The following is a 72,089-nucleotide window of genomic DNA, read 5'->3' on the forward strand; positions in this document are numbered from 1 at the left end:
ATACACCCTGAGGCACACACTGGTTTAATTTTTCCTCTGACACTTAGGTGACACAACATAATTACATCTATTGCATCGTCTCTCACTCACCAGCACAGACATGAAAAAGTTAGGGAGAAAAGCTAACTCCCCAGAGCAAGTTTACAAGGCGATCTGTGTGCGGCACCAGTGCATACAGGACATGAAACGTCACTAGAATTAACTCAAAAATAAGTTTCATGAACTCAGGTGCCACAAACAACTCCTCACATAACCAGTAGACATGAACTGGTCCCACATCCACAGAAGTAGGGAAAATAGTCCTTACCAGCACCAGCTCCATCCACACTAAATGAATTTTGAAAATTTATTTAAATGAATATTAGTTTGGATGGGCTAAATTACTAGTCTGCTTCATATTCCTTGGTTGAGTACAGTGCCCATTTCTCTTGTTTATTATGTTTCATATCTGAGCTAACCAATCATCAAACAAAATGGAAATCTTTTAGAGTCAAGATGATTTAGAACTGTGTTTCGAGTTTTTGCTCAGAGACATGCTAACGAGCAGTGTGGTTCACTGGCTTCTAGTTTATTCTCCTCCTCCCTTCTCTTACCTTTCCACTATTTGAGGAGGGGAAAAGCAAAGGGAGAAAAAGGAAACCAAGGTGGTTGAAAGAGAAAGCTGATGGGGTGGACTAAAATTTGACTGATAATAATTTACTAATTACAAATAGTAATTTAAATAGTAATTTAAAAAAAGAAAAATTATGAAAAGTGACCAGGCCAAGTGTGACCACTCACTTCTCAGTCTTTTATTTTTAATGAAAAGGAGTTATGAGAACATGTCTTCAAAAAGTGACCTCCTCTAACATTTAAAATGACACTTCAGATTCAAACACAGATAGAAACTGAGCATATGCTCAAGACGGCTGATGGCATCAGTTCACTTGGATCTGTTCCTCACATCCTGCTTCCAAGTCATTTCATGTGGACCTAAATGCGAGGCTTCCCAGGTGGCTCAGTGTAAAGAATCCTCCCACCAATGCAGGAGAGGCAGGAGACATGAGACATGGGTTTGATCCCTGGGTCAGGATGATCCCCTGGAGTAGGAAATGGCAACCCACTCCAGTATTCTTGTCTAGAATATTCCATGGACAGAGGAGCCTTGCAGGCTACAGCCCATGGGGTGGCAAAGAGTCAGACATGACTGACCAACTGAGCACACACTTGGACCTAAGTGTAAGAAATCAAAACACAAAAAATACTAAAAAAAGTCATGGGAGAAAAATATTTTATAATCAAATAGGCAAAAACTATAAAAAATTAAAGAATTATCAAATGGTTTTTACATATATGCAAAGATGTTCAAACTCATCCGTAATTAAACAAAGGCAAATGAAGCTGTTCCAAGAAGTACGTACATAAATCCAGTGTTCTGTTCTACCTAGGAAAACCTTATAAATATTGGAAAAGGTTATTATGCTGGCTTTTCACAGAACATTACATGGAATGGTGGCTTAAACTTTTGATTATTAAAGGAAAGTTTGACTTCAGAGGCCTTAGATACATTTGGACTACAATTGCAAAATAAAAGAGAATGTATTACCATTGAATTAAAATGCCCTACTGAATAAAAAGAATATTGCTATTTCAAACTGTATTTCTCAGCTAAAATGCAGACTAAAATACACTATACACAACACATGTCATATATATGCCAAGGAAAAAACTGGAAGGACATAAACACTATCTTAACGGTTTATCTTTTACCTGGTATAATTAGAATTGATTTACTTTTATGATTTTATTTTTGGCTGTGCTGGATCTTCATTGCCGCTTGGGCTTTCTCTAGTTGCAGGGTGCGGGCTTCTCATCGTGGTAGCTTTTCTTGTTTCAAAGCACCGACTCTAGGGTGCACAGGCTTCAACAGTTGTGGCATACGGGCTCAGTAGTTGTGGTATACCAGTTTCGTTCCTCTGCAGAATGTGGGATCTTCCCAGATCAGGGATCGTACCCTTGTCTCCTGCATCAGCAGGTGGACTTTTTACCACTGAGTCACCAGGGAAGCCCTCAATTTGATTTTAAAAATGTTCTTCCTTTATGCTTTTGCATTATTTTCCTCCCCAAGATTTCTGTAATGAACCCATGTAGGTTACTTGCGTAAAAAGAAAATGCATTAATTTAGAAAATGATCACTCAGTAAAGAGAATATTACACACTCCTCCAAACCACGATTCAAGCAAATCTAACAACTACATTGAACAGCTTACAAGAAAGGAGTAGAGCAGGTGTCTGTATGTTAAATGAGAACTTTCTCAGCTTATTAGTCCACTTACAAGATTAACGCAGGATAGAAACCACTGCAACAAGCAACAAATGTAAAATATATGAAATAGCTTCTCAAATCATTAATGTTGAGCTCCGAAAGAATCTTTGTAGCACCCGTAAAAGAGATCTTGTGGTTTTAAAAAGCTCTTGAACTTGTTCTCTGAGAAATTCAATCTGTAGGCCTGTGTTTAAACACACAGGATATTATTATATAACTAAGCAGCTGTGAAGATTAATCGTGATTAAAAATAAAAGGGAAAACACACAGAACACCAAGGCAGGACTGTTCAACGAGAGAAGGGTGACTCAAAGGAAAACAGTATCTATACTGGGTAATAAAAAGTCAACCCACAGACTTATCAAGTAAGAATAAAGATAATCTATTTCAAATCTGACTCAAAAGGTATGCTTGTTAAATATGATTATACTAGAATGCAAATAATACTCATAAGCATATATACAAAATACATGCATTATGGACCATTTGTGAATGGCCCAGTATTTCCAAATTTCATGCCATTTTTCAAACCCGAACACCTTAATGTGTCTATAATTTATCTTTCCAATTTTACCCCACAGTCCAGATGCTTGAATGCCATATACACTGTCCACTCACCACCTTCTGCCATGAACTCCCAGTTCATCCCTTACATATAAGCCCCAATCCATTAACATTTTCTTGGAGCCCACCACCCCACCTTATACTGTGGCATGTTCATCCAGACCATAAGGATTTATGGAGCAGCAATAGGATCTATGATAGGTTCTGGGGATACAGAGATGAACAGAACATGGTCTTGCACTCAAGAACTTTGGATGAGCGAGGGACAGACTGGTAAACAATAGTTAAAATGCAGTCCGCTTGCAGAGAGAACTCATGGCTACGCTTAGTGGACCCAGCCTCCAGTTATTTGTAATCACTTGTTATTAACCCATCATTCGCAAATTCTCCTAAACCACGGTTTGCAAACTCAAGTCTTACAGGGCAAGCAGGTAACATGAATTTATCAGGCTGGGAGTGAGATAATAGCTCACGCTGATAACTGTCTGATCTAAAGGCATTAAATTTCTTTTTTAAATGCCATGCCTGAAAATCAAAGTGTGCCGGTCTTCTATATACTAAGGTTAACAACATCATTTAGTGTTTACTCCGTGTAGGTCCCTCTTCTAGGCCTTTTACATGTTGAAGCCGATACTGTGATTCTTCCCATTTTACAAGTGGAACAATCGAGGCACTGGAGGGTTCTCATAACTTGCTGAGGTTACACGGTTGTTAGGGTGGTGAGACTGGAGCTTGAACCCAGTCAGGCTCCTTCGGAGCAGTACTTCACAGCGTTAGACTGCTGTATCTAAACTTTCAAAATTCCTTTATTCAGTGTATACTATATAATGAGTTATATATTTAACAATGCCCCAAGTACCACTCCTTTTTGTTGTTGAACAAACTCTTAATCGGTATATACAGACTTGATGCAAAAAAAAATCTGTCCATCTGCGCACTGTTTGATAAATTTCATCACATTCCTTGCTTACAATCATTTTTCTCATTTGAAGGTTCTAATTCTTTAGAAAGTAACTTTGCAGTTTTACCCCAAGACATACATGTTCAGTATTGAAGACAGCAGGGAGAGTGAAGTGTTTAAGATATTCACGGTATTCTCACAACCACTCCCCACCTCCTTCCCCATCCTTCCAGTCTACTCCAACACCCTTCCCAGTTCTGGATGCATGTGGTTCACCATCAGTCCTCCAACCAGGAGGATGACATTTGGTCTTCAGTAACTGTCAGCATAATGCTTACACCTCTGTGGATCTTTCCGGACAAGGCAATCCATCAGGCCAGTGCCCTCAGAAAAGTCCTATTAATACCAGCTAAAACAAACCCAAGGACACCATGGCATCTGGTGCAACAGGCAAGATATAAACTCCCATGTCAGTGATCTTAATTCAAAACGTTTCACTGGTTTAAGAGATGTAGTCAGTTTTTAATCACAAACTTTCCTAAGAACTCTGAACATTATATTCTTTTCACTTAAGTAAGCTGAAGCCAAAAACTCAAGATTCTTGCCAGAGGCTGTATCAGTTCTGCCTCCTGGCCTTTGCTCCTACTGCTTCCTCAGCGGGGACCTCCCCACACCACCTGCACCCCCTTCCCAAAGCCTGCCTCCTACCCCAGCTTCCTGAAATTCCTCACGCGTCCCCTCCTCTGGGAAACCTTTGACCTCCAAAGTGGTTATGTGTCCCTCCTGTCTACACCCAGTGACCAGCAGGTAGTATCAATTTCAATTGCCTGTTTACTTCTCTAATCTGTAGTTAGAATATATGTAGATATACTTTTTAGCTCAATCTGTACCTAAAATTTATGCAGTAATACTTATTTCTAAAAAAAAAAAGAAAAAAAAAAGTTGTGCCCTTGAGCTTTAAACTTGGCTGTTTATTTTACAATCTCAAGAATGGCAAAAAATATATGGGCTGTGAGCTTTGGCATCGAACTAATGTGGGTTTGCCATCCAACTCTAGTTCTAATGGCCGTGTGACCTTGAACTGAGGCAATTTTATCCTTCGGAAAATAAAGACCTACTTCACTGTCAAGAGTAAAGCAAAGGGGCGCAGAGCATATCACCTGTGCAAGTCTGCGCTAAGTGTTAACTGCTGCTTTATTTCTCAGGAGACATTTAACTTTCATCAAAAGGAGAGATTTAACCAAAAGGACAGAAAAAATAATGCTAGCTGATTGGGGAACTACTCAAATGTATTTTATGATAAGCAACGTTACCTACATTGAGATTAATACTTAACATTTGTTATCTGTTGCTCTCCACCTATTCAGTATCAAAATGTGTCTTACATGGTTTGAAACTGTATCTGACTCTTTTAAATGCTCTAATAGAAAACAGATCTGAAAAATAAAAAGCACTGTTGGCACCATCTAACGGAGTATCTTTAATGCCAGGAAATTAATAGTACAGTAAACATCAATGAATAATAACCTATCTCAGTCTCTAGCAGACTGGAAACTTCATCCAAATCTCTAAGCATCAAATTTAAAAGGACTTAGAAAGCATTTTGAAATTATTTGCTTAACAGTAAATTGGCTTCTGAGCCAGTGAAAAATCCAGTAATCCAGTTGAGTGTTTAAACCCTTCTTTTTAACCCTTCTTAGACAGGAACTAAGATGCTTAGTTGCCAACTGCTGCCAAGTTTAACCTGGTAAGATCCAAAGACAATGCTTACTAATAAAGACCATCTTCAACGAACTTTTCAACTCTGGACCATTCAGAATTCCAACAGGAAATGTGTCCTGTTTCTGTGGGTTTTGCTTCTTTCACCATCAGTATAAACCAAAAGTACATAACATAAACAACTGCACTGTATGCTCATCATTTATACATTTATTAACCTCCACTTGCTCTAAATCAGAAGCCATACTAAGAACTTGGCGGATGCAAGAAGAACAAAACAATGTATTTCTGCTCTTAAGCAGCTCTCAGTGTTGAGTTTTATTTGCGAAACATGTAATATTTTAAGCCATCATTAATTCACAACTGAAGCAGGCACTTATTCATAGCTGAAACCAAAGACTTGAGATGGGACAGAAATGATACAACAGAGGTGGGAGTGGGCAGGAGACAAGACCACTAAAAAGACAGGAAAAGAAAACTAGGGTGTAATTCTGGTGCTGAGAGCTAGAGACTCATTCAGAATCCAGATCTGCCAACTACGAGATGCAAACAATTGTTTTTTGCAATGAGTATGTATTTTATAATTAAAACTTTTTAATTTCCAAAAATGTTCCTTGTTTCATAGTTTTGAAGATCAGGCGAGAACACTGGTCAAAGTGCATGGCACAGAGCTTTTTACCGGGAAACTCAACTAGTATACTTGTCTTTAAAAATGGAGTATCCCCATAATGAATTTTTAACACAATTTTGTTAATTTAATTTACATTAACACACATTTTGTTAAGAAGAGTTTTGTTCATGATGATAATGCTCGATGACAGAAAGTGAAGCAGAAAGGTAAACAAAAAAGTAAAAGCCTCCAAGTCAGCCAAGACCTAAAATCACATTAGGACTGGAGCTCTTGACAGCTTGCCGCCTTACCCTAAAGAAGTTATTCTATCATCATGGACAGATTTTCACAGGGTGGGAAAGAATAAATGTTAGAGATATAAAGGACCTCAAAATAGCAACTGACACTCCTCAAACACTGATGTTCACTTCACTCTTCGTGATCCTTAAATAAATGCATTTCCCAGCTGTACTAGATGCCTGGGGTCTGGCTGCTCAGCATACAGACCCAGTCCTACTTCAGCCCGTTCCCGGTTCCTCTGCAATGGTGAGAGAGGGAGGGGAGGAGCCATCCCCCTGCCCTCTGGCGGCAGAAGCATGGCCTGCAGCCTCAGCACAGCTGGAACTGGGCTCCCTCCTGGGGCTCCGCTCCCCAGGATGGTCTCCGCCGGGCCTGGGGCAGAATCCTGGCCCCCTGGCCCCACAGCAACTTCTCATCCATTCTGTGACCTACACGCTCACCCGATAAATTCATTTTCTCCTTAAGTAGTTCCTGTTGTGTGTCAACAAGAACCCTAAACTAAGGACACTTGTAAAACTAATAAATATCAGTGCCATGAAATTATTTTAGTATCTTTTTCTCCATGACTGAATATACAAAAATAATGGAAGCAAAGTATTCTTCCGCTGTAAAGATGGGTGGAATAGATCAAAATCCACTTGTTGAATTTTCTTTAAATAGTCCTCCAGAGCAACCTGGAAAAAGAGAATAATGGTCACCAGATCATATAGATTAATTCTTTTAAAGAAACAAAAATAAAACCAGCAGGTATTAAGGCTACTTTAGTCTTCCTGAGATGGTCTTCTGCATGCTAAGACTGTAAACGAGAATTTTTAAGAGAGAGAAAATAAAGACATCTTCTAAGAAGTTTGGAAGTTATGAAGCTAGTAAAACTGTATCACAGAGCTAGGACTAGAAATATCAAGCCAATTCTGATAATAATTTATAGTGTTCTGGTCAAAATGTAAAAAAAAGGAATGATTTACTACTAGATTCTGTAGGATACAAAAGGGGTGTTTCAATTAAGGAAAAGGAACACACACACCCCACCCCCCACAGAAATGCACTGTGCCATGAGCGGGAGCCCAAGTTGTTTAAAACAGTATTTTGTGAAAAAGTTCAGAGTCTCCATGTTCTTGTTAGAAGAAAATCTGCAACCAGGGAGAACCATCACGGGTCCCTTAAAGGTCACACCATGCTCCCCCATCACACAAAACTTGGCAGCTTTCCCTGGGGTTGGGGGGGCGGGGGCAGGTTGGAAAACACTGTCGACGGGCAGTGCTCTTCATGGTTTTCAATGTTACTAATCTGTAAATTTTCATCGTATTGCAGCAACTTCCTCATTACACAGAGAAGCTCCGAGTTTGGCACTGCACGATGCGAGCAGTCCCACCGCCCTCTCACCCATGTGCACGGCGCCCCCTGGAGTTCTGCGCACGACCTGGGTGTCCCACACAGCCGGTCTACAGGACTGCGCGTTCTCCCAGGATTTTCTTCCACATACTGTCAACGAGCAAGTTTACATATAAATTCAGTCTCTACTTCTGAAACTCTCAACTTATATACACACATCAGATATGTGCATGAATGCATGCAGCTGCAAAAAACCTGGAAACAGTCCAGAAGTTCTTTGACAGAAACAAATAAATAAAATGTTCACATGATGAAATATTAAGCTGCAGTGAAATTAAAATGTATTTAGATGGAATAATATGGATAAATCGTAGCAACATTATGTGTGTGTGTGTGTGTGTGTGTGTGTGTTTGTGTGTGTGTAACCTAGAAGAAATAAATAGAAAATGATCCATTTTTTTTTTTTAAATGATCCATTTTTACAAAGCTCAAAAACAAAACTAAGCAACATATTGGTTAGGAATATATAAAATGGGAAAAGCATTTTTAGAATAATAAATACCAAGTTCAGGACAGCTACCTGGAGGAGGAAGGCAGAAGTAAGGGGATGAGATGGGGAAACACATGAGCGCAATGAAACAGCAACATTCTAGTTCGTGGATGGAGCAGTGAGTTCATGCGTATTCACTATGTTATGCTTCACAATACATGCATACATATATGGATATAGTCATTTGTAGATATCAAATAAAAAACACTTTAAAAGAGAATAAAAGAAAAACCTTTGAAGGTATTTTAGTGGACTCTCACATGTTCTTTGTTTTTTGGGGGGAAAAAGCTCATATTATTCATAATGTTCTGTAACTTTTTTGGCTGTGAGAGATCGTTACTGTGGCATGCAGGCTTCTCTAGTTCTGGTGACGGGCTTAGCTGCCCTGTGGCATGTTGAATCTTCCTAGACTAGGGATCAAAACTGCACGCCCCCTGAATTGGAAGGACTCTCAACCACCAGACTCTACTGTAACCTGCTTTTTTTGAATCACTCAATATATTGTGATTAACTTTTCATCTCTAAGAATTTTATTATGTACATTTTAATAGTTTTATAATATCCAATTATAGGTATAGTTACTGAAATTAAGATGCAAGCACATAATAAAGAATTATACAGCCATTAAATATTAAATAAATATTTTTAATGATGTGGTTAAATGCTTGACAAATAGGACACTACCATATAAAGTGTGATTTTAAAGACACACAGAAATTCATTAAAAAAAAAAAAAAGAACAGAGTGAATAGCTTTTGTCTCTGGGTCCAGGAACTGTGCTATTTGTGGTATGGTAATTATTTTCTTTTAATATTCTTTTTATATTGTCCAAATCTCTATTATGAGAATATATTGCTTTTATAATCAGGAGAAGATTTCATTGAAATACAGATGAAACAGACCTCAAAATTCAGAGCTCAACTGAGCCTGGGAGGCTGCCGTCTACGGGACTGCACAGAGTCGGACACGACTGAAGCGACATAGCAGCAGCAAGCATTCACAAGTCAGGATTTGGTTCAAAGTCTGAGTGAGCGAGGGAGTGAGGGAGTGACTCAGTCGTGTCTGACTCTTTGTGACCCCATGGACTACAGCCCACCAGGCACCTCCGTCCATGGGATTCTCCAGGCAAGAATACTGGAGTGGGCTGCCACTTCCTTCTCCAAGCAAAGTCTGGCTAATGGCAAATAAATTGTTCAACGTAACAAATTCATTGTGAAATTTTCAAAGATCTTATAATTTCTTAATATAGCTTCTGAAAACCATGGGCTTCTCTGGTAGCTCAGCTGGTAAAGAATCCGCCTGCAATGCAGGAGACCCTAGTTCGATTCCTGGGTTGGAAAGATGTGCTGGAGAAGGGATAGGCTTACCCACTCCAGTATTCTTGGGCTTCCCTTGTGGCTCAGATGGTAAAGAATCCGCCTGCAAAGCGGGAGACCTGGGTTTGATCTCTGGGTTGGGAAGATCCCCTGGAGAAGGGAAAGGCTACCCACTCCAGTATCCTAGTCTGGAGAATTCCATACAGTCCATGGGGTCACAAAGGGTTAGACACGACTAAGCGACTTTCACTAGCACTTCACTTTTCTGAAAACTTCATCTATAGAGAACAACATATGCTACCCCGGAAGAGTCATTTTCAAACAGCAGAACCTTTTCTTTGAAGAAAGTAATGAACAGATGCCCCACACACGGGGTGAGACGTGCCCCGGCTGGATGAGGAGGACAGCAGCAGCTCCCCGGAACTGTCATGCAGTCCCGCCACTTTCTCCTCGCACAGTTTGGAAACTGAGAACTGGGCTCCAACCCCAGGAGTCTCTGATCCATTAGGTCTGCGGCAGACCCCCAAATGTGCATTTCCAACAGGACCCCAGGCAGATACTGCCGGCCCAGGGACCATGCCACCAGCCCAAGGGACTGGTTCTTGGCCTAGATGCACTTCACGATTTCTGGGGGAACTTGTAAGTGGTATCAATGCCTAGATCCCACCTCTTAGATACTGTGATTTAGTTGGTTTAGAGATAAGTCCAACATTGTTTTGTTTTAAAAGTTCCCCCAAGTGATTCTGACAGACAACCAGAGTTGAGAACAACTTTTTTTTCCCACAAATGTGAACAAAACAGTCTTTAATCTTCTTGGGGCTTATAAATCAAAACAGGTGATGGTACATCACCAAATGATCAAATAAATAACAATTAAAAATGGTGATTTAGAACGTGTTGACATAGAGAGACTTGACATCTCATTTATACCAAAAACACATATATAATTATATGAATATAAAAAGTCCAAAAAGATGAACAGACATTATCTCTGGAAAGGATGGAATTGAGAAAATATTCCAATTTCTTCTTTTGCCTCTTGTTATGTGAACATCTAAAATATTAATGTATTACTTTCATAATAAGTAAACTCAGTAAAGAAACGAAATGATTTCAAACACTCAGATCTGAGACTTAGGACAAAAGATGTCAAGGGACAGAAGTGAATCTTTGAACATATTTTAGGGAGAAAGGTAGAAGGTATGTTTGGTACTGTAGAAAATGCTTGAGTTTTCCATTTTCAAATATCACAAATCTTTGAACCTTGGTCTACAAAATGAAGTAAACCACACTGAAGAATAATGTATGAGATGATCTAGCTCAGAACCTGTTTCCCATAATAGGTACTACTGACCGGAAGTTATTCTTTTTTTTTTTTTTTTTTTTCATTTTTTAATGTATTTTACAACAATGGTTCCTGAACCTGGCTACACATCAGAATCACCCGGGTAATTAAAAAAATAAAAATCATCACAAATCCTCCTAGGAATGCACCCCCCACAACCCCAGGAGTCTGAGTCTTAGTAAGAAGACCCCAGGAATCAGTATTTTTGAAGAGGCTTTCCAATATGATTCTGATGCAGCCAGCTCAGCACTGCACTTTCAGGAACCACTGCTACAATATGGTCACTATTGAGAAAAAAATTAGTAAGTGTACCATTAAGTCACACTTATATGGCTAGAAGCAGCCTAACACACCTATGAGGCAGTTTCTCCTGTGAGTCCCATTTTACCTATGGGTAAACTGAGGAACGTAATGATTAAGGAACTTGTTCCACAATAAGTGACAAAGCAGATTCAAACCAGTGCAGCCCGGCTGCCGTCAGCGCTTATGACAATTCCACTCACCTGCTTCTGGGGAACACAGGCACGACCTTCACCAAGAGCAGAATGTTAACTAACAAAACCCACCCTAAGGGACGAAAACAAAAACAAATACTACAAACTAAAGAACTGCACTGGAAACCTTATTTTAAAAAAAAAGACTATACATATCTGCTTTATTAACTAAACAACTTTCTCTGTTAATCTACTCACAGTCTGAAGAAAAGCAGGAAATGCTCTCACAGGAACACTTCTGTGGAAGGACCTAGCCTAAAAAAGGAAGACAAAGGAAACTGGTTTGAAAGACAAGTATTTCTGGAAATTAACCCTCTCCCTCTGAAAGTGGACACAAAGCAACACCAGCAGTTTCAAACAGCAGAGTTAGGGCCTTTCTTGAAAACAAGAGAACAGTCATCTCTTGCTGGTTGAGATTAACCTGCCAAACCTAAAGATATCAGGAAAAGGTAGTATATTAAGAATTCTATTTATCTGACTCTGCCAGGTCTTAGTTGTGGCATGCAGCACCTTCAGTTGCAGCACGTGGGATCCAGTTCCCTGACCAGGGATCAAACCCAGGCCCCTTGCATTGGGAACATGGAGTTTTAGTCACTGGAAGTCACCAGGGAAGTCCCAAGATTTCTATTCTTTCTGACATTTGGTTTTGGCATTTCCAGCCGCCACAACTTTGACCACTGCTGCCCCCCCACACACAGAGCACCCCTGGATACAGAAGGCCACCTGTAAATTATGTGTGGATTTTTAACAGCGTGGAAGGTTGGCACCCTAAGCCCTGTGGTTGTGCAAGGGTCGACTGTATTTACACACCAGTCCCAGCACCTCCCCAGCCTGGACGTCAGCCTCTCTCGTCAAGATGAATATAAGACCCTCCCAGCCACGGTTCCTGCGTCTGTGTTCCCCAACCTTTAATTCATGCCACACAGTTAGCCAAATTAATGTCATAAAGTCATTGTTTAACTGAACTCCCTGATAGATCATGTCTCAGCTACTCATCTTAGAATTCAAGGCCTTCACATCTTGAATCCAATCTCACCTATCCAACCCAGCTTCCTACTGCCCTGGACTAGAGCCTCGACCCACTTGGAGTAATGCCCACCCTCCACCTTCCCCAAGCCCACCTCTGTCTACAGCCTTTGTTTACATCGACAGAAACTAAACTCCCTGACACACTTCTCAACACACTGTACTCCAGTTTTACTCCATCCACTAAAATTGCTCTCTTCAAGATCATTCACAGTTTACTGAGCAGCATACCCCTCTTTTCTCTTCATTCTCTCGGAGGAGTGCAGGACTTCAGTATTTCCCGTTCTTGGAATCTGCTCCTCCCTCAGGTTTCCAAGACACTGACTCCGAGTCTCCTTCTTCCTAATACATGGCCCTCTCTCTGACAACCTGAGAACTAGAGGTGGGTTCAAGGTTCGGCCTTCGGTCTTCTTGTCTAAATACACACTCTCTTTGGACAAAAGCACACCCGCACCTGGAGTTTTAACCCTAAGCCTTCCATCTGGATGACTCCCCGGGCTGCATCTGCAGTTCTGACCTCCTTTTAAAGTCCTCATCCTACAGTCTGCATTCTGGCCCCCCTCCCTGAATGTCCCCGAATCCCCTTAAATTCAGCGATGCCCAGAGGCTACTGACGAGCAGCCAGCACACCACTGCTCTTCTACTGCTGGCTCCGACTGGCGCCAGCACAGCCTGCATTCCATCTTCATGAAACCTGCGGCTGCCCTGCTCCCTGACCCTGTCACAATCTCACCAGTTACCAAGTCTAGCTGCTTCTTCCTCTTACGTGTCGCTTCAGTCGTGTCCGACTCTGTGACTCCATGGATTGTAGCCCGCCAGGCTCCTCTGTCCACAGGAGTTTTCAGGCAAGAACACCACCAGCGTGGGTTGCCATGCCCTCCTCTAGGGGATTTCCTGAGCCAGGGATCGAATCCGCATCTCCTGCATCACAGATGAATTCTGTACTGCTGAGCCACCGGGGAAACTCGTTATATGTATGTATGTTTGTATGTATGTACATTCACATACATACATGTAAAACATCTACCCTCCCTAAATCAGACACTCTTTATTTTTTAATGACTTATTATGGCTGAATTAGTTGCTAAGTATTAAAGTAATCGGTAAGTATTAAACCTAGACAGCATATTAAAAAGCAGAGACATTATTTTGCCAACAAAGATCCATATAATCAAAGCTGTGGTTTTTCCAGTAGTCATGTATGGATGTGAGAACTGGACCAAGCCAAAAAATTAATGCTTTTGAACTGTAGTGTTGGAGAAGGCTCTTGAGAGTCCCTTGGACTGCAAGGAGATCAAACGAGTCAATCCTAAAGGAAATCAACCCTGAATACTCATTGGAAGGACTGATGCTGAAGCTGAAACTCCAATACTTTGGCTATCTGATGCAAAGAACTGACTCATTGGAAGAGACCCTGATGCTGGGAAAGACTGAAGAGGAGAGAAGCGGATGGCAGAGGATGAGATGGTTGGATGGCATCACAGACTCAACGGACATGAGTTTGAGCAATCTCCAGGAGCTGCAGTCCACGGGGTTGCAGAGTCAGACATGACTGAACAACTGAACAACCACAAAGTAATAAATCTGAGAACCACTTCTTTGTACTTTCTGGGCTTTAATAACTTAAGTGGAAATTTTAATTTCAGAAACTATTTTGACTGAGCAACCTAGGTAAGTTACAAAAATACTTGCTGCAACAAATTTGCTCTTATATTGTATTCTGCAAATGAGTATACCTGCAAGATTCAAAGACCACCATGGTTTCAGTGACACGATTTCCCTCTTACAAATCTCTCTTAGGTGATGTCTCAGGTATGAAATAAGACTGAGCCACAGGACAGCCGCAGCCCTTTGGACTCCCCTGCAATTCCTATAGCATTCACTCATATCCTGGAAGCAATCAGGTTGAAGCTACCAAGAGGGTTTAAGAATGCAATAAATCAGATACTCTTTCAAATGTGGCAAAAGGAAATGATTTACTAGAGATGATTATTAGAGTATGCAGGATGGAAGCCAAATTACAGCCCGGTGAACAAGGTCACAGTGGTGAGGGCCTTGAGGTAAAAATAAACATAGAACACGTCTTCAAAAAGGGTTAACTGGGAGGGAAAAGTAAGAAAGAGAAGGGCCTCACGGGCTGCCCAATGAAAGCAATAGCAACAAACTAGAAGATAAACGGGGCACGGTGTCGGAGAGGCCAGCTGAAGACACCAGCTGGGAACTGCTGAGGATGGAGTCCTGGGAGGGCGGAAGAGGAGAGGCATCGGCCTTGACCGGGCAGGAAGACACACTCTCCCTGGAGAGACAGAGTAACAGTGAGCGGGTGGGTCCCAGAGGAGCCTCACTGAGGAAGCTGAGGAGGAGAAAGGGGGATTTTTAAAAAGTGGAAAAAGTTTACAGTAGGCCCTGAGATACATCTGCTGGGATTTCAGTGAGCAATAGATATGCACTGTTAAACTTAAAAAATGCTACAACCAGCCTTAGGAGTAGCCACAGCTAGAAATGATGGTTTCTTCAATGATTCCGCCAGAGGCTACTTACGTGCTTTAGGTGCAGGTGTGCCTGGCTGGCAACATCATATACCACATCTCTCACGTTTCTATCTTGACGCTTCTGTAGAAAATCCTCTTGTGAAACACCATGCTACGTAGGAAAATGCACATTATGTTTGGAATCAAAAAGCACACTTAAAACTAACTGAGCTCAAGACAGCAGGGGTTAGAACAATGTGTACAGTAAAATGACTCTTTTGGTTTTTAAAATATAACTATATGTATGTGTCACACACAAACACACTGTCTCTCCTAGGAGAATATGCAACAAGATGCTAAGTAAACAGCTGTACCTGGAACAAAATAAACTAACAGATTAAGAAATTCAAAAGAACAGAATAATGAACCTCATCCAAAAAACAAAGGTTCTCATAAACAGTATTCTTTCCTAAGGATTACTTCCTCCTTTAAAAGAACAGGCTAAGTTGAACACTAGGACTAATTATGTAATTGCTGGGAAGGGAGTGAAGCTACACCAAGTGAGGCTCTCTGGACCGTCTTACACACAGCTCCACCAGGACCTAGAATGCCTGACTGATAAAACTCTGACTTGATAACTCTAGAGCAAAAATGCAATAAGCATGTGTTTCAAAGAAGTCACAGACTAAAGAACCAAGAAGAGAATGTCCCTCCCCATATTCTTAAGGTAAATAATTAGGAGTACAAGCAACAGCCTTACCAGCACACAAACATCCATGGGAAGGAACACCCTTCTTCTGCTACCGTGATAGGGCGTGGCTCTCAAGCAAGTGACGATGCCTTGTGCTTTTCCGATGTGACTGGCAGCATGGTCCGCGTGAAGATCCTTTACGCCTATGATTTCAGAAATCTAGCAATTAGGCTGCTCTTTTCTCCTCAAATGCATAACAAGTCAATACAAGCAGCATAGGAAAATCACCTTAACATCTAAAAGGTGTTTATCCTGTGTTTCATATCTGAAAAACAGGATTTATGTGAGCAAAACTGAGCACAAAGACAAGCTGATCATTTACCAGTAACAGGTTTCTGAACATCAACTTTTAAATAGAAGTTTCCTCAAACGACCGCATACCAAGAGCACATTTGGAATTTTAATCAGCTCTTGTGGAAAACACTGCAAGTCTTGCACTTCTTCTCCTCAGTGCAATTTCCATATGACCTCATTTTAAGTATATGCTTAACAAACTTTCTGCTCTTTGCTCCCTCCTTTCACTGCGTTGGCAAACATGTCACTGAAGGAGAGGCAAAACAGGCCTGGGAAATTGGGTAATGACTTGTATTATTCTTTTAGGCTGACATAAAGACATATTGCTTTCTTCAAATGGACGGTACTGTCCTTGCCCCAAATAATTCCATTACAATCCTCATGACAGTAAGTGCTCACCAATTTAGAATAGAGTCAAAAGAGCAAAAATATCTAAACTCCATAGTTTTGGGTTGTTTTTTTTTTTTAAAGAAAAATCTCATAAAAACTTAGAGTTTTATTTCTTCAATCTTTGTCTTAAACATAGGAAAGTATTATTGACAGAGAAGAAAGGAGTCACGTCACAGGTCTTCCAAAGAGTAAGGGTTGCATAAAATAGTAAAATCATCTGCAATTACCAGATTATTAATTACAGCATGAGGCAGCTAAAGTACTTTTATGAGAATCTGGGTATTTTCATTAGTCTGCATTCCATTCCAAAGAAAGGTATATATTATATTCCCTTTCTACCTCGAAAGAAAAAGAAAAGCTAGTCCGTTATAGTTGGTGCAAAGAAAAATTTTAACATTAAACTGGTTAGACTGTCAAATTAAGAAACAGTGAAGTATAAAAGGTGTTATGTTGATGGAGGAAAAGAAAAAAAAAGGTGTTATGTTAACAGCATGGAGGTTCCTTAAAAAGCTAATAACAGAGTTACCATATGATCCAGCAAGTTTACGCCTGGGCATATATCCAGAAAAGATGAAAACTCTCATTTGAAAAGATACATGCACCCCAATATTCATAGCAACACTATTTACAATAGCCAAGACACAGAAACAACCTAAATGTCCATCAGCAGATGAACAGATAAAGAAGGTGTGGTACATACATACAACGGAATATGACTCAGCCATAGAAGGAGAATGAAATACTGCCATTTGCAGCAACATGGATGGACCAGAGATCATCATACGGAGTAAAGTAAATCAGACAAAGACAAATATTATATAATTCCACTTACATGTGGAATCTAAAAAATAAAACTAATGAACTTATTTACAAACAGAAACAGACTTACAGACTTAGAGAACAAACTTAAGGTTACCAAAGGGGAAAGGAGTGGGAGGGATAAATGAGGAGCAGGGGACTGCAGACGCTCATCATTATATACAGAATAAACAAGGATGTAGCACAGGGAACTATATTCAATATCTGTAATAACTACAATGAAAAAGAATCTGAAATATATACATAACTGAATCACTTTCCTGTATACCTGAAATTAACATAATGATGTACATCAAACAACTATATTTCAATTAAAAAAAGTATTTTAAGAAAGAAAACCATAAAATAGAAAAAAAAAAATACTTACCCAATATTTCTAGTGTTAGATAAAGAAGAGAACTCTGTGTATTTTCAGCATAATTTTCTAGTTCCTGGATATTACGATATGCTTTGTCATCCAAATTTTTTTCCTATAAACAAAATGCTTTATTTGTTTGATGAATGGTTAATAACTTATTATAAAAATGCACAATTTTTCCCCTAAAGAAATGAGTATTAAATAATTAAAACTATTAGTATGAACTGTTTATTACACAATAAAATAAGATAAAAATAAAATTAAAATATTAAAGTCCTACATGTTCACTACTTACAAATCACCCCTCAAAATAATACCTCAGGAATAATCTCAATGCACAAATCACCATGGACGTGGGGTTGGCTTAATTTTTACTTGCTTCTAAAGTCTAAGGTCCTTTTATACAGTTCATGAGGTTCTCACAGCAAGGATACTGTGGTGGTTTGCCATTTCCTCCTCCAACTGACTCACTGGAAAAGCCCCTGATGCTGGGAAAGACTGAGGACAGAAGAAGAGGGCATCAGGGGATAAGATGGCTGGATGGCATCACTGATGCAATGGACATGAACTTGGGCAAACTTTGGGAGATGACAAGGGACAGGGAGGCCTGGTGTGCTGCAGTCCATGGGGTGGCAAAGAGTCGGACAGGACTGGATGACTAAACAACAACAAAGTCTAAGGTGGGGGCTTCCCTGGTGGCTCAGTGGTAAAGAACCTGCCTGCCAATGCAAAAGTCACAGGTTTGATCCCTGGGTTGGGAAGATTCCTTGAAGAAGGAAATGGCAACTCACTCTAGCATTCTTGCCTGGGAAAGGCCATGGACAAAGGAGTCTCTCGGTCTACCATGGAGTCGCAAGAGATTCGGATATGACTTAGCCACCAAACAATAACAAAGTCTAAAATATCATGGAGAAAATTACTTAACTGAGCTCCTAATTAAGCATTTCAGACATTATTGCACCTCCATCCCCCCACAGAAGAAACCATATTCCATAAAGTAATGATTGATTACCAGAATACGCTATATTCAAGAAACAGAAAAACGTAAATCTTAGAACAAGCACATCTAGCAACTTTTATAATACATTTAAAAAGACTCCATGGCCAAAGTAATATTATTCCTCCACCCCTTCCTCCTGTTTTAAAACTAGGAGAAACTGGCACCAGTTTCCCGGGGGCGGGGGGGAGATATCCTCCAGACCTTTCACATTAAAAAAAAAAAAACCTGAAACAATTCACACACCATAAAATCTTCTGAAGTATACAATTTCACAGTTGTAGTAAATTCCAAAGTTGTGCAATATTACCAATATCTAATTCCAGAATGTTCTCATCACCTCAGAGAGAATCCTGTATGTATGAAGCTGTCACTTCCCATTTTCCCCTCTCCTGATCGCCACAAACCACTAATCCACTTTCTGTCTCCATGGATTTGTATACTGCAAACATTTTATAAAAGGGCAGTGATACGATATGTGGCATTTTGTATCTGGCTTCTTTCAATTAGCGTATTTTCAAGGTTCGCCCATGTTGGCACATCTATTAGTATCTCATCCCTTTTAAGTGAAGAAAACATAGATAATATTCCATCGTATGTTTATTCACTCATTCATAGACTCTGAGTCATTCCCACTTTTGGACTATTATGAATAATGCTGCTATGAACATTTGTGTACAAGTTTTGCAAGGACACATGTTTTCATTTCTCTTATCAACCTAGGAGTGAAATTGCCAGGTCTATGATAACTCTATGTTTAACTTTCTGAAGAATCTGCCAAACAGTTTTTCCAAACAGCTGCACCATTTCACATTTCCATCAGCACTGTCCGAAGGGTCCCAGTATCTCCATATCCTCACCAACACCTAACTATTGTTCATTCTTTTTATTAGTGCCATCCCAATGGGTATGAAGTAGTATCTCATTGTGGTGTGCTTTTTTTAATTTCTGTTTATTTATTTGTGTCTGTGCTGGCTTTTCTCTAGTTGCGGGGAGTGCGGGCTTCTCCCTGCGGTGGCTTCTCTTGCTGTGGCCCACCGGCTCTAGGGCGCATGGGCTTCAGCAGTGACAACATGTGGGCTTGGTAGCTGCAGCCTGTGGGCTCGAGTCATTATCTCATTTTGGCTTATATTATTACTACTGTAGCCTATGGTTATTAATAGATTGTATCCAAATAAACTAAATAAACTTACATTTTCATGACAACAGTGTATGACAAATATTAGGTCAAGGACACTCAGCCAACAATGTGTCAGAAAGAACACACAGATCAGTCCCAGTCATCAAGCAATCTGCAAGCCTGGTTGGAACTAGAACTTAGTTCTAGTAAGATTCTATTTGCTAGAACCATCAGACTTTCTTTATTCATTCTATTTGGACAGCGCTTCAAGCACTGGATGTATATAACGATATATGTACAACTATTCTCATTTTGATGATATTAAGGAATTATGCATACTTTTTAAGGTCTGATTATCACATTGTAGTTATATTGTATACAAGTTTTTTCTTTTCAATTTTTATTTTATATTGGAGTTGATTTACAATGTTGTGTTAGTTTCAGGCGCACAGCAAACAAAGTGATTCAGTCATACACATACTTACATCTATTCTTCAGATTCTTTTCCCATTCAGTTTATTACAGAACACCGAGTTTCCTGTGCTATACAATAAGGCTCTTGTTGATTATCTGTTTTATACAAGTTTTTATCTTTTCAAGTTACATGTATATTTACAGATCAAATGATAACATGTCTTGGGTTTACTTTAAAATAATCTAATAGGGTTTAGTGAGGGAAGTTGGTAGAAAATAAATGAAATAACATTGGACATGGGTTTATAAATATTAAAGCTGGGTGACAGATACGTGAAAGTATATTACACTATTCTCTCTACTTTTATATAAGTCTGAAAATTTTCTATTATTTAAAAAACACCAAAATAGTAGAGTATGATATGCACATGCATGCCTCTGCCTGGATGCCTGTTTGCCTGTCTGTCTCCAGGTACTGGGATAGGAGCCTGAGGTAGGTGGCATGCAGTGATGGAGAACAGATGAAATGGCACAGTTCTCTAAAAGTCTCCTTCCTCCAAAATAATATGCATATTAAAACATTTCTTCCCTGAAGAATTAGCCTAAGGGTTAAAAGAGGAAAAAAAACAAGACATGAGCAATTGCAACTTACTCTCTCATCAATGATTTTCATAAGCCATCTTTTAGTCAGATTATGTCTTCTGACAGCCTAAAAAAAAAGTTTTAAGTTTTTAGAAAGTACCACAAATGACTTCTGTAGACCTGAATAACATAAACAAACCAAATACAAAACCAGGCCAGGGAACGTTTGTAATAACTCTTCACCAGACAGCTATGTTAAAAACCTAGGGAAAAAGAAAATGTCTCTAGAAAACATTTTAAAACATTTCCAAGTAAAGATAATATATCCAAAACCTTTTCACTAATCTTTTCCTTATACTATTAGTAATTAGTGAATCCACTTTCAAAACAAACAAAAAAACAAGAATTAAGCAGAGCAAGCTTCTCTACATGATATGCCTCAACTTCTATGCTTATTACAAACTTTTCCCCCATAAAATGAAGACCCTATTTAATGAAAATAACCACTTTATAAAAAAGAAAAGGGTAACAAAGCTCCAAGGAAACAATCTGCAGGGTACAATGTTATCTTATAAGTAAAGACATTCCATTAAGAAAGAGCACACTTAGTGCTCAGATTTTGGTCTCTAATACCATTTCCATCAAAGGAAACAGACCCTAAAAAAGGGGATTCCAGAGCTGGAACAAGGGAGATTCAAGAGGATCCTAAACCATTTTATTGTGCCAGAAAATAGAAAGTGCAAAAAAAAAAAAAGATAGGAGGCATGTTAGGACACAGGAGCCAGTTTGAAGGGACTCTCATTGTCCAAATATGGGACTATTTGAATACCAAATAATTAAGTACAGTAATGAGGTATAATCTGCCTGCCAATGTAGGAGACATGAGACGTGGGTTCATTCCCAGGGTTGGGAAGAGCCCCTGGAAGAGGAAATGGCAAATCAATCCAGTATTCTTGCCTGGGAAATTCTACAGACAGAGGAACTTGGTTGGCCACAGTCCATAGGGTCTCAAAGAGTTGGACACAACTAAGCGAATGAGCATGCATGCAAGCAATGAGTTATAAAGTACTGAAAAAGAAAAAAAGAAATTCAGGAGTTTATACCAATAATTAATAAACAAATAAATAACAGGAGCGTGAGAGCACTTGCTTACAGTAGCGTGCCAAGTGGTAAATGTGAACAGAGCATTAGAGTTGGGACATTATCACTCTGTAATCATAACAGTAAAGACTGGATAAGAACCATCAGTGCATGTTACGTTTCACAGGAAACTGATAAGGAGCAGGATATTTGCATTGTCTTAAAGTTGATTAGTTGCAAGGGAAATTCTAATTATACAGTAGATTACACATTGGGAAAACCGGGCAACATCTTGAATGTTAAGGAAAATGAACAATGCCAAGAAAGGACAGATGGACAGAATGTGTCTCCAGATGTGACGCTCCGAGAACACGTCGCCGATGCAGTATTCTGGCCAAGAGCACACAACCTGAACCATCTAAGCAGGAGAAAACATTAGACAAATGCAAAACGAGCAATGTTTTACTACAAAAAACAAAAGATGTTATACACTTCAAAAATGTCAATGTCATAGAAGGCAAAGAAAAGCTATGGAAATGTTCCAGCTTAAAGTAAGCTAAAGAGATGTGACAAAAAATACCTGACTGGATCCTACACTCGAGGGGAAAAATACATTAGTTTATATTATTAGGTCAACTGACAAAATTGGAATATGAATGGAAAATCAGATGAAAGTTATTTCAAAGTTAAATTTACTAAAGTCAATAACTATTCTGGTTAAATAAGACAATGTCTCTATTCTTAGGAAATACTAAAGTACTGAGGGATAAAGAGACATAATGTAAGCAACTTATACTCAAATAATTTAAAAAAATTATGTGTGAAAATATACAGAGATCATGCCAGCACACACACATGTGAGTGAGCAGATACAAATAATTAACAAATAGGATAAAATGTTAACAACAGGTAAATCTGGGTAAATGACCTAGAAGTGTTCTTTACAATATTTTTAATTTTGTAACCTTTCTGAAATTTTGAAGCTATTTCCAAATAAGTTTTTAAACATTGCTTTTTTGCCAAGTCAACACCAGGTATAATACATTTTCACAAGAAATATTAGTAGTGAAACATAAAGTCTCCGGGATATCCTACACTTCAACTGAGACTCTAAGATGTCACTGATATTAATGTAAAGGCTGGCAGGCCCACCAATACACATCCATGTGGCAAAGGATGACGTGTGCAGAACGGAGCCCACTTTGCCCGACAGGCGCGCAGCAGAGGCTAGGAGGGCGGCAAAGAGTTGCTTTGGAAGTGCTCTCAGCATTGCTACAACTACCCAGCAGCACTCCCACGGGCCTCTCTCCCCAGTTCCAAGAGCCAGCCTGGGATACCTCAGTCACCTCAGTCTCGCTCTCCTTTTGCTCTGCACATGTCTGAGTAGGGCAGGGATGTTTGATCTTTGTAACCACACCATCAAGCACCATTCCTGGCACATGAAAGTACTCAGTAGACACTAAACCACTGAAAAGTCAGACTCCTATTTACTCAAGACTGACGCTGTAACAGCTGCAGTCCCTTGACCACAAAACAGAGTTCTGTCTGATTCTGAAGGAAATCAGAGATCAAGATAAAAAAACACATACTTATAAGAAGCTAAAAACCTGTTGAATAAAGGTATCAAAACTTTGGAAATAGAAGCCAGATGGAATAAAAATCATGGCTATAATTATTAGAAATTATAGGAATTCATCTCTTCTGTGCTCTAAAAGCAGCAATGAAACAGTGCGGCAGGAATGGACCTTCTGTTCCCCGATTTAACCTTCTACAGAACCCGAAGCTCTTTAAGTAATCAATGGAAAGTCTGACGGGACAGTGGCGCAATAAGCGTGTGCTCCAGCAGAACGCGGAGAAGCAAAAAACACGTCATCAGGACAACCGCTCTGAACACTACCTGCTTCCTTCAAATGCTCACGTTCATCTGCAATACCTGTCATATCAGAGAGCTGGCCAACATTAATCACCAAAATGTAAGCAGCTTTTAAAACTGGACAAATTGGCATACATGTAAAACATTCTGTAATTCAGATATGTCTTCTGGCATTTAAGTGAAGCCAAGACAAGATAAATTTATGTTAAATAAATCTCTGATTTTTCAACTTATTTCCTGACAAAGGCCAGAATTTTCGATACAAGTCTTAGCATAAACTTCTAACGCAAGTCAGGTTTGCATATAAAATAAGCAGTTTCTGGACTTTGGAGAAACTTTCCTCTAAACTGAGTCAGCCAGGATGAGGTTCTTGAAGTGGGATGAATAAAGGGAAACAACTGATCGGATACTCACGAGTTTCCCATCCACTTTTCCTTCCCAGCCCCTGGTGGAGGGGCCTGGCCCTCCAATTACTGAGGCTCTGTGATATCAATCTGGGGCCCAGAAACAGGGCCTGCCTCTGCTGGGGCACAGACCTGAGAAGGGGTGTACCAGTCAGGCCTGTCAGAGGCTCCTGGGACAGACGCTGTCTTCTGGCACTCACAATACGACAATGCGGACACAGATCAAGGACGAAAGGAGCCTAAACCCCGTCCTCTGCTCCTAGTTCAACATATTTCTAAACTGCGTTAAGGCTAGCTGTGAATGAGGAATCCATACAGCTTTAACATAAAACTAACTACTAAATACATCTTAGTGTACAAATAACAACCTCGCCCATAGGCTTCCATTCTCAGATACCTAAACTTCATCAACAAAGAGGCAATTCTATGAAACCAGACAAGGCAGCTTTAGGAATGATAAGAGCACAAAAGATCAATGCATCATCATTTTCTACAGTCCAGAGTACGAACTAAAGCACTGGAATAAGGAGCTACTTGGCAGACAGAATAGAAAATTTACCTGTCATTGTTTCAAAATTTGTAGGGTTTAAATTCTGCAACCAAACATGTGGAAAATAATTTATAACATAAACAGACCAAATTCCTCTTTCTTCTTTTAATAAACACGCTAAAGATGTATGCAAATTATTTGTTAATGATATTAAATTCTGTCAAAACTAACATATATCTGAACGTTATATGAGCCCAAGAATATTTTCAGGACAGATTCCCCATTGCCACTATCCAACTTGTATGTAACAAAAAGTATGCTTAAATAACATTCATACAAATGAAAAGTAGCTATTTTTGTTTTACCTTCCATAGTTCAATGGCCACAGGCTGATGTGGTGGATTGTCACCATATATATCATCCACAGTTTTCTTCCAAAACTGCATTCGCATCAGTCCAATTGTTTTCTCAGAGACAGAGTCCTTAATCTATAAACAGGGTTTAAAAACATTAATAACTGCACTACTCAGAGTCTCAGAAATCACTATTTATAACTGCAAAATCATATAATTCAGTCTTCTCTGCATTTAATTTTTCCTTAAAGTTATATATCAGTTAAATTTTCACCATTATGAGTTACCTAAGTAAAAGCTACAGATTACTTGGTGATTATTCAAAAATATTCTCAAGGTCTGCATTCAAAAATATGAGCAATTCTTCTAAAAAAGTTATAAGGAAAAACAAAGGAGGGGGGACATTTTGTTTAAAAGGAATTTAAGAAAGATCGACGAGTCACATATAGACCTATTTGAATCCGGATTTAAAAAGAGACACAACTAGGAAAATCCGAACACCAGATGTTTAATGATATTAAGGAATTATTTTTAAATTTTTAATGTATAATAATAGTAGTGTTATTTTTTTTAAGTGAATTCTTTTAGAGATGCAAATTGAAATATCTGCAGATGGAAAAATTTATCTGAAACATAACTTCAAAATAACCTGGAGGTGGGGATGATGTGGCTGAGGAGTAAAGATGAAAAACAAGATTGGCCATGAGTAAGTAACAGCTGCAGGTGGGTGATGGGGTACATGAGGGTTCATTATATTTCTCTCTCTGTATATGGATATACTTCATTCTAGACATGATTGAAATTTTCCAATGAAGTTTTAAAAAATAAGTGGAAGCGAAGAAAAACAATCCTCACTTGGTTAGTGATAGCACAAATATTTTTTAAGTCTGAAGATAAACCTAGGAAATAGAACCAGAAGTTTTTTAGAGGAAGCAGAGAGGAAATATTATTTATCAAACGTCTACAAGTTCCAGGCCCTGTGCAAGTACTGTACCAGATGTTAGCTGGTCACAATCATCAGAACAAACTCACAGGGTCCTTACCAACACATTCATTCTACAAGTACAGAAACTGTGGCTCAAAAAGGTAGAAGCTTATCTCAGGTACATGGAGAAGACTGTGGCGAGGGTAGGGGCTGACTCCAAAGGGACACATCCGGGAATCTTTCAGGTTGATGGAATTGTTCTGTATCACAACTCTGATGGTACATACATGACTTTAAGCAGTTTTCAAAACCTATAGGTCTATACACCACAAAAAGCAAATTTTACTGTGGTACATTTAAAAAAACTCATTCGTTTATTCACTAAGTAACTTTTTAAAAGAAGACTGTTAGATTCTTTCCCTAACTTACTACTGATTAAGAATGGCCTTGTTAAGTTCTGGCAAGAATCATCAATGCATGCTAAATCTAGGAGGAAAATTTTTTATTTCTAACTGAGCTATAATTGACACTTAACAGTTTCATAGTTTTAAGTATACAGTATGATTTGATATGAGAGTGGTGGGCTACAGTCCATGGGGTCGCAAAGAGTCGGACATGACTGAGTGACTAAACCTACCTACCTACCTATATATTGTGAAAGATCACCACAGGTGTCATTAATATCTACTATCACCATACAAAATTAGAAGTCTGTGTATGTCGAGAGCTTTTAAGATCTGCTCTGTTAGCAACTTTCACATGCACAGTAGCAGCACTAGCTGTGCATTTCATGCCCACGCCTTATTTACCTACAATGGCAAGTTTCCACCTTTTAACCACCATCACTCATTTCACCCACCTCCTACCCCTGCCTCTGGAGACCACCAATCTGTTCTCTTTACCTATGAGCTTGGGAATTGTTTGTTTTGCTTTTGCTTTAGATTCCACATGTAAGTGAGATCATATGGTATTTGTCTTTGTCAAACTCATTTCACTTAGCATGAAGCCCTCAAGGTCTGCCTGTGTTGTCACAAATGCCAAGATTTCCTTCTTCTTTATGGTAAGTAATAACTCATTGGGGAGATATACCTCATCTTTTTTAAAAAATATATTTACTCATTTATATTTTCGGCTGCAGCGGGTCTTCGCTGCTTCCCCCGGGCGTGCCCGAGTTGCGTGAGCCGGGCTGACTCCGGTGTGGCGCACAGGCTTCTCACTGCGGCGGCCTCCGTGGCGGAGCACAGGCTCCGGGGCGCACGGGTTTCAGTGGACGCAGCAAGTGGCCTCGGGTGGCCGTGGCAGGCTCTAGGGCGCTCAGGCTTCAGGAGCTGCAGCTCGTGGGCTCAACAGCCGTGGCGCACAGGCTTCAGTTGCCTGTGGCATGTAGAATCTGCCTGGGCCAGGGGAACCTGTGTCCCCTGCACTGGCAGCAGATTCTTATCCACTGTACACCAGGGAGGTCCCGAGAAACCACGCCTTTATCCAGTCATCCACAAATGGACACAGGTGGCTTCCATGTCTTGGCTATTGTAAATAATGCTGGGATGAACAAGGAGGTGCAACTATTTTTCCAAGTTACTGTTTTCATTTCCTTTGGCTAAATACCCAGAAATGACTAGATTTTGTGGTAGTTCTAATCTTTTGAGGAAACTCATACCATTTTCCACAGCGTCTGCAGCAACTTACATTCCCACCAACAGTGCACGAGGGTTCCCTTTCCTCCACATCCTCAACATTTGTTATTTCCTGTCTTTTTGATGACAGCTATTCTAATAGGTGTGAGGTGATACCTCACTGTGGTTCTGATTTGCACTTCTCTCAAAGTGATGCTGAGCACATTTTCATGTACCTATTTGCCGTATATGAGGTAAATTTTGATGAGGACCACAGTCTTAAAATGTCACATTCAACAGGAAAAAAATATTAACACCTTGACCAGCGACCAAAATTGGTATCACCAGTAAGAGGCATACAAATGTGTCATGCCTCGTTGTGATTCCCTGAGAAGGACATACACCATTAAGACAGTTAAGTATGACTAGAAATGTTTAATTGTGACAAAAAATAAACTCCAAATGAGAAATATTCAAAATTTTAAGAGGAACAATATGGTTTTTTAAATGTCAATGTTTAATAGAAGACAAAGAAAAGCTATGGAAATGCTCCAGATAAAAGGAGGCAAAAGAGATACGAAAGCTATATGTAATATGTGATCTTAGTTTGGATCCTGTACAAAAGGGTTTAAAGATGCCATAAAAAACATCATTCAGTCATTTGACAGAACTGGAAACCAGAAGGTAGATTAAATAAAACTAGTGTATCTGTCTCAAATTTACTCAAACTGGTAACTGTTATGAAAGAGAATATTCTTGTGCTAATGAAATACAGCTCAAGTTTATGAGTAAAGGGCCATGGTTTAGTAAGTTACAGTAAAATGATTCATAAAAAGAAAAACAGTGCACGAATGTGTGTGCATATATATGTGTGCATATACAGAGAGAGAGAAAAAGAGAGGGAGAGACGAAGGAAGAGAGAGAAGGGGACAACTTGATAAATCAAAAGGGGCCCAATATTAACAAAAGGGCGCATTGGTATTCCTTGTACTATTCTTACTCTTGTGCACATGAAAGTATTTCCAAATAAAAAAAATTTTTTTAATGGTCTTAGTGCTGGGTGGGTCTCTTTCAGTGTTCAGATCCCATGGCATATGATCTATTCTAAATACAGCATCAAGAGTAATCCTTTAAAGATGTGGGCACATATATACAATGGAATGTTACTCAGCCATAAAAAAGAACGAAACAATGACATATGCAGCAACATGGATAAACCTAGAGATTATCAGATTAAGTGAAGTAAGTCAGAAAAACAAAGAAAATACCATGTGATACCACTTATTTGTGGAATCTAAAATACGACACAAATAAACTTATCTACAAAACTGAAACAGACGCACATAGAGAATGTTATGCCCGATGTCCGAATCCCCGAGCGGGGAGAGAGAGAAGGCTTCCAAGACAATGCAACTCGCAAAAAGGGAAGTTTATTACTGTCTCGAGCCAGGGCTTTCTGCCACAAACATCACAGTGGTGCAGGGTCAGAAAAGCCCTGGCTCAAGCTTGGTACACAAATTTATAAGATATGCAAAAGCGGTTAGTAGCTGGCTTAAGCGGATTGGTTACATGTTTGCAAAGTAATTCTATCGGTACAGACTTTCGCGGGCTTTTCAGCTCTCCCTTTGTTCTTACTGGGCGCATATTGATTGGCTGGCTCCAGGTTACCTGATGGGGGTAGGGAATCTTACCATTTCGGGGGAAGCTAAAACTTAGGTCCAGGCCGCCCGTCACGGTATTAACTCTGGCAGCCTCACATTCCCCCCTGTCTTCTTGTTCCTGTAGAGGAATCCTTCTCTTCATCCTGAGCTACCATCTGATATTGCTGCCTCAATACCATAATCTGAATGGTATTTAGACGTTCTTTAATAAATGACATTAGCCGGTTTAAAATACAAGGGCCAAATGTGAGTGTTAATAATAGCACTATAAGCGGGCCCAGGAGGGTGGAAACTAAGGTGGTCAGCCAGGGGGAGCGTTGAAACCAAGACTCAAACCATCCCTGCTGGGCCTCCCGTTCCCTCTTTCGTTGCGCCAGCCCTTCTCTTACTTTTGCCATAGATTCTCTTACCACTCCTGTATGGTCTGCATAGAAACAACATTCTTCTCCCAGAGCCGCGCAGACCCCACCCTGTTGGAGAAAAATCAAGTCCAATCCTCTCCTATTCTGCAAGACCACCTCAGACAAGGAAGTCAGAGACTTCTCTAAGTGGCTGATTGATTCTTCTATGCGAGTTATATCTTCATCTATGGCGGCTCGTAGGGAAGAAAACCCTTGGCCTTGCAGAGATAGTGAAGCTATTCCTGTCCCTGCTCCTGCCAGCCCAAGACTGAACAAGGCTGCCATGGTGATCGCACTGATTGGCTCTCTCTTTTGTCTTGGCAATTCTCGGTCCCAATGTGAGTACATAACCTCTTCAGAGTGGTATAAGATTTTTGGCATTACAGCAACCAGAACACAGAATTCTTGACTCTGGTTAAAAACCTTCACATTTAAACATGGGGTTAGCCCAGTATGTGAACAAATCCACCAGCCCCCAACCTCTGGCACAATCCAATTTTTTGCCATATAAGCGTAGGTTACTAATAGTCCGGGCACAGAGGGAAGTTTTATCACGTGGCACTGTGCCCAAACAGAGTCCCTGTCCCCAAACTTCATTCATTGTGAGACCAACCTTGCGTTCTTCCCATCGGCATGGGGGTGGGTTCTGGCCTGAAGATAAGTAGTAAGAGACATTGAGGCCTATGGCCTCATAGAAGGGGGGGTGAAGATTATAACAAAGCCAACAGGACTGGGTTGCATTAGGGTTGGTATGGTTTAAGACCGTAAAGGCTGCATTCACTAAGGCCCATAGGGGGTCCTGAATTGCTGAGCTAATGGTAACAGCCAGAGGGCCAGGGGTTTCTGTCAGTTTGCCTCTGAGGCTAGGGGTAGAGGAGATGTTAAATGTTCCTGGCAAGCTTGGTCTGAAGGGGGTTGGCTTGTGGGTCGCCTTGTGCCCCTGTAATGCTTTGACCAGATTGGGACCTAAACTATGTACCTGCACCGGCTCAATAACCTGTTTAATGATTAAAAGCTCGCCTGGGTAGGGGCCGGGCCAATTTACGTGGAGCTGAAAACCCCAAGTCAGTCCTGAGGTCCAGCGGTTTTCTTTCTTCGCCCGTTCCTGGTTAAATCGTACTCGTACCTGAGGCCCCTGGTGTCTACGGTCCTTGAAGGTGAAGCTAACTAGATCTCTGTTTCCGACATCCCACCTCTGGGGTCCATCACAAGAGGTCACACAACTCCAGCTCCTGCAATAATAGCTTTCTATGCCACCACAGGTTTTCCAGTTATTTTTTACATAGCCCGGGCAAGCCCAAAACCCCAACCTATGGTTTTTTATCCCATCCCTATAGTACTTATCATGGAGACCGTCCTGCTTTGCGAAGAGGCTTGAGAGGTCGAAGTTCAGGTCCGGCCACCAGGTGTTTGGAGGGTGGATTCCTGAGGTCTCATTGAGCAGCTCATGAGTTTGCCCGTCGTTGAGTTTCCATGTGATCTTAGCAGGTTGATGGGGGTTATGACTGGTCGCTCCTGGGTCTATGAGAGCTGCCATCAGCAGGAGAATTAGGAGGTCTCCCAGCGGACAAGTTTCAGTTTCAAAGGATTTGACGGGTGAGGACTCGCCTTCCATTCTGCTCGCGCTTTTTCCTGTTCTTCCGATGTGGCTTGCCGCACGTGATTGCAATGAACCCAGGGTCCAATCCCGTCGACCTTGACAGCGGTAGGAGTGGTAAGGAGAACAACATAAGGGCCTTTCCATCTAGGTTCTAATACTTTAGATTGGTGTCGTTTTACCCAAACCCAATCACCTGGGCCAATATTATGTGAGGGGAGGGCCCTCTTGTTTTGGCCCTCATGTATCTCTCGAATCAATTTCCAAACATGGTTATGCACCTTACTTAATGCTATCAGAGTTTGCTGGAATTGTCCCAAAGTAGGGGGTGGCAGATATTTTCCTTCGAAAATAGGATACACAGGAGGGGGTCTTCCATACAGAATCTCAAAAGGAGTAAGATTCAGCTTATAAGGGGTGTTACGTGCCCGAAAGAGTGCAAAGGGGAGGAGGGTCACCCAGTCCCCGCCAGTCTCTATTGCCAACTTTGTCAAAGTTTCTTTTAGGGTCCGATTCATTCTCTCAACCTGTCCTGAGCTCTGGGGATTATATTCGCAATGTAACTTCCATTTCGTCCCCAGAGCTTGGGCCAGCCCTTGTACAATCTGGCTCACAAAGGCAGGTCCATTATCAGAGCCCATAGTCACTGGCAGCCCATACCTAGGCACTATCTCCTCTAAGATCTTTTTAGCAACCACTATTGCTGTCTCTCCCTTAGTGGGGAAAGCTTCCACCCACCCCGAGAAGGTATCTACCAGTACCAACAGATAGCGGTACCCATACTTGCCTGGCCTTACCTCGGTGAAATCTATCTCCCAATGTTGCCCTGGCTTTTCCCCTCGGTACCTCGTTCCCGAGTGCTGCTTCTTCTCTGCCCTCATCAGCTGGCACGCTTTGCAGGCTTGAATTATCTCTCGTACAGTTACATTTTGACGAGGGAACCTCAGGCAGGCCATCTGGAGAAGTGTTAGGGTCTTTTTTTCTCCCAAGTGTGTAGTTGTGTGCAGGTGTTCACACAGGTGACGACCCAGGGAGGCAGGCAAGATCAGGTTGTTGTTTTGGTCTCGGTACCATCCATCTTGGTCATCTTTCTGGAGGGTGGTATCCTTGTTGATCCAGGCGAGATCGGGGAGGGAATATTCGGGAACTGGTGGCAAGGTCCCCATACCAGGGGGTGGAAGTCCCACGGCTAATATGGGGGCGGCATAGTCCCGGCTAGCCGCTTCTCGAGCGGCCGCATCAGCAGCACGATTGCCCAGCGCCTTAGGGTCTTCTCCCTTCTGGTGACCGGGGACATGTACTATAGCTACTGCCCGGGGTAGTTGGACAGCTTCCAAGAGCCTGCGAATCTCAGGCAGATTTTTGACCTCTTTTCCCTCAGCTGTCCGAAATCCCCTTTCTTGGTATATGGGACCTTGAATATGGGCAGTGCTGAAAGCATATCGGCTGTCAGTAAAAATGGTGACTCTCTTCCCTTTGGCTTGCTCCAGAGCCTGTATTAGGGCAATCAATTCTGCTTTTTGTGCAGAAGTGTTTGGGGGTAGTGTCTCAGCCCATATCGTCTGCCCTGAATCATCAACTATGGCTGCTCCCGCCTTCCTTTGCCCATCTTTCACATAACTGCTCCCATCGGTGAACCATACTAGCTCACTGTTGCTTAGGGGTACATCAGTTAAGTCTTTTCGTGCCGCCAGGGCCTCAGCCAGTATCTCACTGCAATCATGGAGAGGGCTGTCCTTCTCTGGGTTGGGTAGGAGCGTGGCCGGATTTAGGAAGCAAGGGGTCTGAAAACGCACCCGTGGGGCATCGAGCAGCAAGGCCTGGTAGTGTGTCAAGCGGGCATTGGAGATCCACTTACCCGGCGGCTGCTTTAAAACCCCTTCCACGGCGTGGGGGGTGTAAACCGAGAGTTGCTGTCCATACGTCAACTTGTCAGCGTCGCGGACGAGGAGGGCTGTAGCTGCAATGATGCGAAGGCAAGGGGGCCACCCAGCGGCCACCGGGTCTAATCGCTTCGAAAGGTATGCTACCGGCCGCTTCCATGGTCCCCATTGTTGAGTCAAGACCCCCTTTCCTATTCCTTGCTTTTCATCTATAAACAGCTGGAATGGCTTATTTGGGTTAGGCAGGGCAAGGGCTGGGGCTTCTAGTAGGGCCCGTCTGAGTGTCTGGAAAGCCTGTTTCATTGGCTCAGTCCAAGTCCACTTTGGGGTCTCTTTACTTCCCTCATATAAGGGCCGGGCCTTCTCAGCAAACCCCATAATCCACAGTCTGCAATATCCAACAGTCCCCAGAAACTCTCTCACCTGGCGGGGGTTTTTGGGCTCTGGTATCTGCAATATTGTTTCTTTCATGGCCTGGGTTAGCCACCTTTGCCCCTGCCTGATCTTATACCCCAAATAGGTGACCTCTTGCCGGGCTATTTGTGCCTTCTTTGCGCTAGCGCGATACCCCAAGATGCCTAGGGTCTGTAATAGGTCCCCAGTGGCACGGCTGCAAGCTTCCTCTGTGGTTCCAGCCAACATAAGGTCATCTACATATTGTAGCAGAATGACCTCTGGGTGGCAAGCCCGATATTCGTAGAGGTCCTCACTCAGAGCCTCATTAAACAAGGTAGGGGAGTTCTTGAACCCCTGTGGGAGGCGGGTCCAAGTTAATTGTACTACTGGTTGGCCCTCCTCCTCAGTCCACTCAAAGGCAAATATCTCTTGGCTCTGGACTGCCAGGGGTAGGCTGAAAAAGGCATCCTTCAAGTCCAGCACAGTGTACCAAGTGTACTCAGGCAGTAAACTGCTCAGGAGGGTATACGGGTTAGGGACAGTTGGGTGTATGTCACTCACCCGTTTGTTGACTTCTCGCAGGTCTTGGACAGGTCTGTAATCTGTCCCCCCTAGCTTCTTCACCGGCAGTAAGGGGGTGTTCCAAGGGGATCGGCATCGCCTGAGAATTCCGGCCTCCATGAGCCGTCGAATGTGGGGAGTGATCCCCCGCCGAGCTTCTTGGCTCATAGGGTACTGTCTCACCCTCACAGGAACTGCCTCGGCCTTTAGCTCGATGACGACCGGATGTCTCTGTTTAGCTAGTCCCATTCCTGCTGTTTCTGCCCAGGCCAATGGATATTTATGGACCCACGGTTGTACATCTAGTGCTATGGTCTCTGAGGGCTTAGGCGCAAAAAGTCTGTATTCATCCCTTAAGGCTAGGGACAAGACATGTATCGGTTGTCCAAGTCCATCCGTGACTGACATTCCCCCTGGGTCAAAATGGATCTGAGCATTAACTTTAGTCAACAAGTCTCTTCCAAGTAGAGGGGCTGGGCATTCTGGTATCACCAAAAACGAATGGGACACCTGGTGGGTCCCTAGATTTACTTTCCGTTCTGTGGTCCAACAATATCTTTTTGTCCCCGTGGCTCCTTGCACTAAGCTGGCTTTCTTAGACATTGGTCCCAGTTTTTGATTTAAAACAGAGTGTTGGGCGCCAGTATCCACCATGAAGCCAACGGGTTTCCCCTCCACATGTATGGTTACCCAGGACTCGGGGAGGGGTGCCGAGTCTCGACTCCCCTAGTCACTGTCTTCCCCCGCATATAGAACTCGAGTTCCGGGGGGGATTTTCTCTCTCTGGGTCATTCCTCTCCTTGAGTCCCTCTTAGGGCACTCGTTTTTCCAGTGCCCCTGTTCTTTGCAGTAGGCGCACTGATCCTTCTTTAGGGCCTGCCTTTTTGGTTTTTCTTTTTCTCCCGTCCGGGGGTCTCGAGGTTCCCTCAATTCTGTTCCGGCCTTTAACCCCGCAAAAAGAATCTGGGCTAGCTCCTTCTGGTTCTTCCGGTTTTCCCTCGCCCTATGTTCCCTCTCTTCTTTCCTGATCTTTTCCGCTAATTCCCTTTCCTCCCGCCGAATTCGCTCTTCCCTTTCTTCTGGGGTCTCCCTATTATTGAATACCTTTTCAGCTACTTTCAGTAAATCCTGTATTGTCTGTTCTCCCAATCCCTCTACCTTTTGTAATTTCTTCCTAATATCTGGGGCTGCCTGATTCACAAACGCTAACAAAACTGCAGCGCGTGACTCCTCAGCCTGGGGGTCCATAGGTGTATATTGCCTGAAAGCTTCCATCAGCCTCTCTAGGAAGGCTGCCGGGCTTTCAGTGGGCTCTTGCCTTACTAAATTTACCTTTGCCAGATTTGTCGGCTTTCTTGCTGCAGCCCGCAGGCCAGCCATTAGAGTCTGGCGGTACACTCGGAGACGCTCCCTACCTTCCACCCGCTCAAAATCCCAGTTAGGCCGCAACAGAGGAAACCCCTCGTCCACAAGATGAGGCTGGGCGGTTGGCCTCCCGTCGACCCCTGGTACCCGTTTCCGCGCCTCTGCCAGAATTCGCTCCCGTTCTTCCGTGGTGAAGAGCACCTGCAACAGCTGCTGACAATCATCCCAGGTGGGATTATGAGTAAACAAAATGGAATCTAAGAGGTCAATGAGGCCTTGGGGCTTCTCTGAGAAAGGAGGGTTTTGGGTCTTCCAATTGTACAGGTCACTCGTGGAAAAGGGCCAGTACTGATAGGTTCGCTCTCCGTCCGGGTTAGTTGGTCCCACTCGGACGGGGAGCGCCTGAACAGTGGATGAAGGTAACTCTGGGTCCCCAGGGTCTTGCTTACCCCTATCTCCCTTAGTTTTCCCCCGGGTCCCCAATGCCGGTCCCCCCTCACGGTCGGTTCCCGTTGGCCCTCTTAATCCTCTCGGTTCACCTGTGGGAGCTTCTCTCCTCGGAGGGGATTGCAAGGAGGGCACATATGGCGGAGGCCTTATCTCCGTTTCTAGATCTATCAGGTTTGGATAAGATGATTCCTGAAGGACTGGTTTTGGGTCCTCTTTCTTTTTGGTTTCCTCCGGGGGGGTCTCCATCACCAGGACCTGTGAACTGGAGGAACTAGGAAGTTTGTAAACAAAAGGTTTTAACCATTTAGGCGGATTTTCTACTAGATCCTGCCAGACCATGACATAGGGGACTTGACTCGGATGGCCCCAGGGATCAGGAGCCATAATCTTCTCCTTCACAGCCTGTATGATGGACGGTTGAAAGGTGCCTTCCGGAGGCCATCCAACCTGAAAGGCGGGCCACTCTGCAGAACAAAGAGTTATTAATTTACCTTTTTTGACTAGCAAAGACAAGTCATGGGCCCTGGCCCTGACATCCGAAAAATGGTCAGTCATGAGAGAAAGTGGGGTAGATTCTCCCTGCCCCATGGTCAAAGAATAAACGGTAAGGAAGAGAGAGAATAAGTCAGAAGTGAGAAAGAACGATGCACCAGAAGAGAACGAGACTAGAGACAATGCCGGCACACACACAAAAACACGGAGAGCCAAAGACAAACACACGGACAAACAAACGTCGGCCGACGACACAGCGCTGGGTTTTCGGGCCCCCTGAATTTTCTTGCCTCCCGGTAGCAGATTCACCTTACCGAATGACGTCCGCTGTTCACCAGGCTCGGGGTCGGGAGAGGAACTTTCCTTCCCGCGGAGTCGGCTGCCCCCCAGCGCGTCCGCTGGCCTTGGCCTTACGCCGGCTTGCTCCCCCTTTATAAAAAGCCTTCTCGCGGAGTCGGCTGCCCCCCAGCGCGTCCGCTGGCCTTGGCCTTACGCCGGCTTGCTCCCCCTTTATAAAAAAGCCTTCTCGCGGAGTCGGCTGCCCCCCAGCGCGTCCGCTGGCCTTGGCCTTACGCCGGCTTGCTCCCCCTGCTTCCTGAGCACCGGTGTTATTATTTATCCTTCCCCTTTGTCCTGTAAGCGTTCTCTTCTCCCTGTCAAGGGATCCCGGACGAGCCCCCAAATGTTATGCCCGATGTCCGAATCCCCGAGCGGGGAGAGAGAGAAGGCTTCCAAGACAATGCAACTCGCAAAAAGGGAAGTTTATTACTGTCTCGAGCCAGGGCTTTCTGCCACAAACATCACAGTGGTGCAGGGTCAGAAAAGCCCTGGCTCAAGCTTGGTACACAAATTTATAAGATATGCAAAAGCGGTTAGTAGCTGGCTTAAGCGGATTGGTTACATGTTTGCAAAGTAATTCTATCGGTACAGACTTTCGCGGGCTTTTCAGCTCTCCCTTTGTTCTTACTGGGCGCATATTGATTGGCTGGCTCCAGGTTACCTGATGGGGGTAGGGAATCTTACCATTTCGGGGGAAGCTAAAACTTAGGTCCAGGCCGCCCGTCACGGTATTAACTCTGGCAGCCTCACAGAGAAGAGACCTGTGGTTGCCAAGGGGGAAGGATGGATTGGGAATTTGGGACTAGCAAATGCAAACTATCATATATAGGATGGATAGACAACAAGGTCCTCTAGTACAGCACAGGGAACCATACTCAATACCCTATGAAAAACATAATGGAAAAGAAAAAATAAGTTAAAAAAACTTTTTTAAAAGACTAATCAGTGTCCTCCTGCAGTTCCAGCTGGCCCCCGCCAGCAAAGAGGAGAAAATCTCAGTCCAGAGGCGGCCGCCAGCCTCCGCTGACTTCAGTGGATGGTTGAATTAGACTGCCATTGTTACAGGGTTGGAATTCTTTCCTCTGTGAGGATGGCTTCCCAACCATGGATGTGAAATTTAATACATGTTTTACAGTCTCTGGGGAAAAAAAAAAAAAAAGACTAATCATTTCAGGAGGACACTGAGCTCACTTCTCCCCCAATGAACACATCAAATATACATCTACATCGCTGAAAACAACCTGGAAACTGGTTAAAAAAAAAAAACAAAAAACAGGCTCTTCTGCAACCAAGGCTATAAAGAAAAATGCACATGGAGTTGGGCAGGGAGGGAGGAAAATCGATGAGGCTGGGACCTGCGTCCTTAGCAGGGGACACAGAAGACGAGAGGAATATCATACACAGGTTCAGGGATCCACCCTGGGAAGACAATTACTCTTAGTTGGTGTGAAAACCAGTGGGACTTACTGGAGGGCTGTAAGAAACCAAGACTCTGCACAAGCTCATTTACTCCCAGGATTTGCATCAAGGCTGCAGGCAGAAAAGTGCCTGAGCTCTGACCAGCTGCCTGCTCCAGCCCCTTATCCAGCACTGCCCTCCACTAAGGCAAAGGCTATCACTGAGAGAAAAGGAAGCCAGCCTGGACCCGAGCCAGCACGCACGCCATGCTGCAGGCTGAAAACTGCCCGGCTTCTGTTTGGCTTCCAGGACTGTTCCAGCATGCACCCCAGCCCACCCAGCTGCCTGCTCCAGGCCCTCCGGCTCTCCACTAGGAGAGCAGTAAACACACTTAGAGGGAAGGGAGCCAGCTCAGACCAATCCTTAGAGCTTGTGTCTAGGACCCGGAGCTCTGATCGCACCCAGACAAGGGGATGACCGCCAAAGGAGGAGCCCAGGAAAAGCCCCAGCTCACACCTGGCTTGGCTAAGCCCCTTCATCTTTAGCCCTACCTCCCACCACGGTGGTAGCTGCCAGCACACCCCAAGAGAAGATGTGACTTACGCTCACTTCAGATCCAGCTCTCCCACCAAAATAATTGGGCACACACAGACTGCGTAGGGATAGCCCCACAAAAGGATACCCCTTCAAGATTGGGACAGGTAACCATTTCACCTAATTTCATACAGACAAAGTTATACAAAATTAAAAGACAAAGGAATATGTTTCAAGTGAAAGAATAAGGGAAAAAAACTGAGAAAAAACCCTGGTGATACAGAGATAAATAATTTACCTCATACAGTTTCACAGTAATAGTAAAAAGAATGCTAACTAAGTTTGCAAAGAGTCCATGAACACACTAAGAATTTAAACAAGGAACCAGAAACTATTAAAAAGAACCAGTCATAGCTGAAGAATACCATTAATGAAAAGTGCACTAGAAGGCATGAATAGCAGACTAGCTGATAGATAAGAACACATAAGTGACCTGGGGGGAAAAAATGGAAATTACCCTTCAGAATAGCAAAAAGAAAAACCAATTTTTAAAAAGGAGCATAATTTAAGGGACCTCTGAGACAACATCAAGTGTATTAGAATTCAGCTTATAAGGATCCCAGGAGAAGAGGGTGAGAAAACAGTAGAAAATGTATTTGATAAAATTATGGCTGAAAACTTCTTGAAGTTGAAGAAGGAAACAGATTTCTACAGGAAGCACAAAGAGTCCCAAACAAGATGAACCCAATGAGACCCACACCAAAACACATCGTAATTAAAATGGCAAAAGTTAAAAAGAAATTATAGGCAGCAAGAGAAAAACAGAGTCAAGCACAAGGGAATTCCTGTAAGGCTATCTATCAGCTGATATTTTCTGCAGAAACTATGAAAGCCAGAAGGGAGTGGCATGATATATTTAAACAGCTGAAAGGAAAAAACCTACAACCTAGGATACTCTACCCAGAAATGTTATCTTTCAAAACTGAAGGAGATAAAGAACTTCTCAGACAAGCAAAAACTAAGTTTACCAGTACTAAAGCAACCTTACAAGAAGTATTAAAGGGTCTTTTTCAAGTGGAAAACAAGATTGTAAGAAGCAAGAATTCAGAGAGGGAAAAAAAAAATCCCACTAGTAAAGACAAATCTTACAGTAAAGGCTGTGGATCAATCTTTTTAAATGAGCTAATACAAAGATTAAAAAAAAATTTGTAAAAGCAACCATAACTACAATAAAAAGTAAAGAGACAGCCATGAAGATGAAAAGTATGACAACAAAAACATAAAAATATGAGGGATGGAAGTAAAAAATGTACATCTTTTAGAATATGTTTGAACTTAAAAGACTATCAGTTTAAGTCAAGTAGATACAATCACTGGTCAACATACACAACCCCATGGTAACCACAAATCAAAAACCTACAACAGATACACAAAAACCTACAATAGATACACAAAAACCAGTAAGATAGCAACCCAAGCACAGTACAAAAGAAGATCATACGACCACAATGGAAGAAATAAATGAAGAAGAAATGAAAAGAGAAAAACTGCAAAAACAACTGGCAAACAAGTAATAAAATGGAAGTAAGTCCAGTAAGTACACACCTATCAATAATTACATTTGCACTACCTACTGAATGGGAGAAAATATTTGCAAATAATAATCCTTTGAGGGGTTAATATCCAAAATTCAAAAGCAGTTCATACAACTCGATATCAAAGAACAAACAAAAGACCTAAATAGACACTTTACCAAAGAAGAGATACAGACGGCCAAGAGGTCCATGAAAAGGTGCTGAACCATCCCTAACCACCAGGTAGATATCACCTCACATCTGTCAGAATGGTTATCATCAAAAAGACCACAAATTAAGAAATACTGGCATGAATGTGGAGACAAGACAGTCGCAGTGCACTGATGGTGCGACCACTGAGCCGGGTGTCACCAGCTGTCATACAAAATCCACTTTTTATCTCAGGTCACAATCAAATCGAGAAATGGTCTGTTGTACAGAATAAGAGGAAACTTCAAAAAGACAATTTTTGGATTTGAAGTCAGCTCATGTGGCACCCACTTAAACTTTTTCACCTTTCCAATTTGCTTCAAATGCCAAACAACCACAGAACAGTTGATGTTGAATTGTTCAGCAATTTCTCCTATAGTTTTAAGAGGATCAGCTTTGGTGATCCTCTCAGTTGGCAGCTGTCAAATTCTGTTGGCTGAAGAAGTTGACACCGTGCTCCTCATCTGCAAGGTTCCTGTCTCCTCTGCAAGGTTCTTGAACCACCACTACACTGTATGTTATCAGTTCAGGGCAAATGCATTGCTGATGCTGCGAATTGTCTCTGCTGCTTTACAACCCACTTTGAACTTGAGTAAGGAAACTGCTCGAATTTGCTTTTTGTCTAACATCATTTCCCTAGTCTGAAATAAATATAAAATAAATAGCAAGTAATAATTAGCAAAAAAAAGTGATAAATGTGCATTAAAATGATGTATAACATAACCACACTTAAGAATGTATTCCAGTATCAAAGAACAAAGTTCAACAATGCAAAACTGCAATTACTTTTGCACCAATATAATAAATCCAAATAAATCAAAACCACTAATTTGAAAAGATATATGCACCCCAGTGTTCATAGCAGCATCATTTACAATAGTCAAGATGTGGAAGCAACCTAAGTGACGATCAACAGATAAATGGACAGAGAAGATACAATTTACATACACACACACACACACACACGCACACACACACACGCACACACACGATGAAGTATTACTCAGCCATAAAAAAAGAATAAAATTTTGCCATTTGCAGTAAGAAAGGCCCATAGGATATGATGCTTAGTGAAATAATTAGAGAAAGGCAAATACTGTATGTTATCACTTACATGTAGAACCTAAAAGTTAACACAAATGAATAAACATAACAGTAAGAAAAGGAGAGAATCAGACTCACATATATAGAGAACAAAGTAGTGGCTACTAGTGGGGAGAGGGATGAGGGGAGGGGCAAGATAGCGATAGGGGAGTAAGAACTACAAACTAGGATGTATAAAATAAGTAAGATACAAGGATATACTATACAGCACAGGGAAGATAACCAATACTCTATAATAATGTTAAATGGAATATGACCTATAAAAATATCAAATCACTATGTTGAACACTTGAAACTAATATTATAAACCAACTGTATTTTACTAAAAAAAAAATTTAAAGGGTAATCCTTTTAAAACATGACCAAGAGATGGTCTCTTTGCTCAGAATCCTCCAACGGTTTTCCATCTCACTCAGAGTAAATGCCAAAGTGATTGCAGTGGTCTCCAAGACCTTACCTTTCTGGCCCAGATGCCTCTAACCTAATCTCCCACACCATCCCTCCCTCTCTGCTGTGTCACACTGGCCTTCTTTTCTTTGATTATGTCAGGCACACATATCTCAGGACCTTTGTATTTGCTGCTCCTTTTGTCTGAAATACTATGTAGCCACGTATTTTTCACTTCTTTGCTGCCTTCAAATCTTTGCTCAAATGCCACATTCTCAGTGAGGTATTTTCTTACAGAAACCCCTGGTACACCAAACCTTCCCTAACCTCCTTAACTCTTCTATACAGAATTTATTTGCTCCTTGAGTGCAAGGACTTTGCATGTTTTACTCAGTGCTATATAACCCAGTACTTAAAATAGTGCCTAGCATATTTTGGATAATACCTATTGAATGAAGAATGAATGAACAAGATGTGTGTGCAAAAACAAACAGTAAAACAGACAGCTGCTGGGAGACGGAAGTCTTGTGAAGGGGCCACGGGGTCAAGGGGCAACCAGGGCCACACTGCCTGGAGCGGCAGGCAGGAGCGAAAATGCCTGCATAATTGAATTCAATGAAATTTAAAAAAAAAGGCAGCAAGACACTCTTATAAGATGACAGAGAATTAGGGAAAATATGGAGGATTTATCTATTAAAAAAGGAATTTTTTATTATTTTAAAGTTACAATGGAAGACCGCAATGGAGATTATTTATTTTTAAACTGTGGTGACTGACTTAAGATGGTGAAGTGTAGTTTACACCTGAAAAAGGATAAAGTGAAAAAATACAGAACCATGACTTCTAGAAATACACCGAGGACAAACAGCCGGACTCAATTACTCTGCAGATTCATCAAGTCTAAGCTTCGTCATGCCTCAGTGCTACACTCACATCCTTTTATTCGTTCCTAGCTCACCTCCTATCACATTCACCAGAGAAGCTGCTTCAAAACTTGCCACACTCTTCAAGAACCCCAACACTCCCACGCTCCCTCACTCTCAATAACTGATCTCTCCATTTAATTTACTGAGAAAATTAAGGCCATTCTATCTCAACTCCCTCAATGACCCTCTCCATTTCAATTTATCTTATACCTCAGCACACATTCTTTCCATTATAACAAAAGGAAGACACTCTACTTCCTTCGTTATTCTTTAGACAAGAGTTAGTATGATGTAAGATTTGGGTTTGCTATAATTACTTCAATTTCCTTTAAAGTTAAAAACTTTAAAGTTAAAACTCATTTCAAAAAGTGCTCTGAAGAACTGCTATATACATGCAAATTATGCAAATATTGTAGAGAATAAGCAGTAATACTCCGATTAATCTATTCAATTAATCGACAATGTTAATTGCATAGTTTAAAATATCCTTAGAAAAGGAAATTCCAGACTGGTCTTTCCAGAAACATTAAGTTCATTAGCTACCTTTATTTTTGGAATTGAATTGTTAAGCAGGAGAAAGAAATCCCCGGCAGAGACCTTAAGCATGTCTAACATATAAGTTACAACTATGGTTCTTTATCATTCAGCATTAAAGGTGTTATATCACAATTTTTGCAAATAATTTATAAGGTATTTTAATACCAGCCTGAGCCAGTTCCACATTGAAGGCTCTCAGTGCAAAAGCAGAGCTTCTGGATTCGGCAGGGAGTAACAGCGAACATAAATAGCCTTCATAATCTCGTTTCCTGTAACAAATAAGCAGAAAAAGGTAATTACTTTTCACTGAGTTGCACACAAAAAATACTGACCAAAATGAACAGGAAACAAGGCTTCAATTCAAAAGGGGCCTTAAGTTTCCTATATTTTATATCTGTTTCTCTGCAATTACAAAAAAAAAATGTATCTGCCTCCAATTCCAGAGCAATTACAATAATCAATCTCTATTCATTTATTTTGACATATATATAATTTTAACTATTTCAGAATCACTTTGGTTTTAGTAATAAGAGTTCAAATGAGCTACAGATATAGAAATCTAGAAAACAGTTCCAGTAAGTCCTGGTATGAATACACAGACATATTTACATATAGGGAAGACATAAAGACAGAGAACACCGCGGGCGCCGTGGGGGAGGGTGTGCCCATGTGTGTGCACACACACCACTCGTGGTTGCCTACAGCGCCTGTTGAGAAAGCCTACAAACAATGACGTTTGCCCTTCCACCCCATAACTGACACCTGGACCTCGATCTCTCCACTGAAAGAAACTCAGGCTCCCTGAAGCAATGACTGACTCCAGGACTGGTGCACAGAGAATACAAGATAAGCCTGAAACATCTTCTCAATAGAAAGTAAGCAAACATTCAGAGAATGGAGGGACCTGTCAGAGGCCAAAGAAACGGGCTGGATCAAGTTCTCCTTGGCCAAGTGGGGCACAATTTGAGCATCAAAAAAACAATGAGAGTAAAGATTGCAACAGGACCCCATGAGCCCAGACCAACATATGTGAATGAGTAAACAAACACAGAGAAGGAAAAACTTGACAACCAGTACCTGTCAACTGATAAATCTAGAAGACATGACTGGATTTTTTAAAATCACCATTTGATAGCTCTTAATAGTAAAGTAATGCTCAAAATTCTCTAAGCCAGGCTTCAGCAATATGTGAACCATGAACTTACAGATGTTCAAGATGGTTTTAGAAAAAGCAGAGGAACCAGAGATCAAATTGCCAACATCCGCTGGGTCATGGAAAAAGCAAGAGAGTTCCAGGAAAACATATATTTCTGCTTTATTGACTGTGCCAAAACTTTGACTGTGTGGATCACAATAAACTGTGGAAAATTCTGAAAGAAATGGGCATACCAGACCACCTGACCTGCCTCTTGAGAAACCTATATGCAGGTCAGGAAGCAACAGTTAGAACTGGACATGGAAAAAAAAAAAAAAAGAACTGGACATGGAACAATAGACTGGTTCCAAATAGGAAAAGGACTATGTCAAGACTGTATACTGTCACCCTGCTTATTTAACTTATATACAGAGTACATCATGAGAAACGTTGGGCTGGAAGATGCACAAGCTGGGACCAAGATTGTCAGGAGAAATATCAATAATCTCAGGTATGCAGATGACACCACTCTTATGGCATAAAGCGAAGAAGAACTAAAGAGCCTCTTGATGAAAGTGAAAGAGGAGAGTGAAAAAGTTGGCTTAAAGCTCAACATTCAGAAAACTAAGATCATGGCATCTGGTCCCATCACTTTATGGGAAATAGATGGGGAAACAGTGGAAACAGTGGCTGACTTTATTTTGGGGGGCTCCAAAATCACTGCAGATGGTGATTGCAGCCATGAAATTAAAAGACGCTTACTCCTTGGAAGGAAAGTTATGACCAACCTAGATAGCATATTAAAAAGCAGAGACATTACTTTGCCAACAAAGGTCTGTCTAGTCAAGGCTATGGTTCTTCCAGTGGTCATGTATGGATGTGACAGTTGGACTATAAAGAAAGCTGAGCGCCAAAGAATTGATGCTTTTGAACTATAGTGTTGGAGAAGACTCTTGAGAGTTCCTTGGACTGCAAGGAGATCCAACCAGTCCATCCTAAAGGAGATCAGTCCTGGGTGTTCACTGGAAGGACTGATTCTGAAGCTGAAACTCCAATACTTTCGCCACCTCATGCGAAGAGCTGACTCATTGGAAAAGACCCTGATTCTGGGAGGGATTGGGGGCAGGAGGAGAAGGGGACGACAGAGGATGAGATGGCCGGATGGTATCACCGACTCGATGGACATGAGTTTGAGTAAACTCTGGGAGTTTGTGATAGACAGGGAGGCATGGCGTGCTGCGATTCATGGGGTCGCAAAGAGTCGGACACAACTGAGCGACTGAACTGAACTGAATATCAAGGTAAACACTGATTCAGGCAACTATCAGTGTCTGGAAAATGTTAAACAAGTGAAAGTTTGACAGGAAAAGGATATTTACATAGTATTAAAGTATCTCCTTACCAAATAAATATTATTTACTAACTTTTTATTAATTAAATTTAAAAGACAGAAACCTTGAAAGACACCCTCTCAACCAAGGGACAGAAAGTTCACCCCACAGTAATAGGATAAACCAACATACTGTGCTTCCTGACAGGATACTGAGAAAACCACAGTGTGAGTTCTGTAATATACTTGCAAAAATTGTATAAACCCAAATTGAGAGAACCTGGCTGATTCTCTTATAAAAAAAATCAAGTTCATGAAAGATGAGAAGCTGTTCCAGATTGGAGAAGACTAAAGACATTTGACAACTAAATGTAGCACATAATCCTGGATGCATGAAAGACATAACAGAATAACTAGCGAAAGTTGAACAGAGTCTGGATTAGATGGCAATATTCGATCAATTTTAATATCTTGATTTTTATGGCTGTACTATGATAATATGGGGGAGAATCCTTGTGTACTAAGAAATACACAACAGTAAATAATAAGGGAGTTAATGGGTCATCTACATCTTATTCTCAAGCAGTTCAGAACATCCACAAGGAGGAAATCGCCATGATGAGTGTGCTGGGGCTCTGTGTGCTATTTCTGTAATTTTTATGTGAATTTGAAATTACTTTAAACTGAAAAGTTAAAAAAAAATATAGACCTTACTATATTCATTCTAGGACGATGTAGGTATAAAGTACTTACTAGACTGCCTACTGACAAAGCTACTTTCATTGTAATACACTGGAACCTTACTGTAACAGTATTTCCTATAAAAGCAATACTCAGTATTAAATGGGTCCAACGTCATTCCATGGAGTTTATTTGCTGTGTGGTTAGCAGAGAACTTAAACTTCACAATCCCCGCCTAACTTCCACATAGACTAAAGAGAGAGGTCATGAACAGCAGAATCTAGCTATCACAAGACAGCTCTACTAAAAAATCTCACCAGTTGCAGTTTCAGCTATAATATGGAGGGTTCGGGCAAAAGAGCTTTATAGCTTACACTTTTAATATATAGAGATGAAAATATTTTGAAATTTTATTATAAAAAGGCTGTACACATCAAAAGTTTTTAAAACACCTGAAAGTTAATATGGAACAGTGAGAAAAACTGAATAGGAATCAAAAATACAATCTTAATTTCCATCATTCAACTGGTTATTGACAGAAATTATATCAGTCATGTCTACTTCCTAACTTATAAAATGAGGCTCGATAACCTACCTGTTTCATATCTCCTAAAAAATAACCAATATGTGAAGTATTTTCAAGCTACTTACAGGAAAATGAAAAATAAAACAATGACATAACAGAACTGTAACAGTCTTTGGGAAATAAAGATAGTCTACACAGCTAAGGATTTGCCCTGTTAATAACTTTTAAAAAAGTATTTTGGTTGGAAATTTTTCTAAACAATATTACCCACTTCTTCACATTAAACAGAATATACTATTGACCCATTTCTGCACCGATCAGGATCATTGTTATAAACAGAGATTACCAGTATACAAGGATATCCTGTAAGTGGCTAACCAAGGTCCAGTTACCTCAGAACTGTAACGACAGTGAGAAATTCTGTACTGTGATAGCTTTATACAGCAAAGGGTCAATAACTTTTCATTTATTCATTCAAACATTCATTCAGTGCCTACAACGTGACAAGCACTGTGCCAGACACTGAAGACGGTATAGACTTCAGTCTAGCAGGGAGAGACAGACACGTGAGAAATAAGCATAACTAGTGCTAAGACTGCGCCGCTAATTCCAATGACCTGTGCCGCCGAAGCACAAAGTTAAAAGTGGTTCCTCAGTGAGGCTGCAGCACCTCCAGATCACCAGTAGCACCTCATCTCCTTATTAGAGCATTAATCCCCAGCGACTTCACTTTTACTTTTCACTTTTATGCATTGGAGAAGGAAATGGCAACCCACTCCAGTGTTCTTGCCTGGAGAATCCCAGGGGTGGGGTCGCACAGAGTCGGACACGACTGAAGTGACTTAGCAGTAGCAGTAGCAGGGGATTCCCAGGTGGCGCTAGTGGTAAAGAACACGGCTACCAATGAAGACAAAATACGCAGGTTCCATCCCTGAGTCGGGAAGATCCCCTGGAAGAGGGCATGGCGACCGACACCAGCATTCTTGCCTGGAGAATCCCATCATCAGAGGAGCCTAGCAGGCTACAGTCCAAAGGGTCACAAAAGAGTTGGACACAACTGAGCTGACTTGCCACACACATAAGGCCTAAGGAACTGTTTCTCAAAACCAGATCCCAAGAAACCTACATATAATAAATTGGGTTTGAGATTTTCCCAAGAACCTTGATTCCTAGAAGAACCCCTGCAGGCTAACCTGAAGTTGTACGGTATCTTTTCTGATACTTGGAAGCTTTGCATAAGACACATGTCCAAAACAATCCTGCACACACAATTTCAGAGTCAAAATTTTGCAAAGATTAATGGACAATTAGAAGCTAAAAGTTCTCATCTTCTGTTCAAGCTTCATTTTGTTTTAAACTTCTAATCCTCTGTTCAAGTGTCATTATGTGCCTGAATTTTTATACACATCATGTAATTTAACCCTCACAACCACCTTATAAAGTGGAAGTAGAAATCTACAAATGAGGAAATAGGTGAATCTTAAAGTAATTAACTTTCCCAAGTGACACAACTAGCATTAATAAACTCAGATAAGGTCTGCCTGCTTTTCAATAAATCACTAGTCAACAGCCTCCATTCCACTTAATTACCAACATGGACAGATTAAGTGTCTCCCCATTTGTAAATACGTATTTGAGAAAAGCTGTTATGTGATATCCACAGACTATTATTAAAAGAATATATAAGAAATCTGTAAGAGTGATTCAACCCTGGATAGGAAAGTTAGAGGACACTACTGGTGTCAAAGAAAAACTGCACTGAACAAGTGAATATGGATGGTAACCATACATCTTGATAATCTAAACTGTTTATTATCAAAAAGTGGTCATTTTAAACTATATAAAAATGAATATAACTTTTTTGGCTTTTACTTTTTAATGCCCTGATTTCCACTAATGCTACCTTGTTTCTCCAAAAGTAATCAACAAGTAAACAAGGCGGGATAGGTACACTATTTTTAAAAGCAATTAAAAACAAAACACTGAAATGCATGGGAATTCTGTCATTATACTACATTTTGCTACAATGGAATTTTTTAAAATTGGACTTACTAGCCCAATCAAATCCAGGGTGGTTAACTACTCTAGCACTTCTCAGAAGCCCTTGAGATCAGATATTTTGAGATTTTCTGCCACTCTTTATTAATCAAAGGCAGCAGAATCGGGGAGGGGGGGCGGTGTATTTTAAACCATTCATCCCTGAAGTCAGACCTGGAATCCAAGACAGGCCCCTGCCGAGATCTATCAGGTAACCTGATTTGTCCAATTCAATCCTCCGTGCTAGGCCCTTCACGTGTTACCTGAACAAAATCGTCATTAAGCTTCTGACTTTATGAGGCTTAGATTCCACTGAACTCGGGTAAATTCCCTGAATTCTCTCTAAATCTTTGTTTCCATATCTGCTAGATAAGATAATACAGTTTATACTGTACTCACTGTGCCCCTGCTTTGTACCAGACACTGTTCTAAATGCTTTAATTCATAAAACTTGGAGTGTACAACTGTCCGTCATACTTGTAGCGAAGATTGGTTACTTGTAAACTAATACTTTGCATAATGCCTGACACACAGGAAGAACTCAAAGTTAGCCACTGCTTACTTAAAATTAATTACTAGTCATCTTTCACATTTTAAAAAAGCTATTCATGTAAAAACTTTAAAGATAAGGCTTAAGCAATATGACAAACGAAGGAATTTTGCCACAATTTTGGGACCGATGTGAAAGCTCCTGTGGCTTCACTCCCACCCCACACCCGGGGCTGACCCCAGGGCACATGCGTTGTAACGCCAAGGGTCAGGACGGCCCCGAGGCCCGCCGCGCCCACGAGGGTCCCCTTCCGGCCTTGCTCCCTGACCTCGGGACAGGCCGGGCTCTCTCACCGCAGCAGCTCCAAGCAGTAGCGGTCAGTACCCGAGGCGCCAAGTCCACTAGCCGCGGCCACGCTCCGCCCGGACGCCACGGGCTCCGAAAGCCGCCATGCGCGCGCCCACAGGCCCCGGAGTGGTCGGCTGCAACACAGGCCGGGGACGCCTAGCCGCAGAGGTCCCCACGCCGAGCCCAACGTGGAGGCCGCCATGACACAGACGCCGCGTGCCCTTCGACCCCGCGCTCTCGGCGCGCGGCTACGCTCGGCCACGCCCCCGGCAGGTCTAGTCGCGCAGTGCGCGGGGGCAGGAAGGCGACCTCCGGCCGCCGCTCAGAGAGGAGCCAGGTGTCGCTGTGGTCCGCCGCCGCGCTCCTCAGGAAAAGCCCCGCCTGAGTTCCAGGGATTCCGCCCAGGCTCTCCCCTTCCCTTCCAGGCCCTCCTGAAGGTGTGTTTATCGAGATAGGGGAATGGAGAATAATTTGACAGTTTACTAGCTTGATTTATAACTTTTAAACAATTATTCACATGGCATGTGAGCCTCCTTAGGCCCTCTTAACCTCAGGCCAGTCAAATATTACGGTTGGGTCTAGTTGCCAGAACCCAAGACCTGGTCCAAGCTGCTTACATCTGGATCCAAATAACGCTTCCTGCCTCCAGGTTTGACCAGAAGTTTCCTGCTGCCACCACACTCTTCAGTTCAGTTCAGTCGCTCAGTCGTGTCCGACTCTTTGAGACCCGGTGGACTGTAGCACGCCAGGCCTTCCTGCCCATCACCATCTCCCCAGAGCTTGTTCAGACTCATGTCCATCGAGTCGGTGATGCCATCCAACCATCTCATCCTCTGTAGTCCCCTTCTCCTCCTGCCCTAATTCTTTCCCAGCATCAGGGTCTTTTCTAATGAGTCCTCTCTTCACATCAGGTGGCCAAAGTATTGCAGCTTCAGGATCATTCCTTCCAGTGAATATTCAGGACTGATCTCTTGTTGGATGGACTGGTTGGATCTCCTTGCAGTCCAAGGGACTCTGAGGAGTCTTCTCCAACACCACAGTTCAAAAGCATCAATTCTTTAGCGCTCAGCTTTCTTTATGATCACGTCCACACATGACTACTATGTAAAACCATAGCTTTGACTAGAGGGACCTTTGTCGGCAAAGTAATGTCTCTGCTTTTTAATGTGCTATCTAGGTATGTCATAGCTTTTCTTCCAAGGAGCCACACTAGATCTTTCTAAAATGTACCTCTGATCATGATCCTTCTCTAACTGACAAACTTTACTGCCTGTTGGCTAAAGCTCCTCCTTTCAGTTTTACCTTAAAGCTTTACCTTTCAGCCTCAACCCAAGTGTTTGTGACTCCAGCTTAATGTTTCTCCTTAAACCCAAGGGAGAGTTCTGGTTTTCTGGACCTAAGAACTCCAGCCAATTCACCCTGCCTTGGTTTTACTCCCCGACACAGCCTCTCTTCAGCCTAAACAGGGTCTCAGTTCCTCCTGCATAATGTTCTCTTTTCTCTTCGGGCTTATGTCCTTTAGCACTACGTTTAAACCTGCTCAATAAAAAAAAAAAAAAAATCCCTTATTTCCACTTGCAATTCTGGTCTCCTGCCTAGCTGGACTTTTCCATCTCAACTCTTAGTCTTTTTGTCTGGACAATGTGCCCCTTCTCACAATCAGGGGAGAAATACTTTGGAATCATCTTTACCTATTCTTTCTTGTATATCTAATGTAGTCTAACTGGTCAGGTCCTATCAATTCTTCTTTCGTCATATATTCACATCCATGACAGCAAAAGTACCTGGAATCAGATCCTGGCTCTACTTCCTATTATCTCTGTGACCTTGAGTGACCTTTTCTTGTGCTTCGAATTCCTCCACTGTGAAATGGTAAGAGTAATAGAAGCCAAAGTTTTTGTGAGAATTAAATGAGTTAATATGTTTAAGGCGTCCAGGGCATTGCCTGACCCATAAATAGCACTCAAAACAAGTCATCTGTGTAGGGACAACATTAAAAAAGACTGTTTAAAAGGACCAAAAAGATTCCTGGGTGTTTTAATGGAAAGTTAGACACTGTCCAGGTTGTCTGATTTTATGGGTTCTTTGTGCCTTTCACTGTCTTTGAACTGTTTTATAATTCTGTAAGTGGCAGAATATTGATAATGCAAATAATTCTTGTCCATGACTTATGCAGATTATATCCGTAGGAGAGTCTGTCAATTACTATTCTGTGATTATTGTCCGATTTTACCTGTTTCTTATCTATTAAACAGATTTACTTAAGCTTCCTGACTGCCTATATATGTCTAGTAGTTTGAATACTTCATTGAATTGGTTGTAAGATCTTACTGGTTCCCCCACAAATTAATGAAGTTAATTTTTTAATTTTTAATTTTTGGCCTATGCTGGGTCACCGTTGCTGCGTGTAGTCTTTCTCTAGTTGCAGGGAGTTGGGACTATTGTCTAGTTGATACGTCTGGGCTTCTCATTGTGGTGGCTTGTCTTGTCGCAGAGTGTGGGCCCTGTGGTGTGCTGGGCTTCAGTAGTTGTGGCATGTGGGCTTAGTTGCCCCGAGGCATGGGGAGTCTTCCCCAACCAGGATTCAAACCAGTGTTCCCTGCATTGGCAGGCAGATTCTTAACCACTGGACAACCAGAGAAGTCCTGAAATTTTAACATGTGTTGATTTTATATCTGTATGAGAATCAAGACTCTACAATTTTGTTAAAAATTATTTTTTTAACAGTTGTCATTTGTTATCATTAACTTCTCTTTTGTTTTTTTTGCAGGACCCAGTTTCACATCTTTCTGATGGACCCATTTCTTTTCATGTCTCCAGGCGGATCAATCTATATCAAAAAACATAGCCATTTCTCATAAATGTTATGAGCCTGTACATTTTTTTTTTTTTTGAGCCTAGAGATGTTGAAACCTGAAAGTACAATTTCAATTAACAGGATAGAGGAAAATTAAGAAGTTTTAAAATTATTCTGTGGATAACACATTGTCACTAACATTTTTTTGAACATCTATTACTAATACTGAAGTTAATTTTTTTAGAATTATGAGTACATGAAAATATTTCCATAGTGTAATTTCTTGATATTAAAATCAATATATTTGAAATATGCGTGCATTTTTCTTCATTTAGGGTTATATCAAGGCAGAAGCTCAGTGCTTAACCCAAAAATTAACATCAAAAAATAAATGACCACAGAAGCACAATTTGTTAACTTGGCCTTTAAAAGTGACAGTTGCTTACTTTGTCATCTTTGAGTTTATGACTCTCTCCCTGGTGGTTATAACTGATCCATCTGTGTAGCTGTGAATGAAATATAGTAGTGTTTATTTCCAAGCTTCAGCTCAATAAAGATTGTCCTGTGGTTATTGCTACATTGTAAAGAGCTGTGCATCATTGTTCCGGAATATTACATCACTTCTTATTTTTTACATGACCTCTGTTAAGAAGTGAGTTTCGCTTTTTATAATGAGTCAGGCTGACCTATTTACTTTTATTTTTTTAATTAAGTCTTTTTTTATTTATTTATGGTTGTGCTAGGGTCTCCATTGCTGCCCTAGGGCTTTCTCTAGTTGTGGCGAGTGGAGATCCTCACTACAGTGGCTTCTCTTGTTGCAAAGCATGAGCTCTAGATCATGGGCTCCAGTAGTTGAGGTGCATGGGCTTAGCTGCTCCACAACATGTGGAATCTTCCCAGACCAGAGATGAACCTGTGGTGCAGGGGTGCATTGACAGACAGATTCCTATCCACTGTACCTCCAGGGAAGTCCACATATTGGCTTTTATGTGACACCTTGAGGATATAGTAAATGGTCTGCACCAGACCACAGTTGGTTAAGTCTCCCCAGACGACAGTACGGCACCCATCACCTCCAGCTTCTCCATGGCTCTCAGGGATCAACTAACTTCTCCTCAGTCCACTTTGTTTTGTTATATGTTTTTGATTATATGTATTTTTTCTTTTTAAAAAAAATCTCATTAAAGGAGATTTGGAAAATATAGGCAAATGTAGGGAAAAAAATCATGCTAAAACCTATGATTCAAATAGTTACTATCCACATTTTGTATTTTCTTCCGACCTCTTTCTTTATGCATAGGCTTTTTACTTGTTTTTACTGCCTGTGCAGTGTTATTGGATTAGTCTAACATGCTGATGTGCATTTTCTTAGGCTATTATTTCATCCATTTTGAAACTTTTATTGAGAATCTACTCTGTGTCTACACTGTACTAGTTGCTAGGATTCCAGAATGAATAAATGTGCTCCATGTCCTCCAAGAACTTATTCTTAGTGGTAAAATCATTTAAACAAACAAAAATCATCACAACTAAATATGCAATTAGAAAATGTGGTAACTGTTGCTTTAATAAGAATATAGATTCTGCTGCTCAGATGAAGATACAAAATAACACTGCTGTAAACAAAGTAGACATTTATTCTCCTTTCAAGTACCAGTTCAGGTATAAGCAATATAGGGTTGCATGGAGATTCCAGGATCCCAGACACCTAGGCTTTTTCAGTCTGGTTGTTCCATCATCCGAAGGGTACAGTTATCTCCATGTCCAAGATGACCTCTTGCTAGTCCACATGCCAGTCAGCAGTAAGAATCAAAGGGGAAGGGGCACACGCCCTTCTCTTTCAGGAGTTCCTTAATGATTTTTGTGCCATGGCATGTAACAATAGATGTGCTTCCTCAATGTTAAATAATATTTAGCAGTGAGTCTGATTTCAAATGTCATAGTCATGATGAACATAAACAATATAAAAAACTATTTGTAATTTCATTTGGTGACAAGATCAAGGTTACTCCCAATACTTTTGCACTTCGTTGCCTATATTCATAATTGAAACCATTGATAAATTTTAGTTAGCAGTTAGTAAAACTAAAGATGTAGGTTTTTGGGGTTTTGTCCTACTCAAAGTTATAGACCACTATGAATTCTATCCACAGCTTCCTTGGGTTAAGAGCCCTCTGCTTTAAGGGTACAGCCTAGCATTTGTACATATCCCATCTACTCATATCCCATTGTTTAGAACATAATTTTCTACAACAAAAGCTAGAAATAGTCTTTATTCCTGCAGACATGTGCCCAGTTAGAAATCAGGGGTCCCATTATTATTGAAAATGAAGAAAATGAGTATTCCGAACCCCTAATTAAGAAGAACCATATACTATGAAAGAATTTAACTAGGAGCCTAACCTAGATTATGTGGTCAAGAAAAGTATCTCTGAGAAAGTGACAGTTAAACTGAGATCTGAAATATAGTTAATGATAATAACAATACCTATTACTTATTGAGTGCTTACCATATACTAGACATTCTTCTAGATATTTGTTCAATCTCACAACAGCCATATTCAGTTTAGGGTGACCATTCAGGTTTTGGGGAATGGCAGTCCACTCCAGTATCTTTGCCTGGAGAATTCTGTGGACAGAGGAACCTGGTGGGCTACAGTTCATCGGGTTGCAAAAAGTTGGACACAACTGAGCTTGCACACACTTGATTCAGGATTTAGCTCTGAGAGTCCTGCATCCCAGGAAACCCCTTGGTCTGGGGCATACTAGATGGTTGTCACTCTACAGGTACTCTTGTTATCATTCCCATTTTACAGAAAAGGAAACTAAGGCAAGAAAAGTTTGAACCATTTGCTAGAAATGGGCAGAGGCAGGATTTACACTTAGGAAGGTTACTCTAGAACTCAACTGCTTAACTACTCTGTTGGTTTGCTCGGGCTGCCTAACAATATACCTCAGACAGGGTGGGCTTAAACAACAGAAATTCATTTTCTCAACTTGATGGAGGCTATATATCCTAATCAAGGTACTAGCGGAGCCGATTTCTTCTGAGGGCTTTCTCCTTGGCTTCCGGATGGCCGCCTCCTTCCTGTATCTTCACATGGTCTTCCCTCTGGGTGTGTCTGTGTCCTAATCTCATCTTTTGTGAGCGCACCAGTTATATTAGGGCTCACCCTGATGATCTCATTTTACCTGGAATCACCTTGTCCAAGACCCTCTCTCTAAAAGCTGGATTCTGAAGTACTGGAGGTTTGGACTTCAACATATGAAGGCGAAGGTGGGAGGTCATAACTGAGCTGTAGCAACTGCTATATTCTACCGCCAGGCAAAGAAGGAGGGGTGGGGTAGCATTCCATAAGGTGTAACTTCATATCCAGGAGTCCTGAATCAGTAAAGCACACTCGAAGAACAGAGTGAATGCCTGTGTAGCTGGCACTTACTGAGTGTGCAGGAGGGTGGACCATTTGAGACTGGAGAGGTGAGCAGGAGCCAAATGATGTTATGTTTTGTAAGCTAGGTTGAGAGTGGAGGATTTTTCTTAAGTGCACTGGGAAGCCGTTTAAAGAATGACATAATGGAGCCATTTAAGGAAGGACAGGGAATTGACATAATGGGACTTAGATTTTAAAAGACAACTCTGATGACTGTTTGGTAAATAGATTTGAAACAGTGGGATGGGTTAGGAGTTCATGGCTGCAAACTGGGCCAGAGCTGTCGGCGACTTGGACAGGTATAGTAGTGGAAGTGGAGAAAAGTGGTGGATGTCAGACATGAGGTGAAGATGGCACCATGGAATGCAGAAAGGGGCAGGAGAAAGAACTGTCTGCTTCCTCCACCAGACAAAAGCCTCTTTGTACAGGTGTCAAAGGAGCCAGGTACCGTCCTCAGTCTGCACAGGTACATCACCAGTGACTGGCCTAGGACCACGCATGTTTACCTCCTCTGGACAAGGACACTTGTGGAAAAGTCCACTATGGCATTTCTGAGAATTAAAAAAAAAAAGCCTCCCTAATAAAAGGACGCTGGGTCAAAGCAGAAACAAGGCTTTTGTGGATATGTCTGGTGGTGAAAGTAAAGTCTAATGCTGTAAAGAACAATATTACATAGGAACCTGGAATGTTAGGTCTGTGAATCAAGGTAAATTGGAAGTGGTCAAACAGGAGTTGGCAAGAGTGAACATCAACATTTTAGGAATCAGCGAACTAAAATGGACAGGAATGGGAGAATTTAATTTAGATGACCATTGTAGCTACTACTGTGGGCAAGAATCCCTTAGAAGAAATGGAGTAGCCATCATAGTCAACAAGAGAGTCCAAAATGCAGTACTTGGGTACAGTCTCAAAAATGACAGAATGATCTCAGTTTGTTTCCAAGGCAAACCGTTCATCATCACAGTTACCCAAGTGTATGTCCCAACCACTAATGCCAAAGAAGCTGAAGTTGACTAGTTCTATGGAGACCTACAAGATCTTCTAGAACTAACACCAAAAAAAAAGATATCCCTTTCACTAGGGGACTGAAATCCAAAAGCGGGAAGTTAAGAGATATCTGGAGTAGCAGACAAGTTTGGCCTTGGAGTACAAAATGAAGCAGGGGAAAGGCTAACAGAGTTTTGCCAAGAGAACACACTGGTCATGGCAAACACCTGACTCCAACAACACAAGAGAAGACTCTACACGTGGACATCACCAGATGGTCAATATTGAAATCAGATTAATTATATTCTTTGCAACTGAAGATGGCAAAGCTCTATAAAGTTAGCAAAAACAAGACCAGGAGTTGACTGTGGCTCAGATCATGAGCTCCTTGTTGCCAAATTCAGGCATAAATTGAAGAAAGTAGGGAAAACCACTAAACCATTCAGGTATGACCTAAATCAAATTCCTTATGATTGTATGGTGGAGATGACAAATAGATTCAAGGGATTAAATCTGGTAGCCAGAGTGCCTGAAGAACTATGCATGGAGGTTTGAAATATTGTACAGGAGGTGGTGATCAAAACCATCCTGAAGAAAAGGAATTGCAGGAAGGCAAAATGGTTGTCTGAGGAGGCTGTACAAATCGCTGAGAAAAGACAAGCAAAAGCAGAAGATACACCTAACTGAATGCAGAGGTTCAGAGAATAGTAAGGGGAGATAAGAAAGCCTAAAGTGAAGAATGCAAAGAAAGAGGAAAACAACAGAATGGGAAAGACCAGAGATCTCTTTGATAAAATTGGAGCTATCAAAGGAATATTTCATGCAAAGATGGGCACAATAAAGGACAGAGACTGTATGGACAGAGCGGAAGCAGAGGAGATTAAGAGAATACACAAAAGAATTATTCAAAAAAGGCCTTAATGACCCAGATAACCATGATGGTGTTGTCACTCACCTAGAGCCAGACATCTTGGAGTGTGAAGTCAAGTGGGCCTTAGGAAGCATTACTATGAACAAGGCTAGTGGAGGTGATGGAATTCCAGTTGAGCTATTTCAAATCCTAAAAAATGATGTTGTTAAAGTGCTGCACTCAATATGCCAGCAAATTTGGAAAATTTGGCAATGGCCACAGAACTGGAAAAGGTCAGCTTTCATTCCAAACCCAAAGAAAGACAATTCCAAAGAATGTTCAAACTACCATACAATTACTCTCATTTCACATGCTAGCAAGGTAATGCTCAAAATCCTTCAAGCTAGGCTTCAACAGTACATGGACTACATGAACCGAGAACTTCCAGATGTTCAAGCTGGAATTTAAAAAGGCAGAGGAACTAGAGATCAAATTGTCAACATCCATTGGATCATAGAAAAAGCAAGAGAGTTCCAGGAAAACATCTACTTCTGCTTCATTGACTATTCTAAAGCCTTTGACTGTATAGATCACAACAAACTGTGGAAAATTCTTCAAGAGATGGGAAAACCAGACCACTTTACCAGCCTCCTGAGAAACCTGTATGCAGATCAAGAAGCAACTGTTAGAACTGGACGTGGAACAATGGAATGGTTCCAAATTGGGAAAGGAGTGCGTCAAGGCTGTATATTGTCACTCTGCTTATTTAACTTATATGCAGAGTACATCATGCGAAATGCTGGGCTGGATGAAGCAGAAGCTGAAATCAAGATTGCCAGGAGAAATATCAATAACCTCAGATATGCAGATTATATCCCTTAATGACATAAGGTGAAGAGGAACTAAACAGCCTCTTGATGAAGGTGAAAGGAGAGTGGAAAAGCTGTCTTGAAACTCAACATTCAAATAACTAAGGTCATGGCATATGGTCCCATCACTTCATGGCAAATAGATGGGAAAAAAGTGGAAACAATGACAGAATTTATTTTCTTGGGGTCCAAAATCACTGCAGACAGTGACTGCAGCCATGGAATTAAAAGACAGATGCTCCTTTGAAGAAAAGCTATGACAAATCTGGAGAGTGTATAAAAAGCAGAAATACTACTTTGCCAACAAAGGTCCATTTAGTCAAGGCTATGGTTTTTCTGGTAGTCATGTATGGATGTGAGAGCTGGACCGTAAAGAAGGTTGAGCACCAAAGAATTGATGCTTTTGAACTGTGGTGTTGAAGAAGACTCTTGAGAGTCTCTTGGACTGCAAGGAGATCCAACCAATCAATCCTAAAGGAGATCAGTCCTGAATATTCATTGGAGGGACTGATGTTGAAGCTGAAACTCCAATGCTTTGACCACCTGATGTGAAGAGCTGATTCATTGTAAAAGACCCTGATGCTGGGAAATATGGAAGGCAGGAGAAGAAGGGAATGACAGAGGATGAGATGGTTGGATGGCATCACCAACTCGATGGACATGAGTTTGATCATACTCTGGGAGATACTTAAGGACAGGGAGGCCTGGTGTGCTACAGTCCATAGGATCACAGAGAGTCAGACACGACTTAGCAACTGGACAACAATGATAAAAGGAGACATAAGATGCAATGTACTACTTATGAAACATTCTTGCCAAAGAGATTTAACATGAATCTCTTTAAACTTCTAAATCCAATTTTGAAGTTTATAAGAAATGCAGAGATAAGAGGAGCAATATAAATGACATGATGAGGAAGCACATCAGAATAATTCAAAAGAAAAACTCAGTGAAAAAACACATTGGAAAAAAAAAAAAAAACACATTGGGAGGATGCTGACACCACGAACAATGTAGGGGAGGCTTGCACTGACATGAAGCTCAAGTATGTCCAGTGCTTCAGTCACTGGGTTTGCCCAACTTCTTCAAGCACTACCATCAGTGTATTCAGAAAACAATAAAGGAGAAGGAGATTCCTATTGAAGGACTGGAGTTCAAGGGCCATGGCAAAGAAAAGCCTGAAAGCTCTTCTTGACCCTGACAGTCACCTTGAGAGTGGACTTCTCAAATCAGGAAATTGAGGTCTCTGGATCGTGTCAATGAAAACTGAAGATAGCATTGATTTGGTGAATTTAGGAGGGAGGAGTTTCCCTTCCTCCTTGCTATTTTTCTCTCATTTGTAAAAGATGATGAACCGTCACTTTGCTTTGAGATTTCTGGCTTTGGCATCTCAGCAGGAACTCCGAGTTCTAAATAATGGGATTATTTGGGATTATGGTTGCAATACTTGGTCTGGGATCAGTTTTAAATGTATCTTGTATGAAAACATGCATAAGCTTGTCAGGATGACTAAGGTTGCCTGACATTGAGTCATTCTTTGAAGGACATTTTGTCCACTCTACTGGGGTTATTTGTTCATGGAAGCAACTAGTTAAGATCTCTTTTCTCTGAGGGAGCTAATACTCCAGAAAGGGTCCCCAGCACAACAGCTCCAGTCAATGCTTGGGAGCACAGTTTTATTTTTATATAGTCATTTTACTGTGATTGCTGGTGGACTGGGTTAGCCAAGAGGAAGATGGCTTTCAACAGTTCCCTGCCTTAACAGGTGGTGTCAGATTTCCTATTAAGACGTGAAAGCTTCATGAATGCTGCAGTGAACACCATTTCAGAACGCATGGTGTAGTTCAGGAATTAAAATCCTTGGAGTGGCTCTGGAGGAAAATCCTAAATCCTAAATTACAAAGATTTACTGCTGCCAGCTTTCAACTTAAGTCAATGAATTACATCCACCTGTTTATGAGTATGATTAAATGGGGGGTGGGGAGAGAAAAGAGGTCACTTTACTTGCCTTATTTACTCACCCTGCCCTGTAATACCTGTAGTCATGAAAATGGAATAAATGGTAACATTTAGTTTCTGTCATTAAAAAAAAGAAAAACAAATTGGGAGGATGTCCTAAATTTAAAAGGACCAAAGAAACAAAGCCAAGTGCCATATATGCAACTCGATTGGATTCTGGCTTGAATTACATAAGCTACAAAATACATTTTAGGGATAACTGAGGAAATTTGAAATTGGGACTGAACATTAAGTGATGTGAAAGGATTAGTGTTAATTTTTCTTCAGTGTGAGACTGTAGTTCTACAGAAGACATGTTTATTCTTAGGAAATACACGCTGAATTATGTAGGGGCGGAGTTGTGATATTTGCACCTGATTTTCAAATGACACAGGAAACAAAACATAAACATGTAGACGTGTATCAGTCACCGAGTGGAAGAGAGAGGTTAAGCAATTATGGCATGTGGCAAAATGTTTTGTCACTGTTGTTTAGTCACTAAGTCATGTCCAACTCTTTTGCGACCCCATGGACTGTAGCCCACCAGGCTCCTCCATCCATGGGATTTCCCAGGTAAGAATACTGGAGTGGGTTGCCATTTCTTTCTCCAAGGAATCTTCCTGACCCAGGGATCCAACCTGCATCTCCTGCATTGGCAGACAGACTCTTTACCACTGAGCCACCTGGAAAGCCTGTGGCAAAGTGGTATTAATAGTTAAATCTGGGTTGCACCACTCTCAACTTTTCAACATGTTTACGGTTTTTCAATATAACACCTCTTCTTCCTTTGGATGGGTGCATGGGACACCTGTTACTGAAGCAACCACCTTTCAGCCATGAGGGAGACTTGTCTGAGGATCAAGCTGAAATGCTGACACAGGTCCCTACTGACATTAGGAAGTAGATGCATTTTCAGCCACTGGAGCTGCCCTTCTTCAGAAGTGTTCATTATGTGAAATAATCCATATTCTTTACTATTTAAACCATTTTGAATTGAGTCACTATCTCTAGTAGAAACAAACAGAAAAGAATCAAAATAGAGTATTCAAGGAGGCAGCAGGGAAGCCAGGAGACAGTGGTGTTACCAATATAAATTATTAATTCACATACAAGTTTTCCTTCTGCGTTTTAAAATACTATAAGATGAATTTTCTCATATCATTACGATTTACTTATAAACATTTTTATTTAATATGTTTGAATAGGTAATCTATTCCTGTGGTAGGTTAAATATGACCACAGATTCTTTGCAGCTATTCTCATCAAAAGATAGAGTCTGTTTCCCACCTCTTGAATCTGAGCTGTCTTTGATATTTGCTTTGACCAGCGGAAGGTAGCAGAAGTGACATTGTGCAAGTTCCAGAGCCTGCACTTCAGAAACCTTGCAGTTTCTGCTTTCCCCTCTTGAACAGTTCTCTGAGTCTGCCATTAAGGAAAGTGATTTAACCTATTAGAGGATATGAAGTTACATGGAAGAAAACCAGACAGGAGAAGCCAAGACCACTGCCAGACATGTGAAAGAAGTCAGTTTGGACCTTTGTACCCACTGGATCTCCCATCTGAATTCCACCATGTGACTGAGGCCAAGTAAACAAATTAAAGAACAACCCAGCCAACCCACAGAGCCAGGAGAAATAATAAATCATTGTTGTTAAATCATCCAGTTTGGGGATGGTTTGTTATACAGCAGTTGATTACTAATGCAATTTCCAAGGTGCAAAAAAATTTGAAGTACAAAAATACACAAGTGAGGACTTGAGGTATTTGTACACCCAAGTTCAGAGCAGTGTTTTTCAAAATTTCCAAGCAACTCACATGATCATCGACTGATGAATGGATTGAAAATGTGAGATATACATACAAGGTAATGTTATTCAGCCTTAAAAAGGAAGGGGGGACATTCTGACACATGCTGCAACATGGATGAACCATGAAGACATGGTGTTAAGTGAAATAAGCCAGTTCACGAAAGGACACTTATGACATGATTCCTCTTACATCAGGTACCTGGAGTCATCTGATTCATAGAGAGAGAAAGTAGAATGCAGAGGGAAGGATGGGGCCTTACTGTTTAATGAGAACAGAGTCTGTTTTGCAAAATGAAAAGAATTCTGGGGATGGATGGTGGCGAAGTTCTCAAAGCAGTGTGCATGTACTTAATGCTACAGACCTGTATGCTTGGAATGGTCAAGACGGTGGATCACAACTTTTTCCCAGTTTGTTTTTGGTTTTGACTTCCCTTGTGGAATCTTGCCATGTAGAAATTTTGTAATACATTTTTGTATAGTCACACATCAATGTTTGCTTCTGTGGCTCTTTTTGTGTCATTATTAGAAAGGCCTTTCTGATTTAAAATTCTTTTGACTAATTTTTCTCCCTTGTTTTCTTCTAGTACTTTGGTTCCTTCTAAAGCACTTCTACAGGTCCTATATATACATATGTTTATATTTATATTTGTATATATATTTATATATGTTATTTTTTTTGGCGGGAGTAAGTATTACAAAGGCATGGATCCAACTTTTTTCCTTATACCTGTCTAGTTGTCTTACCATCATTTATTCAGTAGCCCATCTTTTCCTCCTTTCATTTGAAATGCTTCCTTTTCCACAGAATAAATTCATGTATGTGTTTTGTGTCTATACTGTTCTGTTTGTCTCTATTAACATTCTAGTGCTACACTCTTTTAATCATTGAGGATTTAAAATATTTTTCATATGTGTCTGGTACTGTTTGTCCTCATTGCTCTTATCTCTTCTCGGAGTTTTCCTGGCCATTCCTGTTTATTTTTTCATTCGACTTTTTGGATCAGTTTTTTTCTACTAAAAAGATTCTGAGGGTGTTTTTATTGGAATTATGTTAAATTTATAGCTGACGTATATTTTCTCCAATTTTTGATTTTATAAATAATTCTTGGATAAGCCATTATAGTTGAATCTTTTCCCGTAGCTGTGATTATTGCCTTACGATAAATTCCTAGAAGTAAAATGTGAGCTTTTGTCATTGCCAGAATTATTACCAAAGAAATTTTATACCCCTACAAACTGGATGAAAATGATAGATTTATTAAATTTAAAAAAAAAAAAGTCTTGCTACTCTAATAGGCAAAAAGTAATATCTCAACTTTTAATTTTCTGATATCTGATTATTAGTGAGACAGAACATTTTTTGTTTGCTTATCTATTTGTATTTAATTTTCAGTGATTCACTATTAGCATCATTACCCATTTTTGGTTAAAAAAATCTGGTAGCTTATTTCAAAATTTTTTTTTTCGTTATTTTATTTTATTTTTTTAAGAAGCATGTATTGAGCACTTTTAAGTTTTTATTTATTTATTTTTGGCTGCACTGGGTCTTCGTTGCTGCACGTGGGCTTTCTCTAGTTGCAGCGGGGGGTACCCCTCGTTTCCGTGCACGGGCTTCTCACTGTGCTGCGTTCTCCTCTTGCAGGGCATTGACTCGAGGCTTCTGCAGGCTTACTAGTTGCAGCTCGCAGACTCGAGAGCCCAGGCTCAGCTGGTGTGGCGCACAGGCTTAGCTGCTCCAAGGCGTGTGGGATCTTCCCGGACCAGGGGTCAAACCCGCGTCCCCTGCACTGGCAGGCGGATTCTTATCCACTGCCACCAGGGAAGTCCTCGTATCCATTTTAATGCTAATGGTCCTAATGTTTTTTGAGCTATATGTTGTTGTTCAGTCGCTCAGTCGTGTCCGACTCTTTGCGACCCCATGGACTACCGCACACCAGGCTTCCTCTCCATCACCAACCCCCGGAGTTTACTCAAACTCATGTCCATCAAGTCGGTGATGCCATCCAACCATCTCATCCTCTGTCGTCCTCTTCTCCTCCTGCCTTCAACCCTTCCCAGCATCAGGGTCTTTTCTAAGTCATAATGAGCTCTATGAGCTTCTATATATTGTCTATCAAATGTGTTTTAAGTGTTTATCATATTTTTGTCAAATACTTTTCCAGTTTGTTACCTAATTTTAGTCAGTATAACATGTATTATTGTATGTAATTTTTTATTTTAAAAGTTGCATATTCACTGGATAAATTAATACAGAACCACATATACATATAAGTATATTTAAACATATATACTAAATATATATACTGAGCCTTCTCGTACTGCTAAAGATGTGTGTGGTGATTTTTTGACATTTAAAATTTTAAGCTTTTTATCAAATCTATAGAACTTTTCCTTTGTTAATTTCTTCCATTTGTTTATACTTAGAAAGACCTTCCCACGCAGAAATCAGAGGTGGAGGGGAGGCTGAGCAAGTATGGAGAAACCTCTTGAGATCAGCTGGGCATGAGATTATTGTAGTATGGACTAGGATCATGGCTTAGAGATAAACAGAGGTGGACAGATCAACATGTAATTTGGAAGTTGACTTACAGACAGATTCATGGGGGGGCGGGTAATGGAGAAAAGAGAGAAATAAATAATGACCTAGATTTTTGACATAAGCAGTTGATGGAATGGGGGTATCTTTTTCACATTCCTGAACCAAAAAATGTGAATTCTTTATAGGGTGATTGAGGGAATTTTGGTATGTGATACTATCCCAATGATATTCATCCCCATGGGATCCCCCTTCAACAGGATCCTTGAATATGGGCTGGCACAGCACTTCGTCTTCATTCTTTGGCCTGCCATGGTTTAATGTGCCTGCCTACTTTGCAGGAATGTTCTCTTTGGGTTTACAAAGTACGCTTGAGCTTGCCCCACGTTCTCTTTGATGACTTCTTCCTAGGTGCGAATGTGAGCTAGAGTTTTCCATTTCTCAGTCACTGGGCGCTTCGGGAGCAGGGTTTGGGGCACCAGGGGATCACACGCACAGGCGGCGAGGCAGTCCTCAGTGCTTTCTCTGGTTATCAGATTGTTGCAAGGAGGGCCCTCGGGCACTTCCTGAGGACTGGTGCTCTGTAACTCCCCACCACCTTTTATTTCAACATTCGGGTCATGAAAGGAGAACTTGGTTTATGAGTGTGTGGCCTGGAATAGCTAGTTTGGAACTAATCAGTAAAAAAGAGCATCAGCAAGTTTATTATTATGTTGCGATTGCACAGACCAGTGCCCAGTGAAGCTTCCTGTCTGCCTTGAACTGCACAAACAGGTTCAGAGGACAAGGTTGTTTCAGAGCATCACAGCAAAGTCACAGTGCCTAACTCCAGGGGAAGAAATAAAGCTGCCTGAAAGCTCCCTGCCTCTGACCCTTGTATCGCAATGCTATCTGATGCCTGCATATGACTCTCTCCCTTAACAACCCAGAAAAGACGCCTCTGACTTCCTGCCAAAATGACATACACACACGCAGTTGCTTCTCTGAGAGTGACGATGGCTTGTGAGGAGCCGTGTCTTCTAGCAACCAGTAACAATGTGCCAACAAGGGAAAAAGTTCACTAGAGTTAGAAATGTCATCTGTGGTCTTGGAACAGCTTTTCTGGGCCAAACTAACTGATCCTTCTAGGGAAATAAGCAGTCTAGGTCTTTCAAACATGATATTCTAGCTAATTCACAATTCTGTTGTGTAACCAAAGGTCACACCTACAGGCAAATTACATGTTTGCCACTAAGGAGATTTCCATCTGGCAAACAAAATACTGTGGGATCACAGTGCTCCCTCTTCCTGGAATGTCCTTGTATGGTACTTCTACAAGGAGGCCATTTGGCCATGCTCCCAAATCCAGCCTTTGACCAGTCACCTCCTGCCTCCTCAGATGCTCGACAGAGCTATGCTGGCAAAAACACTGTCTATTACCCTGTTTATATAAGCCCCACTGCTGAGCTGTCTGGATCACCCCAGAGGCCAAAAAAAGACATAGACAAACCCAACAGAAGTAGTGAGACCCAAGTCCTAGGTCAAGAGATAAAGCTGCAACTGAGGCTTTCCTGAGTTTGGGGTAGCAGAAGAAACTCAAGCTTTATCCTTATTACCAAATGTCCCAATCCCCTTTTCCCACCCCACAGATTTCCACTTATCACCCACTGAATCCCCATTCAAATGCCTCTTCCTTTCTGAACTTTCCTTGACCACAGCCACATCCAAGAGAAATGAGTGGTTCCTTAATTTGTGATTCAGTAGCGATGTGTGTGTGTTTCTCTTTGATCACGTTATTTGGTCTTATTGTGGTAATCTGTTTACATGGCCCTCTTCCCAGGCTCCAAGAGTAGACTCTGTTTTATTCCTCTTTTTATTTCCAGGGCCTGGCTGAGTTCCCAGCATTGGGAGGTGTTCTGAAGCCATGCATTGTTCTGAAGCCATGTTTTTTGGCACTGGAATCAAGGTACCTGGTGTACAGTTTGCGCACTGCACAGACATGCCTGGGCTTGGGGTAAGTGGTGGTCTCGGACGCCAAGTGTGAGGGGTGCCTTGCTCTCACCCAGAGGCGCAAGTTGGCAGGGCTGCATGAGCCTCGAGGGGGGCCTCCTCTGAATTTGCACCAAGATGCTGTATAGACTTGCACCCTTTGCTACTGGAAGACCTAACCCGCCACTTTAAGAATGGCAGAATGTGAAGAAATTCGAGCTTGAAAAGAACAGCTCCCCTTGTGAAAAGTTTCCACAACTCATTTCATTAAGCCTTCCAGTTACCTGATTTTGGAGAGTGTTGAAAGTGTGAGTCTCTCGGTCATGTCTGACTCTTTGCGACCTTATGGACTCTAGCCCACAAGGCTCCTCCTAGGGAAATAAGCATGGAATTCTCCAGGCAAGAGTACTGGAGTGGGTAGGTATTCCCTTCTCTAAGGGATCTTTCCAACCCAGGGTTCGAACCTGGGTCTCTTGCATTGCGGGTGGATCCTTTCCCATCTGAACCACCAGGGAAGCCCAAAATGCATCACGCTTTTCAGTGTAGTGTTCAGTTCAGTTCAGTTCAGTCGCTCAGTTGTGTCCAACTCTTTGCAACTCCATGAACCACAGCACTCCAGGCCTCCCTGTCCATCACCAACTCCCAGAGTTTACCCAAACTCATGTCCATTGATTTGGTGATGCCATCCAACCATCTCATCCTCTGTCGTCCCCTTCTCCTCCTGCCCTCAATCTTTCCCAGCATCAGGGTCTTTTCAAATTAGTCAGTTCTTCACATCAGGTCGCCAAAGGATTGGAGTTTCAGCATCAGTCCTTCCAAAGAATATTCAGGATGGATTTCCTTTAGGATTGACTGGTTGGATCCCCTTGCAGTCCAAGGGACTCTCAAGAGTCTTTTCCAACACCACAGTTCAAAAGCATCAATTCTTCAGCCCTCAGCTTTCTTTATAGTCCAACTGTCATATCCATACATGACCACTGGAAAAACCTTGACTAGACAGACCTTTGTTGGCAATGTAATGTCTCTGCTTTCTAATATGCTGTCTAGGTTGGTCATAACTTTCCTTCCAAGGAGTAAGCGTCTTTTAATTTAATGGCTGCAATCACCATCTGCAGTGATTTTGGAGCCCAGAAAAATAAAGTCAGCCACCATTTCCACTGTTTCCCCATCGATTTGCCATAAAGTGATGGGACCAGATGCCATGATCTTAGTTTTCTGAATGTTGAGCTTTAAGCCAACTTTTTCACTCTCCTCTTTCATCAAGAGGCGCTTTAGTTCTTCTTCACTTTCTGCCATAAGAGTGGTGTCATCTGCGTATCTGAGGTTATTGATATTTCTCCCAGCAACCTTGATTCCAGCTTGTGCTTCCTCCAGCCCAGCATTTCTCATAATGTACTCTGCATATAGGCTAAATAAACAGGGTGACAATATACAGCTTTGACGTACTCCTTTTCCTATTTGGAACCAGTTTGCTGTAGGGGTAAATAGGAGCCCAAGAGCTTATGATGTCACTTCTTTCTCTTCTTGCCTTCATTCTCCATCTCCTCCTGTTTCTTCTCTTCTTCTTTTCTCTTTTGGCACTTGCATTAGGTTTTGCAACCACAACTTCCAAGATCAGTTCAATACAATTTATATTTAATGAGCATCTTTACCCGTGTGTGGCGTCTGGGCTGTTCTTAGTCGCTCAGTCGTGGGATCTAAATTCTTTTCCACTCCCACACATCTTCCCAGGTGTTTCCTTGTCTGCTCCCACACTACTAGATTGGGAGCACCTTGAGGAAAGGAAACAAGTCTCAGTCTTACTTGTTTTTACTCCCTGGATTTATAGTAGAGTAAGGAGTTGCTCGGGCTTCCGTGGTGGCTTAGTGGTGAAGGAGACCCAGGTTGGATCCCTGGGTCAGAAAGATCCCCTGGAGGAGGGCATGGCCACCCACTGTAAGTACACTTGCCTGGAGTATCCCACGGACAGAGGAGACCGGCAGGCTGCAGTCCACGGGGTTGCACAGAGTCGGACACAACAGAAGCGACTAAGCCGCAGCAGCAAGTCGTTGCTCAATACGTGTTTTTAAAATGAAAGTTATTGAATGAATAGAGAGAATAAGTGACAAGAAGCCTTCCACCCTGTGATATTTTATTTAAAATTTCTGAAATAAACATCAAAATATTAACATTTTCTAAATTAGGGTAGTAGATATGAGTATACATGATCTTTATACTATTTTCCATATTTGAAAATTTCTGTAACATTTAAAAACCAAGATGAGTAATGAAGATGATAGCAGTATGATAGAAATGTCTTTCTTCAAGGATCTCATCACTTAATTAGGGAATTGTTCCAAAGGCACCTGACTGCAGAAGTCTGTTGGGCTGTACATTTTTAGGGGTTGACTGGCTTGCACTTAAAAAAAAAAAGCAAATAGGCCTAAACCTTGAAAAGCAGGAGTTGATACCACTTGTCCAGTTTGCAAGGTATCCTAGAAATGAACAGATAAGCACTTCTGGTATTTTTTAATACACATCCATGCACATTCATGACGATGAAACATGGTCAACAAGAACTGGATGGATTCCAATCAGCATTATGTTGACTAGCTGTATACCTGGGGGTGGGTGGAAAGCCTCTTGAGAACGGCGGCAAAATATCTGTTTCCTCCTTAGGGTCAGATCTCCTCTTTGTCTTCTCCATCCTGCACTCTCCCTGGAATACTGATCTGTATGGACCACATCAGTGGATGCTCGTGACTCTGCCTTCTGGTTGGGTTCAACTAGAAGTCAGAGGAAGGGAAGCAGAAGAAGGTCAGTTTGCTTCATCCCTTTGTTTCCTTCCTATGAAGTTGCCTCCAGCTGGCAGTGTCCCTCGACTAAAGGTCATTGCTTCTCTCATGTAGAGTGGCAGTGATACACGACTCCGTGTCTCTGTCTGTCTCTGTCTCTCTCTTGGGTCCCGGAAACATCTCTTCTTCTCATCCTTGTGGGCCTGGGTATTACAGGCTCATTAAGAAGTGCCTTAAGCCTGCACACATACAGCTTTGAAAACAGTCCCTTTGTGTATAAAACATCCCAATTTAGCCTCTTCTGAGTGGGCCATCTGTTTTCTTTTGGGATTCTGATTAATCAAGGCTTGAACCATGACATCTAAGTTTTACCTCCTCACCAGTGGCTAGCACCCATGTTTCTCTCCTTCACTTAGCAGATGCCAGGAGAGAACTTCAGAGAATTCCCTTTAAATACTAAACTCCTGTCTGCACCTGGTGTCCTCTGTTTTTTTCTAAATCTTTTCATCATCTTCTTTTCTGCCACAAAGTCATGTAAACTGAAATGTTAAATTGCTAAGAAACACTTGAAAACATATTGTCAGCATGCAATAATTACAGTCCTCCTTTAATAAATTCTACCTTCTGATGACTTTTGATCAGCTTGTGATCCTCATATATTAGTACACTAGTATATACAAATATTTAATCATCACAGGGGGAAATCTAAACTTTCATTTTACCATGTAATGATGAAAAGGGAATGTGTGTAATTTAGTGTAATTTGAAATATTATGGAAAGCAACAATCAGTGGAAATGGAAATGTCTGGGATAATGCCTTGGGCCTGGCCATGGATGTCTGGTGAAACCCACAATTCCTCAAGGCCTTCACACATACTGGTCCCTCTGCCTGAATACTCTGCCTGCCTCTCCCACTCTTCATCTGGCTAATTCCCATTTATCCTTCAGCAAACTACTTTAATGTCACAACCTCAGATAAATCTCTGATCCAAGTCTAAATTAACCCTCAAGTCTAAATTAACCTCCTGTCAATTCTCTGATAGAACCCAGTTCTTTTCCTTTATCATAATTGTGTGTGTGTTAGCTTCTCAGTCATGTCCAACTCTTTGGGACCCCATGGACTGTAGCCAGCCAGACTCCTCTGCCCATGGGATTCTCCAGGCAAGAATACTGGAGTGGGTTGCCATTTCCTTCTCCAGGGGATCTTCCTGACCTAGGAATCAAACCCAGGTCTCCTACATTGCAGGCAGACTCTCTACCGTCTGAGCTACCAGGGAAGCCCCATAGTTATCACAACGTAAAGTATATATTTATACCTATGTTCATTGTCCAATGTCCATCTCACCTATGAGGACGGCAATCAGTTTTTTTTGATTCTCCCAGTATGTTTGAATTCCTTATCAATATCGGGGCCCCAACCAATAGTCATGAAATAAATGAACGCACGAAGTTCTGAGAAAAGAAGAGCCACTGCACTTATGAATTATAATTCCATTTATAGTACTGTCATCAAAGGTGGATTATTTGTGTTCCTTAACTTTAAGAGGCTGTCCCTAGACAAATTAAAATAAATCTATTTACTTATCTACTGTAGATTTGCATTTTATGAGTCACATTTTGTTCCAAGAAGGCAAAGCCCAGCCAAGAACTTGTCATAAACAGTCCTAAAGGAAAAAAAAAAAGTACTTTCTTAAAATTATAATTAGATGTACTAGGGGATACCTGCTCTTTTTGCCTGCTCAACGTCCTTGCCATTCTTTAGAAGCAAGGACCACCATGTGTGACCTCTCTGGGTTGTGCACTCCCTGACTCCAGGAGGTCCCGTTCACATACACTACATCGTGAATTAGCGGTCTGAAGCTGGGCAGCATGGTGGCCCTGACATCACTCTTCCTGTTGGTGAACGCTTCTCATACACCGTATCATTCAGTCCGTGCATGGGCTCCCTTGCCAAAGAGATGAACACGTGATCCAAGCCAGTTGATCAAAAAACTATCTCTAGAAATCATCGCTACTTATTGTAGGACTACATATAAATCGGGATTTCCAGCACTGAGAAGCATGAACGTCTCAAGCTGCGAGAAGTTCTTTTGCCACATAAAGACAAAAAACCTGTCTGTGAGGGACGTCAACATACAGGAAGGCCGAACTGAAAGAAGGAAAACATGAAACAGATTTTTGATGCTCAGAGCTGATCCCCAGCCCAGCCTAAACTACTCCTGGGCTTTTCAGTTTTGTGATCTGGTTAAGTTCCCTCCCTTGTTTAGTCAAGTTTGAGTTGAACCTCTGTTGCTTACAACTCCAAGAGCACT

At 41.5% G+C, this 72,089-nt stretch overlaps 1 protein-coding gene and 1 non-coding gene across 5 annotated transcripts; both read right to left on the reverse strand.

The window, feature by feature from the left end:
- Positions 1-5,683: 5,683 nt before the first annotated feature.
- On the reverse strand, positions 5,684-49,994 carry NDUFAF6 (NADH:ubiquinone oxidoreductase complex assembly factor 6). 4 transcript variants are annotated; one of them, XM_043879873.1, is made up of 9 exons: positions 49,764-49,994; positions 43,381-43,480; positions 24,871-24,993; positions 20,729-20,785; positions 17,555-17,657; positions 15,694-15,827; positions 15,004-15,105; positions 11,635-11,691; positions 5,684-7,073 (listed from the first exon to the last, which is right to left on the reverse strand). In XM_043879873.1, exons 1-9 carry the CDS (start codon positions 49,958-49,960, stop codon positions 6,945-6,947), a joined length of 1,002 nt encoding a protein of 333 aa, XP_043735808.1. In that variant the 5' UTR covers positions 49,961-49,994; the 3' UTR covers positions 5,684-6,944. The 4 variants fall into 4 exon arrangements, with proteins under 4 accessions (XP_043735808.1, XP_043735811.1, XP_043735809.1 ...); XM_043879876.1 differs by having other exon boundaries at positions 49,739-49,911; XM_043879874.1 differs by having other exon boundaries at positions 43,377-43,480; positions 49,764-49,899.
- On the reverse strand, positions 14,264-14,398 carry LOC122679706. Its single transcript, XR_006336496.1, has one exon. It is a non-coding gene; the product is annotated as a small nucleolar RNA SNORA14 (small nucleolar RNA).
- Positions 49,995-72,089: the final 22,095 nt, after the last annotated feature.

The sequence above is a fragment of the Cervus elaphus genome, chromosome 21 (assembly GCF_910594005.1).
Source record: "Cervus elaphus chromosome 21, mCerEla1.1, whole genome shotgun sequence".
NCBI classification, from domain to species: domain Eukaryota; kingdom Metazoa; phylum Chordata; class Mammalia; order Artiodactyla; family Cervidae; genus Cervus; species Cervus elaphus.

Excerpts from the sequence above, each read along its gene's own strand:
- NDUFAF6 (XM_043879873.1), bottom strand. The coding sequence starts at position 49,960 with ATGGCGGCCTCCACGTTGGGCTCGGCGTGGGGACCTCTGCGGCTAGGC. Across the intron at positions 43,481-49,763 it reads TACTGCTTGGAGCTGCTGCG|GAAACGAGATTATGAAGGCT; the intron begins GTGAGAGAGCCC and ends TATTTGTTACAG. Across the intron at positions 24,994-43,380 it reads TCAATGTGGAACTGGCTCAG|ATTAAGGACTCTGTCTCTGA; the intron begins GCTGGTATTAAA and ends CCCTGTTTATAG.